Consider the following 59,521-nt stretch of genomic DNA (forward strand, 5'->3'; position numbering starts at 1 on the left):
GTTTGCAAGTAGCTACCATTTGGAAGGAGTTGTTCATACTTGTTAAATATGTTTCAAAAAGAAAACATTTTAAATGGGTCCAATAAAATCTTTCTAAATGATGCTTAACAGTTTATTCACAGAATTTTTTGTCTGTAGCTATACAATTAAATTTATGATTAATAAATTCTAGAAAAGTGTGAGATGAAATTGCATGTCAATAACCATTCAGGCTACAGTAAGTTTTGTATATTATTCCTGTTAAAAGTTATGAGGGAGTTATTGTATTAGATCTTGACAGGCGTCAGTAATTGCATTTTAAGCCCAGAGACAATCACATCAGAGTAATTCTTTAGACTTCTTCATTTGATTTGTGTTTGTCTTTAGTTGCTTTATTTTGAATCAGCTGTTAGCAGTTTTGGAAGTTTCTTTGGAAGCAACTCCTTGTATAGTCCAGAACTTTACCCTTTTTATGTCACTCTTTTTATTCCAAACAATTTTGTTCCCAATTGCAGGCTAGCTTTTTACTGAATAATAATGAGTTCTAGGGCACAAAATTTCATTTTTCAGTGTTAAGTAGCTTTGTAATATTAATAACATCAATAGCCCAATTACAAATAGTAAGATTATCACGATATGCTACTTTCTCCATTCAAAAAAAATACTATTGCCCCCAATTTTAAGATGACAAACAAAATCTATTTCAGCATTTGAGGTTAGCAGCTAGCCCAGGCATGGGCAAACTACGGCCCGCGGGCCATATGCGGCCCGTTAAGCTTTTTAATCCGGCCCGCAGAACTTGATGAAATTATATTAATAAACCTTGTTAACGTTTTTTCCCCGCAATTCTGGTGTTTTCCCAATTGATGACGCACTCTATATACATTGACCTTTGTTGAGGTGCAGCGTATTACTCCACATTTGCGCTTTACTCTTTGTTCGGCTCGACCTATTTGTGTGAACAGGCGTTCAGCATCATGAACATCAACAGAGCCAGCCACAGATCCAAGTTAACTGACCAACACCTCAGATCCATCCTGAGAATCGCCACAACAAAACTAAATCCAGACTTTGATGCGCTGGCTAAAAAGGGAGACCAACAACACTGTTCCCACTGAAATTAAAAATAAGTTTCTCCATTGTGTTATGTAAAAAATGCATTTGAAAATATTTTTTTTCAATAAGCCTTACATGTTACATGTCATTTCTGTTATGTGATGGACATGAGTAGTGCGCAGATGCACGTACGTTCTCAAAATAAAAAATGCGCTCCAGATCAAATAACGCGCTCCGCATACTGGCGCGCTGTCACTGTTCTGTCTTTGTGCTGGTCGTTGTTGAGTTTTGGCACAGGGGACAATTGAATAAGAAGGAGCAGGACAAGTAGACCTGCATCTCCTACCGTTTTTGAAATAAAGACAGGCAGGAGGAGAGTGATGATGATAATATCTTGAAGGATAACAGAATTTTCAGTGCTTTAAAATAATAACTGTTACTATTAAAAAAGCTGTATTTTATTCATTTAATTTTCAGTGTTTTAAAAGTCATTTCAATAAATAGCTAAATACCATGGGACTTCAAAGACAGATATTTTGTTGTAATGCATTTGTTCATTTTCAATTGAAATTAAAGCACATGTTTTCTACATATCCCATGATATTTTATTTTCTCTTATGAGGTGTATTACCAAAACACTCCGTCCATCTGCTCCTGGTCCGGCCCCCTGTCAAATTTTAGAACCCTTTGTGGCCCACAAGTCAAAAAGTTTGCCCACCCCTGAGCTAGCCCTTTGTTCTGTACACCTTCAGGACTAGATAATTTCAAGAAACGAATGGTGAAAATTCACAATGAAATTTTCTGCAGTTATCTAATCTTTTTCTTATTCAGTCTCAGTGACAGTTTCTTCACAGTTAAGGGTGCAGCCCTTTTTTTACAGCAGGACAACAGCACATAGGTGTTGCGATGTCACCATCACCATAAATATGCAGGTATGTCAATCAAAATATTAGCTCTCCTAAGCCCTATTTTAGTTAAACAAGACAGCTAGTTTATTAAGTGACCAATACTGTGATTTGCCACAAAAATGTTTTCTTCATGATGTGTAAATAGTATAGATCTGGTTAAGATATTTAATTTTCAAATGCTTCAGATCGTATTGCTGAACTTCTAAATTTGCATTTGACTAAAAGGGCAGGAAGTGTACTGAATCTGTGGGAGGAGAATGGAATTTTAGTTTCCTTCAGCTTGATAAAGTTGTGATTCATTTTTTGGAGAAGGACTTTGGTATCAAGAACAACGTTACCATGGCACTAGATCTAGATGAGACAGTTGGCCTTATACTTGGATATTAACTGGTTTAATATAAGGAATTTGAATTTTATATTTCAGAGCCATGTTCATTCCCAAGGCAGCAGATCAGTACGGATAATTATAATCTGGCTGTATGAAAATTTATGGAGATGCATCTCTACCAAAAGAGGTGTAATCCCACCCCTAATCAGGGCCATATAAAGTCTTAGGAGCAGGTCGTATGAGAAGTGGATGCATATCACAAGTCGTGGTTATGCAAATGACACCAAAAAGACTCTGCCCAGAAGAAGGCAATGACAAACCACTTCTGCAGAAAAGTTTGGCAAGAACAATCATTGTCAAGATCTTGATTGCCCACATTCAACGACATGGCACAAAATTGTGATGATATTGAAAATTTGTAAACTTGCTCATAAACCAAACATTTTTTAACCTGTTCATCAATGTTTTGCAAATTATCAGATACAAATATGTTACTCTTATTTGGTGCAATACTTTTTCTCAGAAATGGTGCAAGTTGGGATAGAGGTAGTAGACATTTGGATAAAGTTTGGAAGGGATGCCTGATGGAAAGGAAAATTCATCATTTAAGGTAAAGAGGATGGCAAAGAATGAAGATTTATCACTGGATGGATTATGAAAAACAGGAAAGAAGGTGGAAGTGGCTGTAGTTGATCTTAATGAAAAGATCTATAGTTGGAATCTCAGCTCAGCATCAGGTAGAATATATATAAATATTATAAGCCATCTGGTTCAGACAATTGTGAGGGAGATGAGTGAAATCAGTGGTGTTATGTACCATGGGTATCTTGTATTTGTCACGTGACAGTGGTGTTGAAGCTATACTGGACTTAAGGTAGTGGTCTTGTGATGGTGGAGTGACATCATTTTCCCACCAGTAGAGGTCATGTGACAAGTTTTTTTTACGGGGTATTAAAGGAGGACCCCTCCCTGTGAGGAGGGGCTGTTCGTGGCTGGATTTGACATTTTGACTCCATGCCACTGCGTGGTCCAATATTATGACGCAGTTTGGTTGAAAGGTGGAGTTTTATTTAATGCCTAAAGTTTAAAAGGTCATCGCCGGCAGTTTCATTATAATACTGTCAGTTAAAAATCAGTGGAGAGTGAAGGCCTGAGTTCGGGAGCTAAAAGATCGAGGAAAGTCAATTTCGACAGTAAAACAGGTTCGACCTTGTTTGATCCTCATTCGGAAGGAATTCGTTGGCTGTCTCCTGGTAACCCCTGCAAACAATAGCAGAAAGGGTTGGGTACAGTTTTGTAAAGGAAAGGTCAGTGCCTTTAAGCCGTTTCATTTTCATCCTTGTAAATTCTCCGGGAAAAGTATAGTTCGACTGGGAACCACAGCAACATGACGTGGAAGAGAATTTAAATCATCTAAAAAGTCTCTCCTTTAATGGACTGTAAGCATTTTGAACATTTGCAGTACTACTTTGAAGAACTGTTTTTGCAACATCGCTTTAAGAACTGTTTTCGCTTTATTCCTTTAAGAACTGTTTAAGCTTCCACACAGCAGCTGAATTCCAGTTACGTTAGTGGTTTGTTTACTTTCAGGGTTTTGTTTTTCAGTGTTTAATAAATGTTTTATTTGTTATTTTAAAAAAACCCTGCCTCACTTATATATTTATTGTTGCTGAATCCGTAACATAAATATGGGGGCTCGTCCAGGATCAACCAATTTTGAGTTTAAATGCTTGTTAAATATTGAATCGGTGTTTTGGAAAAGGGAATACTCGATTCTTTTGTTTGATTGGCCTGTGAGTGGTATTTGGCAACAATGAATATTGATGAGTTTCTGGCTTTGCCAGACACGGAGTTGTTAACGAAGGTGAAAAAATCTGAGGTGTCTGAGATAGCTAGTAGATTGGAACTTAAAGGTATTTCGAAGTCTACATCGAAGGCTCTAATACAGAGAAAAATCGCGTCACACTATGTAGATTTGGGTGATTTTGATTAATCGATTTTAAAGTCGTTTCCAATAAGTAATCTAGAGATGCAGTTGCAAATCGAACAAATGAAGTTGGAACAAAATAAAGCAGAATTGGAGCGTTGTAGGTTAGAAGCTGATTAAAAAAAAAGGGAATTTGAATATACGTTGGCGGAATTAAGGTCTGAGAATCAGTCTGCTGGTTCTAGAAAACCATTTGTTGTTAGTCAAGAAATTAAATTGGTCCCTCCATTTAGTGAAACAGAAGTGGAAAGATATTTCCAACATTTTGAAACAATTGCTCAGGTTTCAGAGTGGCCGAAAGATCAGTGGTGTTACAAAGTGTAATTAAAGGCAAAGCACAACAAGTTTATACAGCTATAACTGCTGCGCAAGCACTTAATTATGATAATGTGAAACAGCAGATTTTGAAAGCATACAAATTGGTCCCAGAAGTGTATAGAGAAAGATTCAGAAGTTTGAAGAAGTCTGTGGAAAAAACTTATGTGGAATTTGCCTATGATAAAGCTGTGTGTTTTGAGAGATGGTTTTCCTCTAAAAATGTAATTGGGGACTATAATACATTGAAAGAGCTGATTTTAATGGAGGAATTTAAAAGAAGCATCCCTGTTGAAGTAAGGACCTACTTAAATGAGAGGGATACTGATACATTGCAGGACTCTGTTAGATTAGCTGATGAGTATGTTTTAATCCATAAGAATAAATTTCCTCAGGGCAGAATTTTTAAGAGGAAAAATAACACAGAGACTCAAGGTAAATCAGAAATTAAATCAGAAGTTAATGAGAAAGGTAAGAAGGAAGGAAAACCTGTGAAGACAGTTTGCTCTTATTTGTAACTATTGTAAGAAAAAGAAAGAGAAGGAAGCAATCCCAGAAAACCTGTAAAATTACAGGGTTCGATAAACACAAATGAGGTTTTGTTAGAGTCTGACCAAGTTAAAAAGGGATCTGATCATTTTATAACTGAAGGGTTCATATCCTTGAAAGAAGGATCTACTCCGGTGCCAATAAAAATCCTTAGGGATACTGGGGCTTCTCAATCACTGATGTTAGACAGTGTATTGAAGTTTAATGAAGAGTCTGATACTGGTGAGGTAAGTTATATATGAGGTGTTGGGGGTGTTTTTATGCCTGCACATTTGCATAAAGTAAATTTAAAGTCAGGGTTAGTTACAGGATTTGTTGAAGTAGGATTACAAGCCTAGCTTACCTGTGAAGGATATTTCTTTATTGTTAGGTAAAGACTTGGCAGGTGGACAAGTTTTTCCTGAAGTGCATTTGACAATGGAGTCAGAGGAACCAGAGATGAATTCTAACACAGATTCTTCCTGTGTTGTGACTAGAGTTATGGCTAAAAAGATTGATGCGCAGAATGAGATTGTTACTCATGACTGTTCAACTCAGGATTCGAGTTTTGAGGATGTGTCAGAGACTTTCTTACCTTCATTGTTTGAACAAGATTCTTGGAGTAAGTCTGACTATGAAGATTTATCTCTGTCTCGGAAGGAGATGATAACAGAGCAGAATAGAGACCGTGAGATTATAAATTAAGAGAACAAGCTCTACCAGATAGTGAAATTGAGAAGGTGCTAGTAGGATATTACTTGGAAAAAGAAGTGTTGTCATCAAGTGGAGATGGAAGTGGAGATCGCCTACAATTCCTACAAGTGAGGATTGGAATGTTGTTTACCAGGTAGTTGTCCCGAAAGTTTATCGAAATGAGATTTTGACTTTAGCTCATAGTGTGCCCTTAGGTGGACATCAAGGGGTAAGGAAAACTGTGGACAAGATTTTAAAACATTTTTACTGGCTTGGTCTAAGAAAAGATGTGGCAATGTTTTGTAAAACGTATCATACTTGTCAAATTGTGGGTAAACCAAATCAAGTTACACCAGTGGCTCCATTACAACCTATTCCAGCATTTGGTGAACCGTTTTCTAAAGTTATTATAGATTGTGTAGGTCCATTACCAAAGACAAAAACTGGTTATCAGTACTTGTTGACTATCATGTGTACTTCATCTAGGTTTCCACAGGCAGTACCACTTGGGAATATAACAGCTCTTATAAAATTCTTTATAAAGAATTGACAAAGGCACTTATAAAATTCTTTACTTATTTTGGATTACCTAAGGAAATACAAACTGATGAAGGCAGTAATTTTATGTCTGGATTGTTTCAACAGATAGTTTATAAATTGGGAGCTAAGCAAATCACTTGGTCTGCATACCATCCAGAATCACAAGGTGCCTTGGAGAGGTTTCATTCTACCCTCAAGAATATGATTAGGACATATTGTGTGGAAAATGAAAGTGATTGGGTTGAGAGTATAAACTTACTTTTATTTGCAGTAAGGGAATTGGTACAAGAATCTTTAGGTTTCAGTCCATTTGAACTTGTATTTGGGCATAGAGTTAAAGGAACTTTAGCTTTATTAAAAGAACAGTGGATTAGTAAGGAAGTACACACTAATTTGTTGGACTATGTTTTGAAATTTAAGGATAGGTTACATAAAGCTTGTAGCTTAGTCAAGAAAAATTTAAAATTGGCTCAGGAGAAAATGAAAACTTGGTACGATAAAGAAGCTAGGATGAGGATGTTTAAGCCTGGAGATAAGGTGCTGGTTCTTTTCCCAGTGCAAACAAATCCTTTACAAGCTAGATTTCATGGTCCTTATGAAATTGTGTCTAAAATCAATGATGTGGATTATGTGATAAAAACTCCAGATCGTAGAAGGCTAACACAACTTTGCCATATAAATATGATAAAACCATATTATGAGAAACAATCTGATACTGTGACTGTTGTGGTTAATGATAATGAATTTGATTTAACTAGGAACATGATAGATGATTCATTTGAATTTCATTCTAAATCCAACATTGTTTCTGTCAGGTTACCAAATTCAACCATTCTGGAAAATATTGATGAGAAACTAGCATATTTACAGCCAGAGCAGAAACAGCAGATGAAGAAATTAATTTTTAAATATAAGGATTTGTTTCCAGATGTTCTGAGAAGGACTACTATATCTCCACATGATGTAGATGTTGGAGATGCCAAACCTATTAAACAACACCCATATAGGATGAACACAGAAAAATGTGAACTTGCTGAAAAAGAAATTAAATATATGTTAGAGAATAATATTATTAGACCTTCTAACTCGAATTGGAGTTCACCCTGTGTTATAGTGCCAAAACCAGATGGTAGTATTAGGTTTTGTACGGACTATAGGAAGGTGAATGCTGTAACGAAAACAGATGCATATCTAATTCCTAGAGCAGATGATTGTGTAGATAAAGTTGGAAAAGCAAAGTTCCTTACAAAGATTGATTTATTGAAAGGGTATTGGTGTGTTCCACTAACGGACAGAGGTAGAGAGATTTCTGCATGTGTAACTCCATCTGGGCTACATGAATATAATGTTCTTCCATTTGGGATGAAGAATGCCCAGGTACTTTCCAGAGAATGATTAACTCTGTGATTCAGGGATTGAAAGATACAGATGCTCATATTGATGATTTAGTGACAGGAAATTATACTTGGGATGCACACATTATTGCGGTGGAGAAATTGTTTGAAAGGCTTTCAAAAGCTAACTTAACTATTAATTTAGCTAAGAGTGAATTCGGACATGCCACTGTGACTTACCTTGGTTATGTTGTGGGTCAAGATAAGGTAGCTCCTGTTCAGGCAATTTTAGAGATTCTCACTCCAACGGGGCGGGGGGGGGGGAACTCTCAGAAGATTCTTGGGAATGGTAGGATATTATCGAAAATTTTGTAAGAATTTTGCTAATATTGCCCTTCCATTCACTAACCTTTTGCAGAAGAATGAGAAGTTTGTGTGGACAGTGCCTTGTCAAGAAGCTTTTGAAAAATTGAAAACTATGATATTTCAATAACCTGTGCTTAAGGCACCTGACTTTGAAAAACCTTTTTCATTGGCTGTGGATGCTAGTGATGAGGCTGCAGGAGCAGTATTAATGCAAAGGAATGAGGGTGATGAGGTTGATCATCCAGTAGCTTACTTTTCTAAGAAATTTAATAAGCATCAAAGAAACTATTCGACAATAGAGAAGGAATTGTTATCTCTTGTTTTAGCTTTAGAACATTTTGACGTATATGTTGGTACAACTCAAAAACCACTTATTGTTTACACTGATCATAATCCGTTAGTGATTCTGAGTAAGATGAAAAACAAAAACAGAAGGTTATTAAATTGGAATTTGATGTTACGAGAGTAGGATATTGTGATAACTCACATTAAAGGTAAAGATAATGTGGTTGCTGATTGTCTATCTCATGTTGAATGTACAATGTAATTTTTTGGAGTGGTTTTTTTTTTACAATTGTAACACTCCTACTGTATTGTAAGTTGTAAGATGTTATATGACGATACTATGTATACTGTGTATGTTATAAAATTTATACATTTGTTTTTCTTCCTTGTAAATAATTGTTAAAATTTTGTTGACAGACCAAAAAAATTTTTTGGAGGGAGGTGTTACGTACTCATGGGTATCTTGTACTTGTCACATGACAGTGGTGTTGAAGTTATACTGGACTTAAGGTAGTGGTCTTGTGATGGTGGAGTGACGTCATTTTCCCACCAGTAGAGGTCATGTGACAAGTTTTTTTACAGAGTATAAAAGGAGGACCCCTCTCTGTGAGGAGGGGCAGTTCGTGGCTGGATTTGACATTTTGACTCCATGCCACTGTGTGGTCCAATATTATGACGCAGTTTGGTTGAAAGGTGGAGTTTTATTTAATGTCTAAAGTTTAAAAGGTCTTTGCCGGCAGTTTCTTTATAATACTGTCAGTTAAAAATCAGTGGAGAGTGAAGATCGGAGTTCAGGAGCTAAAAGATCAAGGAAAGTCGATTTCGACGGTGAAACGGGTTCGACCTTGTTTGATCCTCATTTGGAAGGAATTCGTTGGCTGTCCCCTGGTAACCCCTACGAATAATAGCAGAAAGGGTTGGGTACAGTTTTTAAAGGAAAGGTCAGAGCCTTTAAGCCATTTCATTTTCATCTTCATAAATTCTCCGGGAAAAGTATAGTTCGACTGGGAACTGCAGCAACACGACGTGAAAGAGAATTTAAATCGTCTAAAAAGTCTCTCCTTTAATAGACTGTAAGCATTTTGAACATTTGCAGTACTACTTTGAAGAACTGTTTTTGCAACATCGCTTTAAGAACTGTTTTCGCTTTATTCCTTTAAGAACTGTTTAAGCTGCCGCACAGCAGCTGAATTCCGGTTACATTAGTGGTTTGTTTACTTTCGGGGGTTTGTTTTTCAGTGTTTAATAAATGTTTTATTTGTTATTAAAAAAACCCTGCCTCACTTATATATTTATTGTTGCTGAATCCGTAACAGTGGCAAGATCCAAATGTAATGGCTTTGATTTTCCAAATATGGAAATATGGCTTATAGTGTGAGATGTATAGATTTCTTTGTTTTTCCTATTGTTAAGTCAATATCCCATAGCAACTGAAAAGGAGAAAAGGAAAGGAATAAGCAGCGAAACACACAAAACGCTGGAGGTTTTATAAATACAGCTCCGTGGTGATATAGGTCTGATTAACATTTTTATATATCATTAAGTTGGCTTGGAGTTGGGCAGTGGAAGGGTGGGGTGGTAACTAACTTTATATAATTCTACTATGGGTGTTTTGCTTAATATGAATTGTACTTTAATATGTTTGTTTTGCACTGTATAAGTCCTTTTTATTGTTTTGTTGCATCGTAAAAACTCAAAAATTAATTTAAAAAAAAGAAAAAATGCTCAAGGAATTCAGGTGATAAGTAAAATCTGATGTGAGAGGCGAGTGGACTGTCGGGGGAAAGGGCAGGAGCAAGGGATGCAGGAGGATGAGATAGGTGGGTAAGAGGCCAGAGTGGTGAATAGAAGGGGGGGGTGATTTTTTTAATTGGAAGGAGAAATTGATATTCATGCTATCAGATTGGAGGCTATCCAGTCAGAATATAAGGTGTGGCTTCTCCACCCTGAGGATGGCCTCATCTTGGCACAAGAGGAGGCCATGGACCAACGCATTGGAATTTGGCCACTGGGAAGTTCCACTTTTTGCAGATGGAGTGGAGGCGCTCAACAAAGCGGTACCTCAATTTACAATAGGTCTCGCTAATGTAGAAGAGGTTGCATCAAGAGCACTGGACGCAATAGATGGCCCCAGCAGATTTGCACATGAAATGTTGCCTCACCTGGGAGGACTGTTGGGGGCCTTGAGTGGAGGTAAGGAGGGAGGTGTATGGGCAGGTGCAGCACTTTGGCATCGTGCAGGGATAAGTGCCAGGTAGGGACAAATGGACAAGGGAATCACAGAGGGAGTGATCTCTTTGTAAAGTGGTGGGGGAAGGAAGGTAAAGATATGTTTGGTAGGTTCCTTTCAGAAGTTGTGGACAATGTATTGGATGCATTAGATTCAGAAGATGCAGCTTATGGGTTGGTAGGTAAGGACAAGAGGAACTTTATCACTGTTAAGGTGGCAAGAAGGTGTAGTAATTATGGATGTTCGGGAAATGGAGGAGATGCAGGTGAGGGCATCATCAATGGTGGAGAAAGGGAAGTCCCGTTCTTTGAAGAAGGCAGACGTCTCTGATGTCCTGGAAAGGAAAATTGTATCCTGGAAGCAGGTGCGGTGGAGTCAAAGGAACTTTTCTTTACAGGAGACAGGGTGACAAGAGGTATAGTCGAGATAACCATGGCAATTAGTAGTTTTGTCTCCAGAAATGGAGACAGGGAGACCTAGAAGGGGGAGGGAGCTGTCAGAACATAAGAAATAGGAGCAGGAGTAGGCCATCTGGCCCATCGAGCCTGCCATGCCATTCAATATCATGGCTGATCTGTCTGTAAACTCAGCTCCATCTAACTGCCTTTTCCCCATAACCCTTAATTCTCTTAACTATGTAAAAACCAGTCTAACTGATTCTTAAATATATTTAGTGAGGAAGCCTCAACTGCTTCCCTGGGCAGAGAACTCCACAGATTCACCACTCTCTGGGAAAAACAGTTTCTCCTCTTCTCCATCCTAAATCTTCTCCCCTGAATCTTGAGGCAATGTCCCCAAGTTGTCTCACCTACCGATGGAAACAACTTTTCTACTTCTATCTTATTTATCCTTTTCAAAATTTTATGTGTTTCTAAAAGATCCCCTCTCATTCTTCTGAACTCCAGAGAGTATAGTCCCAGGTGACTCAATCTCTCCTCATAGGTTAACCCCTTCATCCCTGGAAACAACCTGATAAACCTCCTCTGCACTGACTCCAAAAATCAAGTATGGAGTCAGAACTGCACACAGTACTCCCAAGTGTGGTCTCACCGGTACTCTGTATAGCTGCAGCATGACCTCCCTGCTCTTGAATTCAATGCTTCTAGCAATGAAGGCCAACATTCCATTTGCCGTCTTAATAACCTGTTGTACCTGCAAGCCAACTTTCTGCGATTCATGAACAAACATTCCCAAGTCCCTCTGCACAACAGCATGCTGCAATATTTCACCATTTAAATAATAATCTGCTCTTCTATTATTCCTTCCAAAGTGGATGATCTCGCATTTACCAACATTGTATTCCATCTGCCAGACCTGGGCCCGCTCACTTAACCTATCTATGTCCCTCTGCAGATTCTCCACATTTTCTATACAATTTGTTTTCCCACCCAGTTTAGTGTCATCAGCAACTTTTGTTACACTACACTCAGTCCCCTCTTCTAAATCATCAATGTAAATGGTAAACAGTTGCAGCATCTCACTCACCACTGACAGCCAACCGTAGAAGCACCCATTTATGCCAACTCTCTGCCTTCTATTGGTTAACCGGGAAATTATAGGCCAGTAAGTTTGATGTCAGAAGTAGGTAAATTATTGGAAGGAGTACTAAAAGATAGGATCTCCAAGTATTTGGATAGACAGGAGAGTCAACATGGCTTTGTGTGTGGTAGGTCATGTTTAACCAAACTATTAGAATTTTTCAAGGAGATTACCAGGAAAGTGGATGAAGGGAAGGGAGTGGATGTTGTCTACATGGACTTCAGTAAGATTCAGTTGCTAGGTATCCATGGTGAGGTAGTAAATTGGATTAGACATTGGCTCAATGGGAGAAGTCAGAGAGTGGTAGTGGAGGATTGCTTCTCTGAGTGGAGGCCTGTGACTAATGGTGTACCACTGTGATCAGTGCTGGGTCCATTGTCATCTAAATCAATGATCTGGATGATAATGTGGTAAACTGGATCAGCAAATTTGCTGATGATACAAAGATTGGAGGTGTAGTGGACAGTGAGGAAGGTTTTCAAAGCCTGCAGAGGGATCTGGACCAACTGGAAAAATGGGCTGAAAAATGGCTGATGGAGTTTAATGCAGACAAGTGTGAGGTATTTCACGTTGGAAGGACAAACCAAGGTGGAACATACAAGGTAAGTGGTAGGACACTGAGGACAGCAGTAGAACAGAGGGATCAGGGAATACAGATATGTAATTCCCTAAAAGTGGCGCCATAGGTAGATAGGGTCATACAGAGAGATTTTGGTACATTGACATTTATAAATTAAAGTATTGAGTATAAGTTGGAATTTTATGGTGAGTTTGTATAAGGCATTGGTGAGGCCAAATTTGGAGTATTGTGTGCAGTTTTGGTCACCAAATTACAGGAAGGATATTAACAAGGTTGAAAGATGGCAGAGAAGTTTTACAAGGATGTTGCTGGGACTTGAGTAACTGAGTTACAGAGAAAGGTTGAATAGGTTAGGACTTTATTCCCTGGCATGTAGAAGAATGAGAGGAGACTTGATAGAGGTATATAAAATTATGATGGGTATAGATAGAGTGAATGCAAGCAGGCTTTTACCACTGAGGCTAGGGGAGAAAAAAACCAGAGGTCATGGGTTAAGGGTAAAAGGGGAAACATTTAAAGGGAACATGGGGGGGGGGGGTTCTTCACACAGAGAGTGGTGGGAATGAGCTGCCAGATCAAGTGGTAACTGCAGGCTCACTTTTAACATCTAAGAAAAACTTGGACAGGTTAATGGATGAGAGGGGTATGGAGGGATATGGTCCAGGTGCAGGTCAGTGGGACTAGGCAGAGAAATGATTTGGCACAGCCAAGAAGGGCTGAAGGGCCTGTTTCTGTGCTATAATGTTCTATGGTTCTATAACCAATCCACTATCCATGCCAATACACTTCCTCTGACTCCATGCATCCATATCTTATTTATAAGACTCTTGTGCGGCATCTTATCGAACGCCTTCTAGAAATCCAAGTATACAACATTCACCTGTTCCCCTCTATCCACTGCAGAACTGAACCAAGTGAATTTAAGGGCAGGGTGGAAGTTAGAAGCAAAGTTGGTGAAATTGACAAGCTCAGCATGGGTGCATGAAGCAGCACCAATGCAGTTGTCAATAGTGGAGAAAGAGTTGGGGATCATTGCCAGGGAAAGCTTGGGACATGCACTGTTTGACAAGCCAGTGAAGAGATAGGCATAGCTGGAGTTGAAGTAAAAATTGTTGAGGGTGAGAACCAGTTTTGCTGGACAGAGGGAGTGGTCATGGAGGGGTAACTGGTTGGTTCTTTTATTGAGAACGAAGTGGAGAACTTTTGGCCTTCTTGATGGGGGAACAAAGTGTACAGTGCCTGGACATCCATTGTGAAAATGAGGTGGTCAGGGCCAGGGAACTTGGTTACTGAGGAGATCGAGAACATGAGAAAAGCTGTGGATGTATGAAGGAAGGGGCTGAATCATGAGGAATAGAATGGAGTTGAGGTATGAGAATATGAGGTCAGTGGGGCAGGAGCAGGCACAGATAGTAGGCCTACTTGAACGGTCAGGTTTGTGGATCTTGAGTGGGAGGTAGAAGCGAGTAGTACGGGATAAGGGAACTGAGTTCTGTAGTAACAGATGGGAGTTCTCTAGAGTTGATGAGGACAGTGTTGTCTGAGACAATTTTCTGATGGCAAAACCAGGTGAGAATGAATACAAGTTAGAAACTTGATTAAATTTATATGTTCTGTACTGGAAAGAGTTGAAGGCAGTGCTCGAGTGGACTGAAGCCAGCAGTACTCTATTATGAATATGGTTTCCCTTATATTAATAATATGTAAGATTTATAATAAAAAAACATGTTATGCAGTCCATGTTTCAGATGGGATCATGCATTTCATATGACTGTTGCTTTAGAAGGTTGTCAAAGCATCTTCAAGTTTTTGGCTTTTTTTGTTACCTGTTAAAAGGATAAAAGTCTATTGATCTTCTTCCTGGTTTATATACATATTTTAGTCCTTGTATAGGAGGAATTTTTTTAACAAATATTAACAAATTGTGTCTTTGCTCACATGCCAGGAGGATCCACACACCATAGTGAGATCAAAATCCCCTCTTTAATTATTTGAATTTGTAAATGATTTTATTTTCGACTTAAAGGGTTTTCTTGTCAATATTTTAAATAAAAAATGCTAATAATACTGCTGCTGGATTCAAAGTTGGGAGGGAAAAGGTTGTCAGTACATGATTGATAACTTTCAAGGTGCAATCAAGGCATTTCTTTTTGTGGCTATTCTTTCAAAGATATTGTGGCGACCCACTTCCTAGCGCACTCGAACCAGCTCACAAATAGCCAGCGTGCCGGCATAAAGGCCGTCCCAAAAAGGTGCCAGGTCTGCTTCACCAACAAAGGGAAAAGCTCGCGCGGGACTGTGAGTACGTGCCCACTACAGCATCTGCACGCAGGACAGGACTGTGAATACGAGCCTCCTACAGCACCCGCACCCGGGGAGGGCGGGATCAGGGAGGCTTTAAAGCGAAGCCGCGAAGTTCGAATAAAATCTTCTTTAACTGCAGTTTACCAACTCTGTGTCATTATTTTAGTGCTGCGTGTAGCACACCGCTACAATTGGTGACCCCGACAGTCCAAACGATATTTGGACTGGAGACGAACGACGCCGCATCTGTTCATGCAGTTTCATTGAAACTGCCAAGCTTCTGGGTGCTGCGACCTCACCTCTGGTTCCAGCAAGCAGAAGCCCAATTCCACGTTCGGCAGATAACCTCAGAGGACACACGTTACTACTACGTGGTGAGCTCCCTCGACCAGGACACAGCGGCCCAGGTTGAGGAGTTCATACAGTCTCCCCCAGCAGACGGCAAGTACACGGAATTCAAAGCCCTGCTCATAAGGACTTTTGGACTCTCACGTCGCGAGCGGCTGCCCGTTTACTGCACCTGGATGGTTTAGGGGACAGACCTCCATCGGCTTTAATGAATGAGATGTTGTCTCTGGCCGGAGGACACAAGCCCTCCCTCATGTTTGAGCAGGCATTCCTGGAGCAGCTGTCCGAGGACATACGCCTGCTGCTGTCCGACGCGGATTTCAGCGACCCCCGGAAGGTGGCAGCCCGGGCGGACTTGCTGTGGAACGCCAAGAAAGTGAGTGGGGTGTCCGTCGCACAGATCACCAGGCCATGCTCCCAGCAGCAAACCAGACCCAGCCTGGCCACAGAGCCCGCCAACCCCAGGGGCAGGGGTGGGGAGCCCAACGAACAATGGTGCTTCTACCACCTGCGGTGGGGTGCAGATGCCTGCCACTGTAGCCCGCCCTGCAAGTTCCTGGGAAACGCTGATGGCTACGGTGGCTGGCCATCAGAATAGTCTCCTGTATGTGTGGGACAGAAGGTCGGGACGCCGGTTTTTGGTCGACACCGGTGCCAAGATCAGCGTTTTACCTCCGACGAGTTATGACACCCGCAGCAGGACACTGGGTCCCCCCCTGCGGGCCGTGAACGGCAGCACAGTAAGGACCTATGGCACCCGTCAGGTGCAGCTACAGTTCGGCTCCAGCTAGTTCACGTGGCACTTCACACTGGCCGCCGTAGCCCAACTGCTTCTGGGTGCGGATTTTTTGCGGGCTCACAGCCTACTGGGCGACCTGCCCAGGAAGAGACTGGTCCACACCGAGACCTTTCAGACGTTCTCCCTGGGTGCAGCCCAGTTGCCAGCCCCTCACCTCGGCTCCATCACGCTGTCTGACAACGACTACACCAGAATCCTGGCAGATTTCCCATTGGTCCTGGTGCCGCAGTTCACGGCAGCCATGCCCCGACACGGCGTACAGCACCACATCCCGACCCAGGGACCACCCCTCCATGCCCGTGCTCGGCGGCTTCCCCCGGACAAGCTCCGACTGGCGAAGGAGGAGTTCCAGAGGATGGAGGAATTGGGCATCATACGGAGGTCCGACAACCCATGGGCCTCCCCCCTGCACATGGTGCCCAAAGCGACGGGAGGCTGGAGACCGTGCGGCGACTATCGCAGGTTGAACGAAGCTACAACACCGGACCGCTACCCTGTACCGCACATTCAGGATTTTGCAGCAAACCTGCACGGCACATGGATCTTCTCCAAGGTTGACCTCGTCCGGGGATACCATCAAATCCCAATGCATCCGGACGATGTCCCCAAAATGGCACTCATCACCCCGTTCGGCCTTTTCGAGTTCCTCCGCATGCTGTTCGGCCTGAAGAATGCCGCACAGACGTTCCAGCGGTTAATGGACGCGGTGGGACGGGACCTGGACTTGGCGTTCATCTATTTGGACGACATCCTCATAGCCAGCAGTAGTCGTCAGGAGCATCTGTCCCACCTCCATCAATTCTACGCCCGATTGAGTGAATACGGTCTAACAACCAACCCGGTCAAATGCCTGTTCGGGCTCGACACCATCGACTTCCTGGGCCACAGGATTACTAAAGACGGGGCAACCCCTCTGCCCGCTAAGGTAGACACAGTCCGCCATTTTCCCCGACCCACCACAATCAAAGGCCTTCAGGAATTCGCGGGTATGGACAATTTCTACCACTGCTTCCTCCCTTCAGCTGCCCGAATCATGCGCCCCCTGTTCGCCCTGATGTCGGGTCCGGGCAAGCACGTTACCTGGGACGAGGAGTCCGCCGCTGCTTTCATTAAAATGAAAGAAGCCTTGGCAAACGCCTGCGAGGAGCTAACTGCGCGGACGAGCTTCCCTGGGTCCTACTCGGCATCCGCACGGCGCCCAAAGATGATCTGCACACCTTGTCGGCCGAGTTGGTGTACGGCGCACCCCTGGTCATCCCCAGGGAGTTCATACCAGCCCCAAGGGGGCACGATGAAGAACCCGCAGCAGTCCTGGGCAGACTACGCGAGCGGCTCGGCAACTTGGCCCCCGTACCCACTTCGCAGCATGGGCAGTACCCGACCTGCGTACCCAAAGACCTGCAGAACTGTAAGTTTGTGTTTGTACAAAGGGGCGGGCATCGGCCTCCGCTGCAACGGCCCTATGAGGGGCCATTTCCAGTGCTTAGGAACAAGGGGTCCACGTTCGTGCTGGATGTTGGGGGGAGAGAAGTGGTTTCCACGGTGGACCGACTCAAACCAGCCCATGTGGACGTGGCACAAATGGTCGAGTTTCCGGCACTGCGGTGCATGGGCCGACCTCCCAAACAGGGTCCAGCCCAGACTGTGGACATTGGGCGGGTGTATCGCCGGTTCTGAGGGGGGGGGTGTTATGTGGCGACCCACTTCCTAGTGCACTCGAACCAGCTCACAAATAGCCAACGCGCCGGCATAAAGGCCAGTCCCAAAAGGGCGCCAGGTCTGCTTCACCAACAAAGGGAAAAGCTCGCGCGGGACTGGGAGTACATGCCCCCTACAGCATCCGCACGTGGGACAGGACTGTGAGTACGTGCCCCCTACAGCATCCGCACGTGGGACAGGACTGTGAGTACGTGCCTCCTACAGCATCCGCGCCTGGGGACGACGGGATCAGGAAGGCTTTAAAGCAAAGCTGCAAAGTTCGAATAAAATCTTCTTTAACTGCAGTTTACCGACTCCATGTCGTTATTTTAGCGCTGTGTGTAGCACACCGCTACAATATCCCCATTTAAAATTATTAATAAAAATATCTGAAAATGTATTTTTCAGTGTTTTTTTTTATTTGAAGCAGGAGATTTACAACTACATCCTCAAGTAATGATCAATCATCTTTGTCCTGAAGACAGGATAAAGCTGGTAAGAGAGCTGCTAACTGATTACTGGGACCAAAGAGATGAATGGCACATGTTAATGATGTAGATGAGGAAATTGTATATAATATCTCAACCAAAGCTCAGTGGGAGAGTGAGGTGGATTCAGAGAGGTTCCATGGTGATTTTGGATAGATTAACTAATTGTTCAAATGTATGGTAAATGCATAAATGTGAGGTTATCTACTTTGGCAAAAACAGGAAGAAAAGTTATTTGGAAAATGGAAGATTAAAAATAGAGGAGGTACATGAAATTCTTGTGCAGCAGATGAAAGCAAGCGTAATTTGTAGCTTTTATGTACAATGTTCATTATGTACATGTACTGTCTCAGGCACATGTTAAAAATACTAAAGTGAAAATGCTTTCAAAAATAATTGTAATTTTAAAAAAAAAAAATTGAAAATGCTTTTAGAAACAAAAAGTTTCTAAATATCAAAAAATTACAATTAAGAGCAGTAAAAAGTGCAATTCTCTTAGATACAGGTGAGAATGAATACAAATTCTCTTAGGTTGTGCAGTTTTATAAGAAAACCAGCTTATAAAGCATCTTGGAGAATTTGCCACAGTTCTTCTGCAGACTTGGGCTGTCTCATTTGCTTGTGTCTCTCCATGTAATCTTGATGATGTTGAGATTAGGGCTCTGTGGAACCCATACCATATGTTGCAGAACTCTGATCTTCTTTTCACCAAAGATGGTTCTTTATCCTTGGCTGTGTACTTAGTGTCATTGTGCTGCTGCGGAATGAAGTTGGGACTGATCAGACACCTCTTTGATGGTATTGCATAATAGATGAGAATATGCTTGTATTTCTTAGCATTGAGGGTTGCATTAATTCTGACCAGATCACCAACTCTATTTACAGAAATGCAGCCCCAAACCTGCAGCAAACCTCCACTGTTCTTCACTGTTGACTGTAGACACTCGTCCATGTAGTTCTCTTAGCTCTTCTATGAACAAATTGCCTCATCAGTCTAGAGCACTTGCTGCTATTGTTCAGCATTGCAGTCCTTATGTTTTTGTAAACAGGTGAATTTCCTGGCTTTGTTTCCACATGGAGGAATGGCTTTTTATCAGCAACTCTTCCATGAAGACCACTTCTGACAAGACTTCTCTGGACTATAGAGTGGTGTACTTGAGTTTCAGTAGTTTCTGTGAGTTCAGAGCTGACAGCAGTGCTGGACTTCTTCCAGTTTAGAAAGGGTGTTGATTTGATACTTCTCTTGTCTGCTGCATTCAGTTTCTGTGTCTGATCACTGCATTTCAGATTCCTTGCTGGCAGCCGATGGGGTAGCATCTTTTTGAACTTGCTCTTAACTTACCTATCTTTTTGTTTCCTACCAGTTTTTTGAAACCTTATTATAAATCTTAATATTGCTCTATTATGTCTTTGAGAAAGACTAAAGCCTCTGCAAAAGAAAAAGAAGATGATTCTCCAACCACTTTGGAATCAGTTGGAGATTCCCTTAAAAAGCAAAGAACAGAACTCTGAGGAATTACAACATCTTAATGTTAAGTTGGACACTATTCAACAAACTCTAACTGAACATGAAAAGCGAATTAAGAAGATTAAAGAAACTTTGTTGATACTGGAAGCGGACTTAGAAGACATGAGTCAGCTAAAGACATGATAAAGGATTATCATCATCTAATGAGGAATTAACAAAAAAGATTACCAACCTGGAAAGCAGAAGCAGAAGGAACAATCTATGTATTCTGGGTCTTGAAGAATCAATTGAAGATGCCCACCCCACGGAGTTCTTTGCAAGCTTTCTGAAGCAGCTATTCCCTGATTTATTGCCGTCTGTGCCTAAATTGGACCACGCCAACCGGTCACTGGCCCCCAAACCAAAGTTGGGAGAGCGTCCTAGTTCGGTTATTTTATGTTTTAACAAATTTCATACTAAGGAGCTTTTAATACCTGTCAAATAGGAATGATCGATTACAAAGGGAAGATGATCAGATTCGTGGAAGATTACACACTGGAGGTTATGGCTGAACATGCTAAGTACAAAGAGGTCATGTCGCTGCTTTATAATAAAGGGTTTAAGCCCTCCCTTTGTTTCCCTGCATGTCTTAGAATCGTTGTGAAAAATAGTGTGCAGAAATGGCTGGGATTGGTTGAACATGCTCAAAGTTTTTGAAAGCAGAAGTTTAATTGTGTTACATCTCTTATAAGAGTAATTATCTTTTTAATGTTGGATAGAATAAGATTTTAATAAACCTGCATTTTGACCATTTATATATCTTGTTTTTTGATATTTTCTTTGATATTTTTACTACTTTATTTTTTTGTAGTTTTTCTATTTATTTTGTTTTGAAATTGTTAAAATGAATCCTCTTATGTTTTGGATTTTTGATCTAAGTTTTTTTTCTGTTTTGTCTTGGTAGGAACATAATAACCTTGGTTGATTGGAGTTTTGCCAGCAGGATTTCTTTGGGAGGGTTGTTTTTAGGGTTTAGCATGCTGACTGTTCTTTGGCTGGCTTTTTGACTTTGGGAGGGGAGGAAGGTGGGGTCTCTTTTTTCTTTTTGGAAGCTGTTTTGGGCTACCATCCAAATTTTCTGTTTGAGTACCTCATTTTATGGTTCGTTCTCTGGTTCTAATCATTTATGATCAGATCTTTTAACTCTTCTGTTAATTAGAATTTATAATGGATCAAAATATTAATCTACTTAGTTTTAATGTGAAAAGGTTAAATCATCCTGTGAAATGGAGTAAGATTTTTGCTTATATTAAAAAGTTAAGGGCCCCCATTATTTTTCTACTAGAAACGCATGTTCATAGTTGTGACAACGCACGCCTTTTTAATCGGTGGAGGGGTCTACAATTTCATTCTTCATTCAGAGCAAAATCTCGGAGCCTTGATTTTTATAGATAATACAATTTCTTTTGTTCAACATAAAGTTGTCTGTGATCCTAATGGATGATTTGTCATAATCTTAGGGAAACTAGATAATAAATTAATTGTATTTGCTAATGTGTACCAATGTGGATGACCCAGGAGTTTTTGAGCATTTCGTTTCATTCCTGCCAGCTTTGAGTTTGTATTCTTTTGTGATGGGAGGAAATTTTAATTGTTGTCTAGATCCAGTATTAGATCATTCTTCTCTTAAGTCAGCCACACCTAATAAATCAGCTTTATTTATTCAGTCCTTTCCAATGAATATTGTTGATGTCTGGCATTTTTTTTCACCCAGCAGAAAGGGAGTATTCATTCTTCTCTCATGTCCATCATTCCTATACCAGGATTGACTATTTTTTTATTGATAGTCAAGTGATTCCATTAGTTTGATCCATTGAATACAAATAAATAGCTGTATTCAACCATTCTGCTGTATTTCTATCTTTAAATCTTCCTGGTTTCACTCATATGAACAGATCCTGGTGTTTTAATTTAACTTTGTTATCTGATAAGGACTTTCAAAAATTTCTGGAGAATCAAATTACTTTTTTTTTAAGAAAATGCATTGGAAGAGACTTCTAGTCTTATCATTTGGGATGATTTTAATGCATATTTTAAGAGGACAAATGATCTCCTATACTGCATATATTAAGAAAAAAGCTAATAAGAGAGAACTGATTTAGTTAATCAATTAAAACCATTAGACCAGAAATATGCTGTGGCACCAGACCCTGAACTATACAAAATACATATTGAAATTAAAACTAAATATGATCTTCTTATAATGTATCCAATTGAAAGCCAACTTTTAAATGATAGAAGCTAATTCTATATACATGGAGAAAAAACTGGTAAACTATTGGCTCATCAATTGAAGACCTCTATAGCTAAACAGCAAATTAAATAAATTTGCAAAACCTGTGGTGATATGACAACTGACCATTTTGAAATAAATGACACTTTTAGAGAATTTTATTCTAAATTGTATAGTTCTGATTCTGTTAAAGATAATACAGCAATAAACAATTTTTTAGACCAATTAAATATTCCTGGACTTTCAGGTGATAATCGAAAGCAGTTGTATCAACCTATTTCTCAGAAGGAAATCACTGAGGCTATACGTTCATTGCATTCTGGGAAATTTCCAGGACCTGATGGATTCTCTGGAGAATTTTATAAGGCTTTTTCTTCATCGCTTATACCTTGTTTATGTTCTACCCTTACTGATTCCTTCAAGGTTGGTAGGTTGCCACAGTCTTTTTATGAAGCTTCCATTTCGCTTATTCTTAAAAAGAATAAAAATCTCACTCAATGCTCTTCATACAGACCAATCTCTTTACTCAAAGTTGATGCTAAAATCCTGACAGTTTGGTTATTAAACACACTTGGAGGATCTGGCTACAGTTTAGAAAACGGTTTATTGAAATTTTCCCTCTCTGGTCCTATTTTTTTCTAATTTTTTTAAACCATCTACGACTGATTTGTTTTTTTAGAGAATGGGATAGATTAGGCATTAAATGATTCCAGGATCTGTTTATTGGAGGGAATCTTTCTTCTTTCGAGCAGCTCTCAGTGAAATATAACCTATCAAATACCCACTTCTTTCAATATCTACAGATTAGAGATTTTTTAAGATCTAAACTACATAACAGCCCAGATAAGAACATTAGATGTAATTTTTAATTTGAAACCTTTTGATAATGGCTCAATATCTTATATTTATGGTCTGTTGTTGGGATTGAGAATGGCTCCTTTAGACAAAATTAAAAAAGATTGGGAAAAGGATTTACAGACTTCAGTATCTGATGAGACCTGGAGGGCTATTTTCAGAATGGTTAATTCTTCATCATTATGTGCCCATCATTCCCTCCTACAGTTTAAAGTGGTACATAGGGCTCATATGTCTAAAGAAAAACTCTCTCGTTTTTTTGCAGATATATCTCCTTATTGTGACAGATTTAATAATGGAGAGGACTCATTAATTCATATATTTTGGTCATGTTCGAGGCTTGAAAAATATTGGAAAGGTGTATTCCAAACTTTTTCTGTACTTTTTAAAGTTAATTTTAAGCCCAATCCTTTGACTGCCTTATTTGGTATTGTTGAGTAAACAGCTATAATTTTTGAGCCTTCTCATTTGCAGGTACTGGCTTTTATTTCTCTTATGGCTAGGAGGGCGATCTTGCTTAAGTGGAAGGAGGTTGTCCCCCCCCCAACACACATGCTCAATGGTTATGCGATGTTATGTCATGTTTAAATTCAGGAAGATTTGTTGTTAGATTTCTGATTCTAACCAAGATTTTCAAAATACTACATGGACCCTTTCTGAACTATAGGTTTCCCCCGCTATCCAAAGAAAAAAATCTGTAAAGTTACTAATGAGCTGTTCAACTTCTTAAAATTAGTTTGTAACTGCCACTGCGCTAGATTCTTGGACCATTAATTTTTTGCTATGCCAATGTTGAGCCTCCACCACTTTGGGACACTTTTTGCAGTGAACTCATGAACCATACAGATTAGGAAAGCTTGTCTGATTCCAAAGCAGTGTTGCATTGGCTGGCCACAGTTAGTGTTTGAAATTATCTTTCATTTCAGTTTGGGAGAGGGAAAATGGTACCCATTTCTGAACAACACACACAAAATGCTGAAGGAATTCAGCAGGCCATGCAGCATCTATGGAAAAAAGTACAGTTACCATTTTGACTGAGTTCCTTCAGCATTTTGCGTTTGTTGCCTGGATTTCCAGCATCTGCAAATAAGAAAAACGAGATTTTCTCTTGTTTCTGAGTGGATTTCCTATACCTGAATGCTATTTAGTAGCTCCTGTTGCAAATAGAGTATGTGAATACTCAGGAGGATATTGTTAAACTTGATGAACCATACAGTTGTGTTATTAAAATAACTTCTCAACATTGTACAATGCTTGAGGGACCAAAACAGATGAACATTGGATACAATAAATGCTGCTTTAATCAACCTCTTGGTGAAACCATTTGGAAATGTTTTTTCTAACCAGGCCATACGTCTGGAAAGCATGTCAGCTGATCGAATCTGTTATATGGTGATTGTGTATACAAATGGATGTCAGGATACAGAGGAGAATATTCTTCTGGGAATTGATTTTGCAAGCAAAGAAAGGTATGAAGTAGGTACTTGTGCAGGAGGTGAGGGTGGGTGGCAGTAAAGAATAAGGATGAGATTGAGACCCAAGAGAATATTTCTTTTGAAGTGTTTTAATATTTTGTTAAGTAAGTTGTTTGGCTAACTGAGGATTAGAAAGGAATTGAAGATTCTTTTTATCCCTATCAAAGGACAAGGGAACAGAAGTCCTCATTACATTTAAAAGTACCTTAAATACTATATACAAGCCTACCAAGGTCAAACTTAGTCCATCATTACATCGCAGAGACAGATTTTATAAGAAGAATTTGGATGACTTTTGGAAGTAGAGAAAATACAGAGCTGTGTGTGACACATGCAAGGGAGTAGGATTTGTATTAGATGGCTTTCCTGTAGCACCAAGGATACAGTATTCGTTAAAAGCTGCAAACTTCTTTGATTGAAGATGTTTGCAGAGTGCACTATTCCCTTTCTGACTGCTCCGCTGAAAAGAAGAATAAAAGGATTTATAAAGTTAAGCAAGTCACACAGTACTGAAGAAATTCAGCAGGTCAGGGGGCAGCAATGGGGAAAAAAAATGGACAGTCGATGAAGGATCCAGCAGTCCAGATAAGATTCTTGACACAAAACATCAATGATCCATTTCCCTCCATAGATGACATGCTAAGTTCCTCGAGTTTTTTGTGTCTTCATCTAAATTCCAGCATCAGTCTCTTGTGTCTCCATTGAGGTTATGTTAACAAACTAGTGCCTAATCTTAGACATGTCCTCAGATTATATGCAGCTTGGTTGTAGGGAAGATTGGGGAGATGTCAACTGTAGCACATACTTTGATGCTAGTTGGTCTCTGGTGCAGCAATACTACAGCAATTTGCATTAAGGTTGTTTGTCTCATTGAAACAAATGCTTTCTACAGCTTAAGAAGGACATTCTAACAAGATACATTAATTCTCAGTAAGCTAAAAAATATTTTAACGGTGGTTATTAATTTTCCTCAGCAAGGCTTGCACAATAGGAATGACCCTCTTTGGAGTGATACAAAAATTCACTTGGATGGAGATGGGTAAGGAACTAGTTTGCTGATTTGTTATTGATCAAGGAAAATAATGGAAATCATTAATGGTATACTCAATATGGCTTTATTGATATCCACTTGTTTACCTACAATTCTGCATTTAAAAATAAAGAATTCCTTTGTACTTTGGTGGTTTCCATCAGTTTTGAGGGTAATTTTAAAAAAAGCTTTTGTTACTCAGAATTTTCCCAAATGATTAATCTCAATTGCCGAAGAGCTGGAGGCCAAAAAAACCACATTCCTTCAAAACACTACTGGCCATAGTTTGTAAGTCTCAGATAAATCTGTTTACTCCACAACTTGGTTTCAGTGCTTTAACCAAACTTATTCTTACTGATGTGTTGTTTAGAAGATCATAAATTGTGTGTGGAGCGTTTACTTAGAGCCACAGTTTTGCTTAATGCAAAACATCTAGTGGCTACCAGATATGTATAAAAGGGAGCTCAATGGCTAATCATTTGCTTCACTCTAGAATAACTTCAATAAAAGTTCAGCTTTTTGCATTTAAGTACAAAAGGAATACATACAAACCACTGGAAACTTACTTTGATGTATTTGTTCACAGTAAATAATTCAGAAATTACACTCTGAAGATTGACTCAGGTGTTTTATTAAATCCCATGAGATCTGGATAGTGTTTCATGAATTTTTTTGTGTTTCAGTGGGTTCAAGCCAGTCTCTGTGCAAGCCATGTGGTAAGTAATACAGGTTGAAAATCTATAGTCAAGCAACCTTGGAACCTTACCAGTACTGAATCAAAGAAATTGCCCCGATCACCTTTGTCTAAGGTTAGAGGGTTAGGAGACTATCCTTAAGATTATTTGGTTGAGGTGAGTCGTGGGGGTGGGGAGGAGGTTATTGTGAGCAGGGGCAGTTAGTGCAGTATAGGGATTCGCAGAAATGAAGGAAGATAAATACTTCTCTGTGTGATCCTAATCCAGAGACAGTTGGGAAGACCTAGTTCCTTATGTCTCCAGTGATAGAACATTTCATAAACACCCCTGAAACATAGAAAGGGTCACAACTGGAAGTGCTTAGACATGTCTGGTGTCCTGCAAATTAGTCTATTATACAGTTGAACGTTATTTAGCCTGATACTTTAAATGATATTAGAAGGAAAGATACTTGATTTAGTCTGAATAGCATTCAACATCATATTAGAGTTAGTGTTCTTAAGGGAAAAACCCAAGTAAACTTTGGCCTATGCATCTTGTAACCAATTATACTATAATTATTTATTTGTGTAAATTGCAAAATCTTTAAAAATGTTGATGTTATTCTCATTTTGAATCTAGTTCAAATCTATATTGGTTATTCTTAAAAGGATAACTTTTTTTGGTAATACAGCTTAGCAGATTGAGGGAGAAATTAAAACTGATGCACCAGCACAATTTCTAAAGCACTCAGATGAACAGTTGGAACAGTTTCTTCTTTGTAATGTTAAACTCAATAGCTTATCTGAACCTATCATTGACTCTTGGGGAAAAAACTAACATAGAACAGCTCAGTAACAGAATAATTTCTAAGGAGATACAAGACTGAAATTTATTTAGCAAGGGACCATAGATGGGAAGATTTCCTTTCTAAGTCACTATCAATGAAGACGACTTCTGTAAAGCATGTATTTTCAAAGTTACACAGCTAAAAGTTTAAAGCACATCTTTTATCTTTCTTTTCAAGATCAGCACTACAGGTTCTTCACAAATCCTGTGAAATAGCTCGTAGATACAATTATTATCCATCAGGAATTGCTTTGACTTGGGCCAGTTACCATGAGAGCTGCATTAAGTCAGAGCAGAGTTGTATTAGTGAATGGAATACAATACAAGATCTCCAGTTCATGCGGCCTGATTCACCCCTGATGTTTATTGATAAGTGAGTGAAGATTTAAGCTTCAAAGCTTTAATAGTCCTGAAAATTTTTATGTGGTCTGGTTGAAATTGTACCACTTTTGGGTAACTTTAGGAGTGGCAATGCTACTTGTTTTTTATTGTCCTATCCATGAAGCAAAATTAGGCAGATTGGGATCAAAACTGAAAAAAGTCAATGCCATATAATATAATACAGGACCCAGTGACACCTCTGTTCTGTTTTCATTCGGAATATGTTGTATTTTGGTTTGCATGCAAAATGGATGTTATGTTTACTTCTGTACATCTTTTACAGACCAACGGAAGGTGAACCAACTGAACAATTAATAACAAACAAATTAAGATGCATAATAATGAGCAAAGATTTGGAAAGTGTCACTTCTAAAGAAGTAAGAAATTAAGTGATACAAACAAATTTCTTCAAATTGCAGAAATATTATTTTGGAATAATATTAAGTTACTGATATTAATTTACAAAATGGTTTTGGAAGAATTTCTGCACATTTAGAACAAAGTTTCCATTGAAACATCTTACGTTAGTATTTGGTAAGGAGGAAAACATAGAGAGAGGATAACAACACTGGTTTGTGATTGTTCTATCAAAGAACTATTGCAGACCGCACGGCACCCATCGTTTTCGTGTCTTTCAGATCCGAAAAGGAGGACTTAAATCTTGAAACAAAAAATGCACACTTTACATGTAAAGTTTCAATGACCTCGTGTGTTACTTCGACAGTTTACAGATGCAAAGATGTAAATCTTAATTCCTGGTCTCCGCTGAGGTTGCTGATTTCATTTGAACAACAGTTAGGCACGTCAGTTTTCTTCCAGTGATCTTAACTGGAGAAGGGATCTAATCAATCCAATTGCCCAATGTAATCACAGTACAGTACCCTGGTGGAAAGTATACAACTAATGTATGGTGAAGATCCACTTGGGCTCCGTTGAGGTACACTCTACATTTAAGTTCATTGCTTTATATTCATGCACACAAAGAACTTCTGCTTGAAGCTTTCACTCTTTGAAATGGTATTGTTGGGGTAGGAAGGAAAGTGAGAACAAACAAAACAATAAATATGTAAATTATTTTATAGTAGCTGTAACCAAAGATTTTTGTTCCCAGATTCAGAATGAATTGGAACAACAAATGAATTGCAACCTGAAAGAATACAAAGGATTTACTGATAATGAATTGCGCATTGTTTTAGGACAAATGGATAAAGCTTCTCTAATATTTGATCATCTTTACTTGGTAAGGATTTTCCTTAGCTATTCTGCAGATTTGTTTAATTGCAAAGAGGTTTACCTCAGTACAAAATCACTTTTAGAAGAATACATTTCTGATATTTCCAGCAATATGAATTACTTGTGCCTTCTTTTACAGCATATCCACTGTTACCCTCCTCCCAAAATCTATTTTTGCCCCATTTTCAGAATCCAGTTTATTATCACTGTCTTATATGATGTGAAATTTGTTGTTTTACAGCTGGAATATTCTAATTTTAATGCCTGGAATTGCTGAATGTTCTCTTTGCAAACAGATAAAATATATATGCCTGAACAACACACAAAATGCTGGAGGAACTCACTAGACCATTAGAAATTCTGATTATAGTTGTTGATACCAAGCATATGATGGGGGGGGGGGGGTTTCAAATTTATATTAAAATCTTCATCTTCTGATCCTGAAAAAATGCCAATTACAAGAATTACACTCTTTAGCAAAAACAGAGTACAGTATAGGACAGGTCCTTTGGCCTATCGTTTCTGCTCCTGAATGTGAATGAACAATTGATAAATCTGGAAAAAAACTGGAAAGGTTGGTCAACATCTGAATGAATAATCAACTTTAGCTATTTATAACTCACTAAAGTTAAAGCTGCACACACACACATTCTGCCATAACAGCTCTTTAAATCTTTAGAATCAATATGTACTGCAATGCAAGTTTAAAAAGTAAGCCTGTCTTTCTCATAAGTTTTGCAAATTACTGATATTATGTAGAATTATCTAAGTTGAAACAAGTAATACCAGTTGTGAATCCATCAAATGTATTAGGAAATGCAACCATATTAACATGTTCATATGTGTGGTTAAAATCATTGAGTGCCTAATACAAGTTACAATTAAACAGATTTTGTTTAAATTTATTTATACTCTGGTTTAGATCCAACTCACTTGTCCACACCATCCTTTTCCAGACATGGAGACTCACCAAGATCTCCTGTGTACCACTGAGTACTGCATCAATTTTAGGAAATCAAAGACGTTTCTAAACAGTTCATATAGATTTAAATAATTGGTAATTTTAGTGGGGGGAGAGTCAAAAACTAAAAATGCTTGACCATTGTCAGGAAATAATTAAAATATTAAGTTAACCACTTACTTCCACTTGCCTTTCTTCACAAATTCTGTAATCCCATTCAAGTGTATGAGGTTGTGGTTCTTACACCAACAACCCTAGAGTAAAGCCAAAGGGACAGAAGTTCAGTGCATCTGGTCCTTCCACCCACACACCCACACCCTTGAACTCACTAGCAAAAAAATTGACATCCATCTCATCTCAGAGTTCAGTGTTTAAACACACTGCACATATGTTTGAGATGTCTGAGCAGTAGCTTACATTTGGCTAGCAGCTGTCTACAGAACCTGATGGGATCAAATATAGGTTACTTTGGCAAACATGCAGGAGTACTAGGTGAAGTGGCAGGGAATTACTGGACTGATGCTCAATTAATATGAATAGTGGAACATAACAGCAAGCATAGGTCAATTGTTATGGGAGACATTGTATTCATATACCTGCCCTGATATTGAGGCACTTTTTCTTTTGTTTATTAAATGCTAAGAAGTCAACAACAACGGGGACTCTGTCCTACACCAGTTTTAGCTTTGGTGGGAGAAAGTATGTTGAAATATTGCTCCTGACATTACATTAATGTAATCAATCAGTTTCCAAGTGCCACTGTCTTTATTGCTTTAAGATGCTCCTTAAAATTTTTTGTACCTGAATATCTCCTGACATACCTTATGAAACAAAAGTTGACAGTAACACTGCTGTGAAGTATCCTGAGATATTTCAGTATATTATGTTATGAATGTACCACAGCTCTGAGGGGCTGGAATCGGTGACTGGAACCACGGAAACCAGCTTTTAGCTAACAACGGGGAAGCCCACTCCCCTGATTCAACGGATTCGCTTCATAAAAGACCTGGGCAAGTTTCTTTTCTCACCAATCTCTCTCTCTCTCTCTCTCCAACAAGTGAAAACCCAGCGGTCCCCCCCCCCCCCCACCAAAAGGCTGAAGCCTGCAGGAACTGAGTGACTTTTATATTTCCATTGGACAATATATTATCCCCTAGACCATATATGTCAAACTCAAGGCCCGCGGGCCAAATCCGGCCCACGGTGGAATTATCTTTGGCCCACAAGATAATATCTAATTACTATTAAAGCTGGCCCCTTATGGCGTATGATATGGCTAATGCTGAATTTATTCAGGTACCAGGTTTTCAGGGTTTTTAGTGTTTATGTGGTTTCCCTGGTTTATTTCCTGAATATCATTAATGAATAAATTTTTTCTCTATTAGAGCTGGCCCACCGGTATATTGCATGCACCACTAATACTACAAATCCCACAATGCACTGCCAGTGCATTTCTCGCGCTTGCCTTACTCCCTCATCAGCATCCTTATGGCGCTAGTCACATGTGGTCAACTTTCAGCTATCCCTCACCCCAAAAATGGCTGAACGAAAGGTGGACTTTGAAAACAGGGGTTTTCAAGGCAGGTGGGAGGCAGAGTATATGTTCACAGATATAAAGGGCAAACCTGTTTGTCTTGTGTGCGGAGACGGTGTGGCTGTAATTAAAGAATATAACGTAAGACGACACTATGAAATGAAACACCACGACAAATACAAGCATCTGGACAAGAAACAGAAGCCCGCGATGTGCGGTCAAAAGAGTGGATTGGTGGGCAGGATCCGGGAGAAGATGCGGGAGGAAAACGGCGCAGGTGAGCTGACAGCTTATCACTGCATCATACACCAGGAATCATTGTGTGGCAAAGCCTTGAAAATAGAACAAATAATGAGCACCATAACAGGAACAGTTAACTTCATAAGAGCCAAAGGTTTAAATCACCGCAAGTTCAAGTCGTTTTTGGTGGAGTTGGGTTCAGAATATAATGATTTGCCCTATCACACAGAGGTGTGATGGTTAAGCCAAGGAAAAGTGCTGAAAAGATGTTTCGAGTTGCATGAGGAGATCTGTCAGTTCATGGAAAGCAAAGGGAAAGACACAACAGAGCTTCGGGATAAAAAGTTGCTCTGTGAAATGGCGTTTCTGTGTGACATCATGAGCCATCTCAATGCTCAACCTGCAGCTTCAGGGGCGGGGTCGTGTGATCACAGACATGTACGCTGCAGTGAGGGCTTTTAAAACCAAGCTGCGCCTGTGGGAGACGCAGATGCAGCAAGAAAACTTCAGCCATTTTCCGTGTTGCCAAACTATGAAAGAGCAGGTTTCTACCGCAGTGTTCCCACGTGCAAAGTTTGCTGAAAAACTTAGCATACTTGGTGCCGACTTCACACGGCGATTTGCCGACTTTGAAGCCCAAAAAAGCAGGTTTGAACTGCTCAGTAATCCATTTGCAGCTGACGTGGAAAGCGCACCAACCAACATACAAATGGAGCTGATTGAACTCCAATGTAGTGACACACTCAAGGCAAAGTATGACTCAGTGGGCGCTGCACAGTTTCTACGTTTCATTCCCGACACAATGCCCCAGCTGCGTACCCAAGCTGCTCAAATGCTCTCTATATTTGGCAGCACATATCTGTGTGAACAACTGTTCTCTTTGATAAAGATAAACAAAACATCACACAGGAGTCGTCTTTCTGATGAATACCTTCACTCAATTCTGAGGATTTCCTCAGCTCAGAGCCTGACTCCAAACATTGATGAACTTGCATCCAAGATGAGATGCCAAGTATCTGGCTTAGACTGGTGTGAATCACAGAGTGTTGGCCTGTGGAAAAATGTTTTCATTAGAAATTACTCCAGAAAAGCTGCAGATAAAGCCGTAAGAAATAAATGCAACTGATTTTTTATTTATTTAATGTTCAATGTTGTTTTTGTAGGCAATAACCTAAGCTTTGTTAGTTCCAGGTTAATAGGTGTAATAAATTAATTTCAATAAGTTTTGCAATAAACACTGAACCAGTCTGGCCCTCGACTTGTACCGATTTTTTAATTTTGGCCCACTGTGTATTTGAGTTTGACACCCCTGCGTTAGGTCTACATTTGTGTTTGCTAATGCTTGATTTCAAATGGTTTATTAATGGAAAAGGTATGGCTCGTTGCCTACTTTCTTGTAATCTACATCTGTAAGTTAATACCAATCATAAAAAGAATGCTTGCTAGGCAATCTGCTTCATAAAAAACGAAATTCGTAAAGTGAAACAATTTTAGATATAGCAGAGACTGAGACACATGAGAGCAGGTTGAAAAAATGAAGGCAACGAAAGCTGTGGGAGCGCGCGCGTGCACAACTGATCCGGCCCGCATGAAGTCGCATTTTTCTCAATCCAGCCCGACACCTAAAATGAGTTTGACACCTCTGTCCTAGACAAACAATCGAGCTGTTTCTTATTGATGGTTATTATTAGACCCACACTTTTAGATTGAGTAGTGACGACGTATATTATCTGAATGTCTGTATTAATCTTATTTTTGTGCCCCTTCATAAATAAAGACTTTTAAAAATAGTACAATCAGACTTCAACGGACTTCTCTATCTTTGCTGGTAAGTGATCCAGTTACGGGATTTCGTAACAATTAAAAGTATTATATAAATGCTAATTGTTATTTTAGTGGTATCTTGAAGGAATTCACCTGACCACACACTCAGAAATATTAAGTAGAGGAAAGCAGATTTAGCAGTGCTAGTTTTTATTACAAGAGTGGAGTTTAATGATAATATATATTTTGGTTGATTTAAATAAAGCAATATTTATCTAAACAATTAGAGCCAAAAAATGCTGAAATCTTTAAGGATTATTATTCATTTACACAAATACATTTAAGAATGTCTGCTATTAGCACTTGTTCCTGAAATAGGATATTTAAATAATCTTGCATTGTCTGGATTGCAGCCAAGTGTAGATTTGATGACTACCTTAATACAATAAAACTCTTAAGCAAGAAAATTTTCTAATGCCACTATAATGGCCTGGTACGGGATCACCAATGCCTTTGAGCATAAAATTTACAAAAGCTGGTAGATTTGGCACAGTACACCATGAGTAAAACCCTCCCAACCATCGAGCATGAAATGTTGCCATAGGAAAACAGCATTGGTCATCAAAGATTGTCAGCTCCAAGGCAATGCTCTTTTTTTACTGCTGCCATCAGGTCGAAGGTACACATGCCTCAGTACTTGCATCACCAAGTTCAAGAATAGTTACTACCCTTCAACCATCAGGCTCTTGAACAAAAGAGGATAGTTACACTTATTTAAGGACTTTGTTGTATTGTTAATTCATGCTCGTTATTTATTGCTGTTTATTTTTATCTTCATTTGCAGTTTGTTTACGGTTTACAGATCCTGTTTACAGTGACTGTTCTATAGATTTGCTAAGTATATCCACAGAAAAAGAATTTCAGGGTTGTATGTGGTGACGCGTAGGTACCCTGATAGTAAATTGGAGGGATAATTATATCTGAGGAAGAATGGACAATAATATGGAGGTATCAATGGAAGTGTACCAGTTCACAGAAATGGAGGGAGTTTGGATGGAAAAACTTGATAAGATATTTTATTACACCCTCTCAGAAATCCCATTATGATAGGAACTTCCCTGTTTGCTGGAGAAATTGTGAAAATCAAAATGCAAACCATTATCATATTTTCTGGGAATGCCCCGTTATCAAAGGAGGGGGATACACAATGCCCTGCAAGACATCTTTAAATGTGAAATACCCTTAGAAAGTAAGACCATATATTTGGGGTACATACATCAAGAATGGTTGAAAAGAGATAAATATTTAATGAATATTTATATTTATGCTGGTGGCTGGTAAAAAGACTTACTAGGAAATGGTTATCACGGGAGAGCCCAACCTTAAATGCATGGATAGAAATTACAATGGACATTTACAAAATGAAGAAGATAACAGTTTATGTTGATCATAAGTTGGAACAATTTGATTCATACTGGGGGAAAATGGTTTAACTACATAACACCTCATTGCCCTGATTTTATCTTCACAAATCAATGAATATGTTGTTAAAAAAAATCACTCCCCACTTGTACATAGTTTTCTCCTTTTGCTTGTTCTTTCTTTCCTCTTTCTTATAAGATAAATATTTTCCTCAGATAAATATTATGTGGAGATTTGTGGCATATATGACTATATGATATATATGTACAATATGATGAACTTCAATAAAAAATACATTACAAAAAAAAGAAAAACTTAATTTATAAAAATTACCTTCTAGCATGTTTAATACTTACTGAGTTATAAGAATGAGTATTGATATTTTTACAGCATCTGTTGTGACTAGTGCAATGATTAAAATAGTTCTCAAAAATAATTCTTATATTTCAGAATGATTGTAGTCATTGTCATTTTAGGGTTCAAAGTGGAATGCTTCAGATTTAGAGGAGCTTCAGGCTACTGGATAAGGGCAAAAAAAAGTATACTTTCAAGTTGCACTTTGTAATTGCTGCATTAGCTCTTAAAACTCAGTCTTTCTATTAATTGACACTAAAAACTGTGGGGAATCAGAGATACAATAGTTCCTGCACATTTTACCTGTATAAGAGACCATTACCATCTGCAAATGAATGAAGAGCTCTCCCCGGTTAAGAAAGGGGTTAGTTTCCTGAAGAAAGTATTTTATGTGAAAATTCATATAACGGGAGGTAGAATAAATCCTTGATTTTCATTGGCAATGCCGATTGCCATTGGAAGAAAACATGTCAGAATATAGTCAATCTCCTTTCAGTGAAGATGCTGTAAAAAAAAAGTAAATTTTAAATTATAGTTGTAACATCTAGATGTCATTATATAAGCTGAAAGCTATAAATTGTTAATCTTATAGAAATTGTCTCAAAATGGCAGAATGCAGAGACCAGGGAGTTCTTTTAAATTAATTGTATTGTGGCGACCCATTTCCTGGCACATCTGAACCGACTCACAATTAGATAGCCTACGGGGGTTTGCGAGCACAGAGCTTTGGAGCCTCTGCGCCATGGGGGGCAGGTTGAGGGAGGCTTAAAAGTGAGGCTGAAGATTTCGAATAAAGTTTTTCCTTCGACTGCAGTTACCGACTCCATGTCGTAATTTTAGCGCTGCGTGTAGCACACCGCTACAGTATCTTGTTTACTACACAGATTCCATTAACTCAATCAAACTGATTGTTAAATGCTACTGGTTTTCATGAGCCGGTGTGGAGAAAGAGAATCGAAATGTGTCCCCTTGCCTTCATTGAAGCACATGACAAATTTTATGAAACAAAATCCTTCAGACTAACAAAGATCCATTAAGTGAACGCTTACTAACTGTGTACACAAACACATACAGACTTCGTAGGAACTCTTGATTTCTCCCTCACCCCACCTCATACAGGGTGTTTGAAGTATTTGTAAGCAACAAACAGCTGTTCAGCCAATTTAGTGCACGTACAAAGGAAGGTCCAGCATTCTGAATAAAGAAGAAAGACTAGCTTTATTTGTTGTATGTACATCAAAACATGCAGTGAACTGTTATTTGCATCAAGTCAAATCAGCTAATATTAAGCTGTGCAGCCTGCAAGCATTGCCATACTTCTGTTACCAATATAATATGCCCACAATTCCCTAACACTAACCAGTATGCCTTTGGAATGTGGGAGGAAACCCACACAGTCAAGGGGAAAGCATACAGGAAGCAGTGGGAATCGAACTTCCATCTTACAGTTGGCACTCTAAAACATTGCACTAACCGCTACAATACCGTGTCATCCCATGTGCTGAGTAGTCACATGCTGGTGCTGTTCCCATTTTCTAGATATTCCAGTTCAAGATCTAATGTATTTGCTTTCATTGCTTTATGTCACACTGTATCATCATTTGAGGTGGCTGGTTCTTCTTTGAAACAATAGTTTGGAAGCAAAATGATTATACAGAAATTTCTCAACAGTTTTTCTGGTCTTTGCAGTGTTGGGTACATCTTAAATGTAACAAGAGAAGTAGACAACTTCTTTCCTGGATTGTTCTGTTACCACAATATACGGGTAATTGACGAGGACTCTACGCACTTACTGGCATATTGGAATGACACATATCACTTCATAACAAAAGCCAAGTAGTTAAAAGATCAAATTTTTTATGATGGCAAAAATAATCATTCAATTACAGATTACAGGATCTAAGTAACTGGATAAGTAGATTTATCAATTATTCAGTGTACTATAAGCAATAATAGTTGTTGTAGTTGAGGAAACATGAAAATAGATTCATGATATTAGGTGAGAATTCCTCAAAAAATACCTTGAAGAATACTTTAAATTCCTGGGTGTCACTATCTCAGGCCATGCTCTTCTCTAGTTGTGGTCATCAGGTAGAAGGTACGAGTGCCTCTGGATTGGCATCACCAGGTTCAAAAACAGTTACTACTCCTCAACCATCAGGCTCTTGAACAAAAGGGGATAACTACACTTATTTAAGTACTTTTTCAACTTGTTATTTCATGCTTATTATTTATTGCTACTTATATCTGCATTTGCAAAGATTGGTGTCCATTGTTTACAGTTACTGTTCTATAGGTTTGCTAAGTATGCCCACAGAAAAAGAAAAATAATCTCAGGGTTATATGTGGTGACATTTATGTACTCTGATAACACATTTTACTTTGAGGTTTGAGGAACTACTGGTGAATTCTAAGACTACTACTTAGAGCAGTGAATAACAAGTATTTGGAAAAGCTATTAATAGTGGCAGGGTGGAGATACATCCCTACTGAAGGAGGTGTAAGGTGCTCCTTCCCTCCGCCAGCCCACAGGTCACCTTTGGGCTTAGTCCCCTGATTAGGGTCACATGAAGCCATTGGAGCAGATGGTGGATGGTCATAATGAGCAATTGGTGAATATTATAAGTCCTGTTTATGCGACCACTGACACAAGGTAGACAATCTCTGAATGGCTGGGGTCACCCATCCTGTAAAGACACTGCCTAGAATAAGGCAGTAGCAAGCCACTTTGTAGAAAAATTCATAGCCTTGGAAAGACTATAATTGCACATATCATACAACACAGCACATAATGATGATGATTAATAGACTCATAACTGTAAGGGCTTAATAGTGTAAGGGCTTCTTTCTAAAACTGGGGATGGGGAAGGAATATAATTTGAAGGTTTTTGAATTATGGAGTGATTTGTTTTCTATAGTTCATTGTTGTTCACTTCCTGCTTATCAACATTTAAACTTTATATTTCACAGGGAAACAAGTTTAGTGTAAGTCACTTAAATAAGTGTTTGAGTTGAGTTTTCACACTTTTCTGAAGGCGATAATTGTACTTGTTTAAAAGACTGTGGAGTAGTTTAGAGGATTTCTAGAGATTATGCAGAAAATGTGTTCTTGTCCAGATGAATCGTGCCGCCCAGTTTAAATCACCAAAAGCTTTACATGTTTAAATGCATTTGAGTAGAAGCAGTTTGTAACAATTATTATATTTCTGGACATATTCTTGTATAATTGGAGTGCAACTTTGAAGAAGTAAGTTGCCTTATAGAGAATAACCCATAGGATCTTAATATTATGGTTTGTGAAATGCCACTGGTAAGGATTGAATAAATGCCTATTGTCATGTTAATTATTGTGTAACTCTTGCTGCTTGGAGGTTGGATCTTAACTTCATTATATATGGATAGTATAATTTAAAAAGTAGAGATCATAAAGAAATTAAACTATTCCTAAAGTCAACATTAAGTATATATTAATGATTAGAAAATAATCGGAAACTTGCTGTATAATGTTATTGATCATTTATTGTCTGTTCATCACTGTGTTCATTGACTTTGATCCTATACCAATTGTAGTTTTAAGTGGTAAATATTTGTGCACTTTTCTTAAGCTGCTATTTACACTAAACCTTTTTTGTGTTCAGGTAAAGCCAGTCCAAGTCTCTGGTGCACTGCAAAATGGGTGTCAGTTGGTCTGCATCAACTGTCATTGCATATGCAATGAAGGAATACAGGTGGTCACTTGAAAAGGCTTACAAATATGTGAAAGAGAAACGGAGTATCATACAGCCAAATGCAGGGTTCATGAAGCAGCTTGCAGAATATGAAGGCATTTTAGATGCTAGGTAAATAGCAAACTGTAAACACAATTATCATCAATGGCAGTGCTGCTAAAACAGAATTTAGAATGCAGTGGATTCCAGTTAATAGACACATTGGGACCAGTATATTTTGGCCCAATTAAGCAGCTGCCTGAATAAGCCAAAGTTTCATGGAAATAGTTAAAAAGATATGAAAAGCCAAGCTACCATTTAACTGAGTAAAAAGCTTTTTTAAGAGTCTTCCCTCAGTGGTTGGTAAGTTGATGGAGAAGATCCTGAGAGGCAGGATTTATGAACATTTGGAGAGGTATAATATGATTAGGAATAGTCAGTATGGATTTGTCAAGAGCAGTTGTGCCTTACAAGCCTGATTGAATTTTTTGAGGATGTGACTAAACATATTGGTGAAGGAACAGTAGTAGATGTAGTGTATCTGGATTTCAGCAAGGCATTTGATAAGGTACCCCATGCAAGGCTTATTGAGAAAGTAAGGAGGCATGGGATCCAAGAGGGCATTGCTTTGTGGATCCAGAACTGGCTTGCCCACAGAAAGCAAAGAGTGGTTGTAGATGGGTCATATTCTGCATGGAGGTCGGTGACCAGTGGTGTGCCTCAGGGATCTGTTCTGGGACCCTTACTGTTCGTGATTTTTATAAATGACCTGGATGAGGAAGTGGAGGGATGGGTTATTAAGTTTTCTGATGACACAAAGGTTGGAGGTGTTGTCGATAGTGTGGAGGGCTGTCGGAGGTTACAGCGGGACATTGATAGGATGCAAAACTGGGCTGAGAAGTGGCAGATGAAGTTCAGCCCAGATAAGTGTGAAGTGGTTCATCTTTGTAGGTCAAATATGATGGCAGAATATACTATTAATGGTAAGGCTCTTGGCAGTGTGGAGGATCAGAGGGGTCTTGGGGTCCAAGTCCATAGGACGCTCAAAGCAGCTGCGCAGGTTGACTCTGTGGTTACGAAGGCATACGGTGTATTGGCCTTCATCAATTGTGGGACTGAGTTTAAGAGCCGAGAGGTAATGTTGCAGCTATATAGGATCCTCGTCAGACCCCACATGGAGTACTGTGTTCAATTCTGGTCACCTCACTACAGGAAGGAAGCGGAAACCATAGAAAAGGTGCAGAGGAGATTTACAAGGATGTTGACTGGATTGGGGAGCATGCCTTATGAGAATAGGTTGAGTGAACTCAGACTTTTCTCCTTGGAGCAACAGAGGATGAGAGGTGACCTGATAGAAGTGTATAAGATGATGAGAGGCATTGATCGTGGTGAAATGGCTGCCACAAGAGGACACAGGTTTAAGGTGCTGGGGAGTAGGTACAGAGGAGATGTCAGGGTTAAGTTTTTTACACAGAGAGTGGTGAGTGCATGGAATGGGCTGCCGGCAACGGTGGTGGAGGTGGATACGATAGGTTTTTTTTAAGAGACTTTTGGATAGGTAGATGGAGCTTAGTAATTTCTAAGGTAGGGACATTTTCGGCACAACTTTGTGGGCTGAAGGGCCTGTATTGTGCTGTAGGTTTTCTGTGTTTCTATGTTTTTAAGTTAAATTCAGAAAAATTAGAACACTATCAATGCTACTACAGCACTATAAAACTGTATCAGTTCCTAATAGTTATCGCCAGAGGAATTCATCCATTGTACCTGTACGCTGCCATGTACACTTGTTTTTGATTGACAATAAAATATACAAAATACTCACAAGCACCTAGTACAGATAATGAACTGCCTTCATAATTATTTCGATGATTGCATCCTCCAAATTTTCAGTTTCATTGCAGCATTCAAGATGATAGTCAATACGTTCAAAGTCTTTGTAGGTCCTATCTTGTTGAAGCAGTGAAATCATTTCATTTTCAGCTCCCCATTTCTTGTACTGCATCTCTAAGCCTGAATGCTTGAAGCCACAGTGAGCAAAACAGTTCTAAATTGTTTTGCTGCTTATTTCTCAGCAACCATCAGTGCCAAAAATCACTGCTTTTTGTACAAAAGCACATACAGTCGAGGCTATTTAAAAAATGCTTGCTCTAAGTATTGTGTAGTGTCTAATGGCCTCACAACTGCATGTGACTGACACTATTTAGCAAGTCTTCAGTCCCAATTAAGCAGCATAGTGTCCCAAATAAATGAAGGGAACCCACCAAAAAAGCAGCTGCCCCAATTAACCAAAATCCACTCTACTTATATCCCTTTCATATTTTTAATATCACTCTCCAGTTCATTTATCTAGTTGATCTGTAGAATTTCTATTTCATGCTTAGTTGCTATCATTGAAAATTTGCTGAAACACCCAATTCGATGAATTTTCAACTCGTTGTTAACTGTTAAGATAGGCCAATGGTTTCAACTTCTGACCTAAGCCTTTGTGTTCACCATATTTTGAGAGTCCAACTGGGGAGATGTAAACACAAATCTTTGTACTTGGTCTATGTAATGACTGGGCTTAAATAATACATGAGGAGAGCATTAGTGTATTCTTTGCAAGATAACAAGTTGGGTGTTGGGAATATATTTGAGATATGGGGAAATAATATGTTAATTGTAAAGTATCAAAATTGCTAAGATTTTCTTTGTATATAAGCTATGTGATTTAGACTCCTGGGAAAATCTGGTTATTTGTATGAAGAACAAGGGCTTTTTTGTACTCAAAAAAAGCCATGAAATGTTGAGAGATTGCTGGTCTGACAAAAATGTTATATTATTTTCCTTTAATTTTCTTAACAGATTCATTTTCCATTGAATCATTTACTCGCACCCCATGTGAAACTTTAGGATATTACTATTGTTAATAAAATTATGTACAGTCATATTATGAAAGAAAGTTTTGTCAGATTTATTACAAATCTTAAGGAATATAAAAACAGATTAAATAAGAAGGCATATGCATACATAGGGAGCTGTGAGGTTATTGACTTTGTGTGGGGAAAATAGTGAATACCAATAATGGGAGAAATTTGGATGTCCTTAGACATACATTTAGGATTTGGTGAGGCCACACCTAAAGTTGAATGCTCAGCTTTGTACTCCATATTTCAGAAGAAATAAGACCATAAGATATAGCAGCAGAACTAGGCCATTTGGCCCATCAAGTCTGCTCTGCCATTTCATCATGGCTGATCCTTTTTTCCTCTTAGTCCCAGTCTCATGCCTTCTCCCCTTTCCCTTCATGCCCTGACCAATCAAGAATCTATCAACTCCAACATCATCCTATAGTTTCCTTTATTCTCCCTCTCACCCTTCTTGAAGAACTGAGTGACATTTGCAATTTTCCAGTCTTCTGGAACCATTCCAAAATCTACTGATTCTTGAAAGATCATTAACAATGCCTCCACAATCTCTCCAGCCACCTCTTCCAGAACCCTGGGGTGTACATCACTGGGTCCATCTGGCCTACCTTCAGACCTTTCAGTTTCCCAGGAACCTTCTTGCTAGTTATGGTAACTTCACACACTTCATGACCCGTCACCTGGAACTTACACCATGCTACTAGTGAGGACTGATGCAAGATGCATATTAATTTCAACAGCTATTTTGTTGTCTCCCATTACTACCTCTCTGGCATTGTTTTCCAGATGTTGATGTGTTGGAAGCTGCTTAAAAGTTTATTGGACTAATACCTGGATAATTTGCCCTCAATGAGGAAAGAATTAACAGCATAGTGTTTGAAGACTAATACTTAGATCAGCCATGGTAATCTTAAACAGTGGAGAATGTTTAAAAAGTCACATTTCTCATTTCTGTCCCTATTTTGTATGTTCTTGCCTATTACTTAAGTACTTGATGTGACACTGTAATTGTTAAGTGTTAGTATAGTAGTGGTGGTAATGTCATCAGCCCCTTATTTGATAGTCAAGTTTCTTGCTGACAATGAGTCAAATTATGTGGGTTGGTGCCTGGAATTATTCAAATTATATGGGTTGACCCATCCTTGTATTTTTTTCCAGATGAGGTGGAGGCCCTGATATTTTGGAAGTTTATATTGGAAATCTGAAAAAATGCTGGAGAAAGAGCACATTTTGATATGGAATTCTGTGGAAAATGTTGGGTCATCCATTTAGTAGACAAAATAGAAAAGCATGATAGACCATAAAACATAAGAGCAGAATTAGTCCATTCAGCTCATCGAGTCCACTCCGCCATTTTATCATGACTGACCCCAGATCCCATTCAACCCCGTACACCTTTCCTATCACCATATCCCTTGATGCCCCAACTAATCAGGAACCTAACTACTTCTGCCTTAAGTATACCCAGATTGACCTCCACTGCAGTCTATGGCAGAGCATTCCACAGATTCATCTATCTTTGGCTTAAAGAAAAACATTCTTACTTGCTTTCTAAAATGTCGCTCCTCAATTTTGAGGCTGTGCCCTCTAGTTCTGGATACCCCACCAGAAGGAACATTCTCTCCTCATTCACCTTATCTAGTCCTTTCAACATTCAGTAGGTTTCACTGAGGTCCCCAAGCATTCTTCTAAATACCAGTGAGTACAGGGTTAAAGCTGCCAAACACACCTCATGTGTTAACCCCCCCCCCTTCATTTCCAGAGTCAGCCTCGTGACCACAGACTCAACCTGTGAATTAACTTTCTGAGAGTCTTGCACAAGGACTCCAAAGTCCCTTTGCACCTTTGTAGTATAGTTAATTCTTAAAATTTTAAGGGGTGCTCCTACTGAGGGATCTTCTTGTCCTGCACAAATCAGTGAAAGTTAGTTTGTATGCATAGAAGCAAGTAGGAAAACAAACATCATGTTGGTCCTCTTAGCAGAAATACCCATTTGAAGATTTTGTATATATAGAGCCCAAGTGAAGCCACATGTGACTATTGTGTATACCTCTGATATTCCTTTGCAAGAAGAGATATACTGCAAAATAGATCAGTGAAAATTTTTAAAAAGTTGATTCCTTAGATGGGTTGTAGAGTCTGTACAATGAGGAACAATTAGTCCTGTTCTCTCTTTAGAAGAATGAGAGCTTATCTCATGGAAATCAAAAAAATATATACTAAGGCTTGGAAGGACAGAAGCATGGATGTTATTTTACCTGGCTGAGTAGTCTGAAAGCAGGCATCAGTCTTAAAGCAAGGCATTGGCTCTTCAGGAGTTGTATGGGAAGGGTGGAGTGTACCTTCAGCATTTTCTTAAGAATGTGGATGTTTTGTCATTTATTCAAGCTGGATTCTTAGAATTTTGGATATTGAAGGAATCAAGGGATGTGAGGTTACTACATGAAAGTGGTATAGAGGTAAAATATCAGACATATTTGTCATGAATATGGAGCAGACTCAAGTGGCAAAAGTCTCCTCTAATGTCTCTCTTTCATCATTCTTTTTTCAAATCTTTTAAAATGCTGTTTAGGCCACACTGGAGTAGTTCCCCCAATTTTGATACCATATTTAGAAAAAGAAATGAAAGTCCTTTAGAAGTATGCATAAGAGTTACAAAATGAATGATGTTGAGAGATCTCAGTTACAAATTGCAGTGGAGAACACGAGTTTGCTTTCTTTAGAGGAAAGGTTGAGAGGATATTTGATACAAGATGCAGAGCTCACTTGGTATAAATGGAAACTATTTCATTAGTACAAGATTACAAGTGTTAGCAAAACATCCCTGGAGGATCATAAGATACAGGAGTAGAATTGGGCTATTCAGCCCATCATCTGTGCTATCATTCAACTGGGACTAATTTTTTTAAATCCATTCGCCCAGTTTTTTCCTCTAACCCTTAACCACTTTACCAATTAAGAACCAATCAATCTCTCCCTTAAATATACCCAATGAGTTGGCCTCCAAAACCCTCTGTGGCAATGAATTCCACAGACTCACTAAGCTCTGACTGAAGAAATTGTTTCCCATCTAGGTGAGAGATCAATTTATCTGAAAATTGGCTGTGGTGTTTACTATACAGGCTAATACATTATTAACTATAAAACATTTTGGATCAACTAAGGTAATTAAAATTGATAACTAGATGGATGTTTTTATTCATCTTTCCTCATGCCAAAACGCTTTATTTTATTTATATTGATCCCATGGCTAACACCTTCCTCGCACTTTTTTTAAACAGTAAACATCGACATAATAGATTATGGCAGCGTAATTCTGAAAGCAACTTGGAGGAAAGTTGAGAGATCCATTGTTCAAGAGCACCAGAATATCTACTCACTGTGATTTGAGCAGTGTTAATAAGGGAATTCGACACAGATATGGAAAGCAGGGAAAAAATGGCACAGAGCCACCTCAGAATTCAATAGAAGCAAACAAAATAAAAGTGAACTAAATAATTCAAATAGCTTCTTAAGATGTCATTTGAATCCCATTGTAGACAATGCCTATGTTAAACAGCAGAGGAAGCTGGATCAAATCCAAGTTGAGGTGGGAAGAGATGGAAATCGAATGAACATAGATTTCAGACACACAGATAGTTTCTGTGACACTGAGGAACTTCTGTCATCTGAGTTTCAGGACCCTTACAATTGTCAAAGTCAGTAAAGAGGTTCTTTCTTAACGTTTACAGCAGTAGAAGAGTTAGAAGAAGAAAATGAAAATGCCCTGGGCTTCAGTGTGTACACTGAAGGTGATCGTATAGCACTTAACGAACCTAATACAGAAAGTAATCTGGAGACTGATTCAAATTTAACAAACAGATAGGAGCCAGACATGACCATAACTGTTGAAAATCATCTTGATAAAGACAATGCTAACAATAACAGCAATACTGCAAAAATTTTTTTGGAAGGGGATGAAGTAAGTGTGCATAATAAAAAAATGATAGCCCTTTTAGTACTCTCCAACCTTCTTCACTCACTGCAGTACTGCTTGGCCATTATTGCACATACAAATTTTGAGTAATGGCCATAAAGAACTTGTAATAAAACAGGGTGATTCAGGTGTAACTTGATCAGGACTGTGGGTTGGGACCACTGAACTAGATGCACTACATTTTAATATCAGATTTATTTAATTATATGAAAAATAACCAACTGAAGAGTTAAATTGCAGTGGCAGAAATTAAATCTTTTGTTGAGCGTTTGAAACTTTTATTGTTTATTGGCCTGCAGATGAATAAGCAATGTGATGGTCATCCAGAAATAATATATATCAATCTTAATGCAAATTTTGATTGTTTGTGGGAGTATAAAAAATTCTGGCAACCTAATTATATTTGAAAAAAATTGATTAACTCCCACTGAAGAAGGCAGTGAGTCAAACTTGAAGAATTTTTTTAAACAGTAAAGGTTTTGGCTTGATACTCCAGCCTATATAACAAAATTTGCCACTTGGTTTTACGTGTGTGATCTTAGAACTCATAACTGTAAAATCTCATGACTAACAGGAATTTAACCCAGACCTTATTGAAATCTGGAATGATTTACTGTTCTGCATTTTCATCACTTAAGTTGCTGCATCAATTTCAATGTGATTTTTGACACTTGGCTATATCCTTAATCAATGAATTCTGTACTTATAGAAAGTTTCCTCAGTCTTAGTTTATAATCCCCAAAGATATTACAAGCACTATTGAGTTCTCTCTAATTCTCCATGTGGGAAAGTAAATTTGAAGGAGCATTGTTCGTTGTACCACTACCATTCATTCCAGAAACAGAACACAGTATTTACCACACTGATTGATCTGATAGGTCACATGACTCATTAGGCTACTGCATAGCAAACACAATTTTCCTCTGGAACCAGTACTTAATAGACTGGACGAAATGGAGACTTCAGCATCTCCCAATTATTTTCCCAAAAAAAAATGCAACATGTTGAGGATTGTTGGATGTGATTTCTGTTTAAAATTGTAGATACCTACATTCTTATAATAGAGGTGATATATTTGAGACACGATGACACCTAAACCAAACATTTTGAATTTACTGGCTGCTGCCTCAGTTTAAAATCAAACATAACTTCTAGATGAAGTGGGAGCCCTGATTTTATTTTTTATCCGAGACCAGGAAGATTTTCTTTACAGTTGTGAATCTCTGGATATATTAATTTTGCTGAGTTATTTTGCCTAGGACAAACATATTAATAGTACTTTAGATTAAAACACCTTAGTTTATTACCATTATTTTAAAATGTATTTATGAAATGTTGATTAATGAATCATCATTTTCACCTACTGTTTTCTCATTCATTCTAAATATTTTTAAACAATGCAATGTTTTAAACGTATTCCAGGCTATTACGACTAATGAAATGGCAAACTCTATGAAACCCCTTAATAAATTTACTTTGGATTGCTTAAACTCCATAAATAAACTTGCATGTGAGCAATTCAAAGACCATTTTACAAACTTTCATCCAGCCCAAAAACGTGGCACAAGCACTAAGGAGATGCAGCAAATTGAGTCTCATACTTCTGGATTTTTATGGAATTTCCAATGAAGCAAAACCATGTAATGTTATAGAATTGCTGGTTCTTAGTTCTAGTTCTGATGTCATTTTTGAAATAACGCAATTCCATGGAACTACAGTAGCAGATAAAGTTTTAAGAACAAAGAGAACAGCAAGAAAAAATATAGGCTTATCACAACTACAAAAAATTAACTAAGGACTTCCAAGCTGAATGTTTTGTTGATATGGCTTCACAATCTGGAATGCACCAGTTCTTTAAAACAGTTACCAGTAATAGATCCATGTAGGCATGACTATCAGAACCCTTTTTAATAGATTTGAAGGTTCCTTTGATTTATGCAGATTCTAAGGTTGAACCTCAGGTTCAAGCAAAATAATTAATAATAATTACATATGTGAAATAGTAATGATTTATCTCTAGGAAATGTACAGGATAACACTGCAGAGATTACGGAGAACTGCAAGTTTGTAGTTGGAGACAGACAATTAATAGAGGATAATCAAGAGAACTCATTCTTTCAGTAATGAGACTAAGAATACCAAGCCAATGGATGACTTTAAAAATCTGACATGTAACCAGAAGGAAACAACAAAAATCCAGAGGTACTTAATGCAGCAACAAGAATCTATCCTCCAACTTCAAAAGGCCAGCTTGGTGAGGAAACATACCAAAGAGTTGGAAAGATTAGTTTCTCTAAGGTCTCTAAACAAAACATATGCAGAGTCATAATCCTCAAAAAAGGAAAGCTGTATTTCCACAGAGTGATTCCCTGATTATGACTATGTATAAAGCAGTGGTAGATATAAAGGGTTGTGAGAACATAGAGAACAATATGTTGGCTGAAGCCACAGTGAAGGCTTTAATTTCATGGCTGACACATGAGAAAATGTCCACACCTTGCACAAGTAATAAAATTCTGGTTTCCTCATAAGGAACATTGGCAGCAAATCTATGCAACACTCTTATCACCCACTCATTCTTCAAGCTTGACTTGTAGCTCCAGCAGTGAAAGTCTTCACAATATTTGAGAACAACCTGGTCTGGTTGAATTGTGAATGCAGGAAATTGAAGCCAAGGGGTGTCAGACAGGACTGACTATTTGAACAGAGATGAAGCAATCTCATTCCCTTTCCAAACTTGAATGTCTGAACTTAGCTTATGAAGCTAGGGGGAAAGATGTTAAAACATTTATCAAGTTAGATCATGCCAGATGAACAGAGAATTGCTTGTTGAAAAGTGTTCCTGAGAAAATGAGGTGGAAAAGAAATCTCTGAGGGAACAGACATGTGAAGAGAACAGATTTTCTTCATACAGCTGCTAAATAAATCAATTAAAACCTGCAGCTCTGTCTTGGAGCAGAAAGCCCTCATGTTGGCTGACATTCAGTCTGAATATTGTTCAGTGGTTTCTCCTTCCAAATGTAGTGTTGCTGATCCAGAGATTACAGAGCAATGTATGGATTTTATCTGCACACCTTCATTTGAAATGGACCAATACTACATCCAGAGTGACAATGAATTCTATTCTTTGCCTTCTCATAAACAATCTGTGCGAGATATTCCATCAAGAAGCCAGAGAAAATAGAAGAAGCAATTCATTTTATAATATCATGTGATTTCTTGGCAAAGAAGTGCATTCCAATCTCTCTTTAATCATAGTTGAAGTCATGGCTAATGTTGTACAATCTTTTGAAACTGTTCAAAATTAGAAACAAACATTGCCAAATACACCATACTGCTGAATAATTAGCTACTTTTTTACTGACTCTAGAAAATGTGAATTTGCATTTTCCATTTGAAACAAAATGCCATGCTTTGTAACCTCAAATTATTTATAATCAAAAAAAAAATTCAAATTCAAATGGTCTAACAATTTATGAGTTTTGACATGTGCTTGGTTCCTTCGGCTTAATGCCTGGGAGATAAACGTTATTTGGAAAGTTCTAGAAACCTAACAGAACCAAATAGAAAGTCATGTAGATAAGGTAATAACTTCTTGATTGCAATTGCACAACTGTTCCCCAGACCCTGTAGAATATACCCATTTTTATTACCCTTTTTTTTGGTTGGCTGGGTAATAAATTATCTTTGTTGCTTTCTGCAAATTCTATTGATTTGGAGATCAAAATAGAGCCCATGCTATAAATGTAGCAGTCTGTCATTCTGTCCAAATAAAGACAGAAAGAGAGGCTTTTTTTTGGAACCAGCTCTAAATAATTTCTTTCCCAGACTTGCTTTAATCTGAAGTACTAAATGAAGTTCTGTGTGAACAGAAAAGCTTTTCCATGAGTACAGTTGAAAATACTTTTAGAAATTATCTTGGTTGGCAATACATGTACATCATACTTCATTTTTTATTTGATTCCCTGTTATTTCTCATTATGTGATTTGTGAACTCTTCATACTGTAGCTGATCTTAAAGGTAATTATAGTGTTATTTCATATTTAACATTTCCTTCTATATTTCTAAGCTTTTCTTTGTTGTTGTTTCATTTATTATAATATAAACTTTGACTGTTTCCCAATTGTTTGCTTTTTCTCTGGCCGGTTTCAACTGAATTGACCAACTTTTTTATTTCTATCTACAAATTACCATTTGTTGTGTATTTGAAAACTTGTTTCTGTGGATAAGCTCCTGCACTATATAATTGTTTGCAAAGTTTTCACACGGAAAATTAGGCCTCTTGGTCATCAAACAGCATGTAAGTTTATCCTGATTTATAGTGACTGATTTCAGTCTATTGTTGCTGTTATTACATGCAATCAAATGTAGGAATTCAGTTTTTACAGTTAATCCCAGTTTCTGTGAAACTAGAAAAGTAATAACCTTGCTATTAAGATAGTAATCAAGCCCCTTGAATTAATTGAAAAATAGATAATTTAACATACTCTATCGTTATGCATCTGGAGTTTGCAAATCCTTGAAGCGATACTGCCAATATCACAGACAGCAAATGATCCCAGATTTGAGTATTTGTTTCTCCAAAATTAGTTGACTATAGCAACAATATCTGAAAGAATGCTGCAATCCATGCTCTTTGACCAGAGGAAAGAACACTACCCAGGTTTCCTGCTGCTGATTGATAACCAGTAGCTGGTTTTAGACGACGACACAATCCAGCCTGGTTATGATCTCTTTAGGTTTATGAAATTAAATATCTGTGTTAAAAGATCGACTTTTAACTTTTAAGTGGTGATGTACATTAATGAAGTGTATTCAATAAACAACTTAATTTGAAATATAAAATGCTGGAAAAATTCAGTAGGTCAGGCAACATCTACAGAGGGAACAGTTAACATTTCAGATTAATGTAGATAGAAATAACTTTTTAAAATTGTATTATGTTGCATTACCACTAAAATACTTGTTTATTTTGTATTGTTTTCTCTTAAACATTGTTAAATAATAAATTGTGTCATATATTTAGTTGCTCATTTTAATCTTAACTTTGTTTTATGGTGGTATGGGTAAATTTTCATTCCATAAGCAGTATTTCCTCAATATTAAAGGGGTAGGCAAGATGTCATTCGCTACAAAAATCCAAAAAGAGATTGCATCAAATACTTCTACTTCAAAAAAAATCTTAACGTGCATTTTAGAAACCTGCATGGTTCAGTTCATTGTTTTCAATTCTTTTCCATACAGTTTGTTAATTGAGATTGTCCATGCCCACTTGATATGACCAAATTAATTTTCATTCAGTATTTAGTCATACTATTACTGTTTTGAATTTTTGTGAATGACAGTAGAGTCTATTAAATCTGTCCCGCATGTTGATGTTCAAGTACAGATGAGAGGCATGTTATTGGATCACCCATTGTGCTCCATTTTTAATCTGAAACAGAGGATATCAGTAATTGGGGAAAAATAGTTAATTGTTGTGATAAAAATTCCAAAATTTGAGTCAACATGATGGTTCATTGAGTAGAGTGTTTTGTATAACTCGTTAGCTTAGTCCACAGATGTTATTAAGTAGATAGATTTGTGCTCTGCAGGAAGTATATTCCAGGAAACAGGGCTCTCAGTTCTGCCTAATTTTCTTACTTTAAAGATTTTCGTAACTGATTAGAGCTAAATTCCTATAAAACTAATTATGAGAATAGAAACATTTATAGCTTAAGTGCAGAATACTTAGGCTTAAGAACCTGAAAATAATGATTATGAAAATGCCTGAAAGCAGCAGTTACCATTAAGAGCTAGGTTAACAAGTAGACTACTTGGTTTGATATAAAAATATCAGGTTTGATTCTCAGTACTTAATTACCATTCTTGTCAGCATTACTTTTAGCAATGCCACAGTGGATCCGTAGCCAAGGATGGCAGGAAAAAATCATTCTTTTTGGCAGCCATAAAAGTACCTATGCCAGCATGAAGCAAAGAGAATTTCCTGCTTCTTATGCAGGAAATAACATAAATGACTGTATTAAATGGCTAATTAATAATTTATAACTTATAAATGACTATTAAATGGCTATAAATATTTGGAAGGCAAAAGCTAAATAGTTTAGAATGCTCTTTTGTAATGTACAATCATTTTCACCTTCAGGAGGGTGGGGAGAGAGGAAGTAGGCAATGTATGAACAAGAGTTAAGTTGTTCATATCTTGATCTTAATTATTTTTCTAGATTTTTCTCCAAAGCCAAAAAAATCAATCGCTTTAAATGCTTACTATAAGAGTCAAGAGGGAAAATTACTGTATTTTCAGCTCAGTTTATACATTTTTTGAAGAACTGAAATGCAACAAGGTATCTCAAATCAATTTTCTATATATTAATTAATAAGCTTTCAAAAGTTTCTACTGTATAAAGTGCACTAAGATGTAGGTTTTCTTCCCATCTTGATTGGCAAGTTTTATTGAGAAGTGAAAGAAAGTTGGTTAAGTAAATCTCTTGATTCAAAGCCTGTGCTTTGAGGGAAGGTAAACCAGAGCTCAAAAGGTCTGCCATTTACATGTTACAATATAAAGTATGTTCTAGAAAAAATCCAGCTGTATAAAATTTTAGCTCTGCAGAATGAGATTTACCTTCTAATAAGCATTGGAAGAAGTTTCATCTTTTAATAGGTTAGTAAGTAGACTGTTAATGAAATAACTTTTGCTCTATACTGAGCTGCTATAAATCATTAAGTGAAATACAGAAGTATTTTTCTCCCAAAAAAATTCAAAGAAAAGAAAAATTGAACATAGCCTTAAAACAATTACCAGCAACATTTTGGATCCATCTGTCTCCATTTATGGAGCCGGAACCAACATATTTTAAAAAAGCATCGAGATAAGCTAAATAATCGCACCTTTGCATATGAGAAGAACCATAGTAGTATATGAACAGCAACATCGAAAACTGGTGGAAGTAATTTCACCCCTCATTATGCAAAGTCTGGAATATGATCGTTTCTAGATATAAACTACAAATGATTTCCTACTATTGTAGGAGTGGCTGTTAAAGATTATGGTAATAAATTAAAATGTGCTGCTTTCTTCTAGAGCATCCCATCATAAAGCTTGTGAACTTGTGTTTTAATTTCAAAATGATTTTTCAGTTTGTCATTGTAGATGTGATGCTGCCCCAAATCTAAGGAAAATAATGGTGTATCCACTTACTCCTGTTACACAACCCTCTAGTATGCATATTCTGTGTTATACTTGATGCTGTTTGTTTCTCTGCAATTTGAATTACTGATTTATTATTTATTTATTTCTGGAGCCTTTTTAGCAATGGATGACCTTCATTTGGTGATAGGGAGCTGAAAGTAGCCATTTCTGGCTAAACATAGGAATATTTGGATCTCTTAATGTAGTTCTGACTTCCATCTATTATTTTTACTGTCTTGTGACACTTAAATCTGGTGCCATATTCTATCCCACATTTTCTATCTTACACCTAAAAATCTTGCGGTGTTTCATAAAATCATTTGGAACAATATTAAATTTGCAGAGAGGCACACTCTAGAAGAAAAATTTTAAGATGGGACTATCTAGTGTGCTCTGGTTTGGTTTTACAGAGATGTTTAACTTGTACAATTGTACTTCAGTGTCTTTAATTTAGTGAATACTGTATATTTGAGTGAAAGCACATTTGCACAAATATACTGTCCAGATGAATGTTTAATGTTGAAAGTTCTATTCCAATTATTGTGTTCAAACTTGCTATATAGAGTATTTATTGCCATTTCTAACTTCATCTATGAAGATTTTACTTTTGTTATTTTAAAGTTTTATTGTATCCACATTGGCCCAAAATGTCAACAGTGCTTCTTCCTATAGATGCTGCCTAGCCTGCTGTGTTCCACCAGCATTTTGTGTGTGTTGTTACTGTAATTGTATCTAGTTTAGGATGAAGACACAAGAAAAACTCACTAATCATTGAAAATACTATAAAATTTATTCAATTCAATGATGTCTAGCTCCTCAGATTAAAATAATCATTAATGCAGCACTCACTTGGTCTCGTACAGATATGTTCTCCTTGTTCGCTAAAGGTTTAGGCAGGGCTTGATTTCATAGCTTTATTAACACCCAAGTAATTATCCTAATGATTGAGTCACAACTGTATTAATAATGAGCAGACTGAAAGGAGAATATGTGGACCAAAAGCTCCTTAAAGCCTCTTGTACCATTTAGGTAGATTTAGGCTGACAGATAGATTTAACTGCAGATCTTCCAGGAAATAAATTTCAACTATATAGGCTGTCAAGAAATATATTGCCCAAATACATTTTGAAATATTTGCTGTCTTTCTGGCTTCTGTATGAGTGCTTGACACTTACTGATCTTCATAATTTGTTCTGATCCAATCATCACCCTGAAAAAAATTCTATCATGAACTCTGACCTCTTTATACTGTGTGTTTGGGCTATTCTGTGCCACACTTTGAGCATCGTGAGCCCTATCAGAAAAAAATATACAATCGTTAAATTTTTAACCCTCCATGTCTGATATCCAACATCAACTCATACTGTTACAAAATTATAAAAGGTTCAAAGAGGCCAGGCTATAAAATTCAAAGTACATTTATTATCAAAGTAGATATACTTCATAAACCTTGAGATTCATCTCTTTACAGGTAGCCATGAATCAAGGAAACACAATAGAACCCACTAAAACAAAAGACTGGCATGGTTAGGTCCAGGAGAGTTAAAATGGAAAATATTTCCATATACATGTTCACTTAGCAGTTCATTGAACAAAGAATTACCTGCCAGATATGAGATTTTGAACTTGGGAAAATGTAGTAGTAATTTTGGCAAAACTACATGCATTCACCATCAATATGGTGAACTTGTCATAAACTTTTTAATTAAACACATACTATTAAAAGTAGAAATTTAGCAGTTGCTGTCGGTTACTCTGTTCCACAGAGCATGTTGTTTTGTAGTTTTCAGTGATTTGTTGCAAAAGCAATGATCTGATAAAATTGTACAGCAAACAGTTCTTTTAACTACCATGTCCATGCTGAACCACTTAATTCACTGTAGACTGTGGGCATTGTTGGCAAGGCAGCACTTATTAAGACAGTTGCTAATTGCACCTGAGAAGATGTGTTGCTCCCTTGTCTGTTGCAACTATATAGATGGACTTCCACAAACTATCTTCACTAAGACGTTCCAATAATTTTGCTTTTTGTTGCATTGGTTGTAAATTCATTTTAAGACGATTGCTTCTTTAGCTTTAAAAGAATTTTATGAGAACAATAATTATCACAATAATTGCAATGTAATGTTACTAATTTTCAGTGCTATTTACAAACAATATTCAGTAGCTTTTTTAAATCAAAACAAGGATATACAAATGTTTCATAACTAAACTTGGCCAGGGATTCATCTCTCTGTAAAATAATCATTCCTTTAAGTCAAGAAGGCATCAGTAATGTATCATTCCCTCAGGAAGACCATTAATTTCGGTTTGCTTCAGCAAAATTCTGTATTTCTACCAAGCATTTGTATTGAAATTTTCACCCTAAACACTTCAAGATTGGGAAATAATCATTTCCTGTTCTGGAAAAATTAGAGAGATTAGTACAGTTTTGCTGGGGGGTGTCATTGCCTGCATACAGCACACCAGTTAGCTCAGGAATTCTTCCTTAATGGAGCAGTGGCTGCATTTATCTGAGTGTTTTGCTGGGAAGTCTGAAGGAGTCTATGCTAAACTGCTGGGAAGGAGGAAAGTGACTGATGGTTAAGGAACCTGCAATGAGTGAACAACAGCAATCAGTAGATGCCCTTATCCAATTCATCCTCTCCACTTCTCCTCATTTTCCTGATACATGTCTATAAATGTTTTTGCCATTTATCGATTGGCCCAACAGCACATATTTAAAAGCAAGCATCTAGTTGCTAATGTGTGAAGGGGGAGCCAATGGAGGATGAGTGTGAGGCTAGGGCAGGGTTTCCCAACCTTTTTTGACGACATGGACCAATACTATTAAACAAAGAGTCTGTGGTCCCCAGGTTGGGAATACCTGGGCTGGAGAAACAAGAATCTGGTGCAGAAGTAGGCAACTGATCTCCTTGATCTAATAAATTGTGACTAATGTGTTTGTAACCAGAACTCCATATTCACATTAAATACACTGCTATATTTTGTTTATTTATGTTTAATTTTATTCAGCAATACAGCATAATAACAGGTCCTTCTAGCCCAATAAGCTCATGCTGAACAATTACACTCATGTGACCAATAAACCTACTAACCTGTGCACCTTTGGAATGTGGGAGGAAACCCACATAGCCACGGGGAGAATGTACAAACTCCTTACAGACAGTGGTGGAATTGAATCTAAATAACTGGCACTGTAATAGTAACTTCTGTGCTACCCTGCCGGTCTTTCTTTGGTAAAAAAATCAAATATATTTTCTTTATAATATGTCTTTAACAATTTTGAACATTTTCCCTACAACAAATGTTAAGATAACTGGTCTTTTAGTATCCTGCTTTCTGAATAAAAGAGTTACACTTTCCAATTAATGGAGTCTTCCCTTAATGCAGAGCATTTAGACACCTAATAAGCATGGGAAGTACAGACAGATGTGGATGTAGATCTGAAGTTAAAAATAAATTAGCCATTTTGTTAACTGACTAAGCAGGGACCAGGTGGTTTCTTTATGCTCCTGAAGTGTATGTTTGCATGCATTGTAGGAGAGCTAGCGGGAGCACTGGAGATGCAGCAAAGAGCATTAAGCAATTGGTCCTATTGACAGCTTATAGGAAAAACATACTTTTACCTATATGAAAAATATCTACAATAATTAGGAAGAATGTTGATAAAAATAAGAATACAATGGATAAATAGAAAGCATACATTCATCTATAAAGCTGTTACTCTTCCCTCCATCTCCAAGCCTCCAATCTCTGTTAAAAACACAAATACTGAAGGGAATATGCATTGGTGAAAAGCTACAGCCTATTTAAACCACTGCTTCCTGTTCTCTATAACTATAGAAGCCCGTTTCTGTTTGAATTTGAAAGAAGTTGGAACTGAGTTAACACATTCCAAATGGAATTCATTCCACAACAGCTGGTACAAAAGCAAGTCTCAGCAGCATCAGCTACTTGTTTGTGTTGCTGTTCAAAGCCTAATACTTCTTTGCAAACATTCAAAGCTGTAACTACCCATTTTATGGGAAGTAATGGATTGTATGGTGGTTAATTTTACATTTTTGTCAATTATCCCAAGAACAAATTTGTATTTAATGCTCAGGGCCTTTATAATGTGACATAGTGACTGATGACTACTTACAAACTACTTCCTTTGGGTATTGTATGTTTACAGTATACTTAAACCATTTTATAACAGTTTTACTAGATAGAACTTAAGTACATAAGGTGTGTTCTCATGGAAGATTACTTTATATAACTCACCTGCCTTTCCAGCTATCTTTTCTGTCCTCTACCTCAAAATGTAATTTGTATGGAAGGTGTCAGCATTTCAAAGACAGAAAAATGATGTAAAATGCTTCTGTCCTCTCAAGGCAAAGAAGCACGCAGATTTGAAACCTGTTCTTTTGTATGGTTCTCATTGGATTAGGAATTTGATTATTACCAATACTGTGATTTTAGCTGAATTGTGATTTTTATAGGAATCTATACTACACTGAGTATATTCCTTCCATTTTGACATGAGCCTTAGAAAGTTTGAAATTTGCTTTTCTCTGTTTTATATTGCAGATATTTTATAAACACGATCCCAATTTTATTATGTTCCTTTGTTAAACATTATCAAGTTTCTGTATCATTGACTTCCTGTGTAAATAGATTATTAAAAATGTCAACTTTTTCTGCATTTGTAACTGGTACTGTAATTGTGGTTGTTTCTAAATATCATGCATTGTTAACTATGAACAGTAGCCAGTTAATAGCATGATAAATGTGCTAAGAAAACATTGACTTACAGGGTCAAATTGTTACCATGGGAACTTGTTCTCTCTAGTATTACACATCAAAACAATATCATGCCATACTCCTAACCATTTCCCTCTGCAGGCACCTATTTTAAATTATCGTCCCCTGAAACATATTGCTTTCCTTGTCCTCTTTTTTTCTCCCCTCACCTGATTATCCACCTCCCTCCCCCATTCCTTGCTCATGCCCATTTTTTCCTTGCCTTTCACTCCCTCTCTGCCCATCCCGCTGATCCTCCATTTTGTTCTCCATCTGTTTCTCCCCCATGCATACATTCTCTTCACATTCAAACATTTCCATCAAACAAACAACTCAAGTACACTGGGAAACAAAACCTATCTGCTTATTTTTGTATGCACTTCCTTCCAAACTGCAACAGTTCAATTCGAAGTTCAAAAAGTTCGAAGTAAATTTTACTATCAAAGCACATATATGTCACCATATACAATCCTGAGATTCTATTCCTGTGGGCATGCACAAGTCTATAGAACAGTAACTTTAACAGGATCAACTGAAGATCAACCGAAGTGCAGAAGACAACAAGCTGTGCAAATGCAAATATAAATAAAAGCAATAAATAATGAGAAAATGAAATAAAGAATCCTTAAAGAGAGATCATTGGTTGTGGGAGCATTTCAATGATGGGCAAATTAGTGTAGGGCAAATCCCCTTTTGTTCAAGAGCCTGACGCTTGAGGGGTAGTAACCATTCTTGAACCTGGTGATATGAGTCCTGAGGCTCTCGTACCTTCTACCTGATGGCAGCAGCAAGAAGAGAGCACGGCCTGGGTGGTGGGAATCTCTGATGATGAATGCTTCTTTCCTATGACAGTGCTTCATGTAGATGTGCTCAATGGTTGGGAGGGCTTTACCTGTGACCAAATTCACCACCTTTCATAGAACTTTCTGTTCCAAGGCATCAGTATTTCCATACCAGCCCTCATATGTAAGCATGTAAATTGATCTCGTAGATAAATTTACCTGCCAAAATTTGCAAATATTTCTTGACATCTTGTTTTTAACATACAGAAGTGTGCCAGAGATACACAACTCTAGAATTACATTAATTTCTCTCTCTCACTCTCTCCCTTTCTTCCTCTGATCATGTCTTCTGTCTTCATGACCTGAATACCTCAGGATCCTTCTTTCTCCTGTAGTAACACAGGAAATCAACAAGCATATAACCATATAAAAATTACAGCATGGAAACAGGCCATCTCGGCCCTTCTAGTCCATGCCAAATGCTTACTCTCACCTAGTCCCATCGACCTGCACTCAGCCCGTAGCCCTCCATTCCTTTCCTGTCCATATACCTATCCAATTTTACTTTAAATGACAATATCGAACCTGCCTCTAACACTTATACTGGAAGCTCGTTCCACACAGTTACCACTGTCTGAGTAAATAAGTTCCCCCTCGTGTTACCCCTAAACTTTTGCCCCTAACTCTCAACTCATGTCCTTATGTTTGAATCTCCCCTACTCTCAATGGAAAAAGCCTAAGCTCGTCAACTCTATCTATCCCCCTCATAATTTGAAATACCTCTATCAAGTCCCCCCTCAACCTTCTACGCTCCAAAAAAATAAAGACCTAACTTGTTCAACCTTTCTCTGTAACTTAGGTGCTGAAACCCAGGTAACATTCTAGTAAATCTCCTCTGTACTCTCTCTATTTTGTTGACATCTTTCCTACAATTCAGTGACCAGAACTGTACACAATACTCCAAATTTAGCCTTACCAATTGATGCACCATCAATAACTCTCAGAGACTGGAACTGAACGATAGGCTTTTATTAACAGCGAAAAGGGAGCACGACTTCTGGGAGACTGAGGGAGGAGCAGTGCCCCAATCAGCTTTATACAGGGGTCTGTGGGAGGAGCCACAGGAGCAGTCAGCAGAGGGGCATGTCCAGACAGGTATACATGGTTTACCACATTCACCCCTCCTTTGTTTTAACAGAGAGTCCCCACGGAGCGAAGTTTCTTACAAGTATATTTACAGGTTAAGTCTATCAAGCGGTTGAGTCTGTTGCTGCGATCTATGTAGCACCAGTGGTGATTGAACCAGTGACGGTGGTTGTGCTGGCTCCGGCCTGACTTGAGGTGCCAGCCCATGAGGC

General features: G+C 38.1%; 1 pseudogene; it reads left to right on the plus strand.

Moving 5' to 3' along the window:
• Positions 1 to 4,084: 4,084 nt before the first annotated feature.
• Positions 4,085 to 44,772, plus strand: LOC132403379 (protein phosphatase Slingshot homolog 1-like; annotated as a pseudogene).
• Positions 44,773 to 59,521: the final 14,749 nt, after the last annotated feature.

The sequence above is a fragment of the Hypanus sabinus genome, chromosome 13 (assembly GCF_030144855.1).
Source record: "Hypanus sabinus isolate sHypSab1 chromosome 13, sHypSab1.hap1, whole genome shotgun sequence".
In the NCBI taxonomy this organism is placed as follows: domain Eukaryota; kingdom Metazoa; phylum Chordata; class Chondrichthyes; order Myliobatiformes; family Dasyatidae; genus Hypanus; species Hypanus sabinus.